General features: G+C 43.6%; 4 protein-coding genes across 4 annotated transcripts in view; 2 read left to right on the top strand and 2 right to left on the bottom strand.

Annotated features, from left to right (window-relative positions):
• The first annotated feature begins 3465 nt into the window (after positions 1 to 3465).
• LOC128503553 (uncharacterized) lies at positions 3466 to 9486 on the top strand. The gene is made up of 2 exons (XM_053473675.1): positions 3466 to 3503; positions 8573 to 9486. The coding sequence occupies exon 2, from the start codon at positions 8595 to 8597 to the stop codon at positions 9405 to 9407; it is 813 nt and encodes a 270-aa protein (XP_053329650.1). The 5' UTR covers positions 3466 to 3503; positions 8573 to 8594; the 3' UTR covers positions 9408 to 9486.
• An 18473-nt stretch (positions 9487 to 27959) lies between these two features.
• Positions 27960 to 31049, bottom strand: MYMK (myomaker, myoblast fusion factor). Its single transcript, XM_053473676.1, has 5 exons — positions 30843 to 31049; positions 29574 to 29688; positions 29272 to 29420; positions 28809 to 28925; positions 27960 to 28683 (listed from the first exon to the last, which is right to left on the bottom strand). The coding sequence occupies exons 1-5, from the start codon at positions 30975 to 30977 to the stop codon at positions 28537 to 28539; spliced, it is 663 nt and encodes a 220-aa protein (XP_053329651.1). The 5' UTR covers positions 30978 to 31049; the 3' UTR covers positions 27960 to 28536.
• Positions 31050 to 39637: 8588 nt separating this feature from the next.
• Positions 39638 to 60928, top strand: ADAMTSL2 (ADAMTS like 2). The gene is made up of 19 exons (XM_053473669.1): positions 39638 to 39744; positions 44734 to 44856; positions 45610 to 45752; positions 45863 to 45938; positions 46193 to 46295; positions 46750 to 46895; positions 47004 to 47127; positions 47558 to 47638; positions 48465 to 48640; positions 48799 to 49117; positions 49955 to 50318; positions 54382 to 54485; positions 54880 to 55006; positions 55463 to 55676; positions 57756 to 57911; positions 58744 to 58914; positions 59368 to 59544; positions 60367 to 60511; positions 60810 to 60928. Exons 2-19 carry the CDS (start codon positions 44746 to 44748, stop codon positions 60926 to 60928), a joined length of 2856 nt encoding a protein of 951 aa, XP_053329644.1. The 5' UTR covers positions 39638 to 39744; positions 44734 to 44745.
• A 9128-nt stretch (positions 60929 to 70056) lies between these two features.
• Positions 70057 to 71657, bottom strand: part of FAM163B (family with sequence similarity 163 member B) — a 22244-nt gene continuing 20643 nt past the window's right edge. The window contains exons 2-3 of the mRNA XM_053473679.1: positions 71136 to 71251; positions 70057 to 70704 (exon numbers count right to left, since the gene is read on the bottom strand). Coding sequence (XP_053329654.1) covers positions 70321 to 70704; positions 71136 to 71228 — 477 coding nt within the window. The 5' untranslated portion in view covers positions 71229 to 71251 and the 3' untranslated portion in view covers positions 70057 to 70320. The remainder of the gene's footprint in view (positions 70705 to 71135; positions 71252 to 71657) is intronic.

Raw genomic sequence — 71657 nt, 5'->3', positions numbered from 1 at the left:
GAAGCAAGGGTTTGGGGCCCACAGTGGCGCTGGCCAAACTAAACAGGGGCACTTAGGAAGTTTGTCACCCACATATCTGCTCTTGTCATTTTTAGCATCATTGCTACAATATCTGGACATAAACTTGACTTTTTCTGCCCAATCCTCTGACCTATTTTTTTTTTTTTAAGAGAGGCTGGGAATTTTTCTGGTCAGATCACAGCGGACGCTCTTAGGAAGTGGAAACGTTTGGCTTTTCAGCGAGGGACATAAAGATTTACGAGTCATAAAAAAAATAAAAAATGGTCAAAAGGAAGTGCGTGGGGAGACGCTTGTAAAATGACATCATCTTCTCACCTTGTTATCTGCGGAAAGGAACCTGCGCTGGGACCCGAGGGCCGAATAAGGAGGGGGTAGGCAGAGGACAGGCGGCTGTAAAACGCGCCGGGGTTATAGATTGTGTTTGGAACCAAAGAAAGTAAACAATGAGGCTTACGAGGAACAATGACTCAACGAGGTGAAAAGGGACAAAGGCCACGGAATGAACACGAGTCAGAGATCTGAGGTTGAGGGCTTATCAGATACAGTAACAGGTATGATGCTAAAGAGAGGGTAGTAGATACGTGGAACGGGTCTCCCAGCAGAAGTGGTAGAGCCGTGAGGCTCCTAAGTCTAAAACCAAGGATTGACGACCTGCCGACGGGGTAAGAGGGTCTGAAAAGGACGTTGTAGGATTCATTAAACTACAAAAAAAAAAAGATGGCCGGCCATTGATTTTCGGAAATTAAAGAAACATTGTTACGACGTCTTCGATCCATCGATGCGGGATTTAGAGTTCCTGGGTATTGGAATCATGGGCTGTTTTATTTTTTTAATTATTATTATTATTATTATTATTATTAGGGCGGCTGCGAGTAGCGCTTTGGTTTTCCATCCGATATATTCCTCATCCCTTGCTTTGGCACTCGGAGGGTTAAATACTCAGAAGAGGGAAGCGAAAACAGATTCTGTCTTTGGGTCAAAAAATATTAAGGAACGGAATAAGTAGAAGAAGTTTCAGAATAACGAGAAACGGCCGGGGCTCCTGCTTCCTGTTACTCTTTAATCTGAAAGTAGAAGAATACGGAGAATCTCATGCAGTCCGGCCCTAAACCGGAAACAAAATATCAAGCATTTTGTAACATTTTATGATGTCTAAATCGATCAGCGTGACTCCAAGGTCAGGTTGTCATAGAAACAGAAGGGAAATAACATCGCAGAAGCCCACGGATGTTGGTCTTGTTTCTTAAGCATTTTGGCTACATTCCTGATCTTCGTTGGCTCCTTCGATGCTCTGGGGTCTTTTCTGGTGGCGCGTGTCTACGTGACCGTTGGCCAATCTTCAAATGGACTTGGAAAATACATTATTTGGTTGCTTTTGATCTTTCGCTCCTCGGAAAGAGGAACCATTGATGCAAAGTTTAGCTCAGGTCAAGCCACATTGACCTTGACCGAGCTGGTGGGCTTGCTCCGCGTCAGGATAGTTGTCCATCTCTGCCCTTAATTCAATTGTCGAATTCAGTAAATGCCCGTAGATAACCCCAAGAACAGCCGATGAGGTGGACTTGGCTGGACCCCTGTTGACCTCAATCATGTCCCCAAAATCCCCCATCTTTACTGAGATGGTTGCTATGGTGACCTTTGTGACACATTTAGAAGAAGAATAATGGGGTTTATTTCCCCCGTTTAATTTATAAAGCCGTTTCCTGCTGTTTCTATACACATTATCGGGGCTTTTAGGGCTGTAGAACCCTGCGATCCCCTCATACCCAGCAAACATTCCGACCTCCTAGAAAATAGGGGCATCAGGGGAGGAAAGAGGGGCATCAGGAGAGGAAAGAGGGGCATCAAAGGTTTGAGGCTCAAGAGAAGGAGTGTTCCTTCTAAACATGGACATTTGAGAGCGAAGGAATGATTATAGCGAATGAATACCAATAAAGTGAGTGGAACGCCTAGACTTTTGCCACCAATGAGTGGATCTCATGGAGTTGTTACTGAGTAACACTTGAGTTAATGAGTCCCTCACGGGGACAGCTGAAGATGTGAGTCAATGTAATAAAATACAGGAACAGAACGTGTCAAGTGAGGTTCCATACCCAACGTCTCTCAGTCCGATGATCTTAAGTAACAGAATGTTGTGTTTCTCCAAGCTGCCGAGTTACAGTTAGCGTCCTACCTCCGATCCGGCAACCAGAGAGAGACTGTTGTGGGTTCTAGGATCGGGTTACAGAGATTAAAAACCCTGAAAAGCTAAAACTGACCTGCATTCAACTAAAGGTTAAGCTGTTACGATATTTGAAATAAAAGACGGGGAAATGAATAACGTTTTATCGATATGATTCCAACCGGTTCCGGGTTCATGGTGGAGCGAAGAAAAAAAAAAAAACAGAATAAAATTAACCAAATTGTAGAAACAAATGTGAAAAAAATAGAATTTCCCAACCATCATTTCTTTTTTAACAAATGCTATAAAATATTATGAGTAGACTCGTGAACGTTTCATATGTTTGGGCTTTTTTTTATTGTCAAACAAATTCAGTTTTCTGTTGGTTAGAAATATCTGTAATTGATTTGTCCAACAGCCCATTAAATGATTTTATATGTATGCAGTAGAGAGCAGGTAGGAGGATTACCTGTGTGTATTTACCTGCCCTACCTGGATAGATTACCTGTGTGCGTTTACCTGCCCTACCCAGGTGGGTTACCTGTGTGTGTTTACCTGCCCTACCCACGTGGGTTACTTTGGTGTGCTTACCTGCCTCATCATGGTGGGTTACCTGCTTGCATTTACCTGCCCTACTTGGGTGTGTGGCTTACCTGTGTGTATTTATCTGCTAAACCTTGTTGGGTTACCTGTGTGCATTTACCTGCCCTACCTTGGTGGGTTACCTGTGTGCATTTACCTGCCATACCTGGGTAGTTGAGTTACCTGCCCTACTTTGGTGGGTTACCTGTGTGCATTTACCTGCCATACCTGGGTAGTTGAGTTACCTGCCCTACTTTGGTGGGTTACCTGTGTGCATTTACCTGCCATACCTGGGTAGTTGAGTTACCTGCCCTACCTTGGTGGGTTACCTGTGTGCATTTACCTGCCGTACCTGGGTAGTTGAGTTACCTGTCTGCATTTACTTGTCCTACCTTGGTGGGTGGATTACCTGTGTCCACTTACCCGTCCTACCTGGGTGGGAGGGTGTGTGTTTACCTGCCTTACCTGGACGGGTTGGTTACCTGTCTGCATTTACCTATTCTATCTGGGTGGGTTACCTGTCTGCATTTACCTGTCTGGGGGTAAGAAGGATGCCTGTGTATGTTTACCTGGCCTACCTGGATTGGTGGGTTACCTGTCTGCATTTACCTGTGTTACCTGGGGCTGGGTTACCTGTCTGAATTTACATGCCCTACCTGGGTAGGTGTGTCTGTAGCATCAACACAGCTCAAAGCAAAGCATTTTTCTTCACAGTATTCCGATGAACTGGTTTCGCTCGGTACGTACAATTTCAGTCTTTTCTCTCCTAAACGTCTATTATATTTCCAAATTCTTGATGAATACTTTTTTTAATCAAACTAAGAAAACTTTAACACTTTAATAGAACCCCCTTATTTCTGTTACCTTGAAAGAATAATCAGAATAGCCACTCGATGGGAAATATCGGGATCCAGTCCGGGACAAAGTGTGTTTTATTTCTTAATCAGACGTAATTATTACGCATTGAAATGGACTGCGATGATTAAATTGGGTAAACGGCACTAATTACCAGTAAAAACCAGTTTAAAATGCACCCAAAAGTTATTCATGTTCATTGAGATCAAGCCGTTTTTTTGTTTTTTTAAAGAAAATTGCTGAAAAGGAAGAATTTAAACCTTGTTAATTGACCTGGGGGGAAAATTCTAACTTTCTTTAACCCCCTGCGTACCAGAATGCTCTGATCAGAAACCCTTTGTAATTTAAATTAATTAAGCTATGTTTAGTTTTTTTTATATTTGAAAGTCTTGGATTTTTTTGCTAAATCAGCCAAAATATTATATTTACAGATATAGTTCCCCAGCTCCCGGGATCTGTCAAACCGTTTTCGATAAGATTCTGACTCAGACCTTGTGTGTTTTAAATCCCCTCACTGTATTACCCTCTACCACTTCTGCTGGAGGCTGTTCCACTTATCCACTACCCTTTCAGTAAAGGAAAATGTTCTTTTAATTTTCTATTTATTATTCTTAGGGTATCAAAATCTGGAGCTGACTTTCCTATATACACTGTTTACAGCTGATGCTTTACTTCCTATGACATCATAGTTAAAAAATCACTGCTTCTGCACAGGTGACTTAAATTAATGTCCCTGACAGCCTCACTCAAGACAAATGCATATTGGAGAACATTAATAAACAAACACTTCAGTAGAAGCTGCAGCTGCCCTTCTCCAGCATGCTCACACGATTCCGGCGACTGATTGGCTACCTGAAATAGCCAATCGGTGTCAGGAACGTGTCCCCATTGAAATCAATGCGCAAAGGGGGTCTCGATCGACCCCTTGGAGTGTTTGCTCATCCCAGGGTGGAAACGAAGCTTATTAACTATGGTCCTGTGATGGGGGAGCGTCATTGTTTTTAAATATTGACCCCCATTCTTATGTTCTTCCTGTATTTAAGGGTTAATTGTATTGCCCCCCCCCATCCAATACAGAAGATTTCCCCAGGGATTCTTTGGATCGGAGTTTTTGTATCGAAGCATCTGGGCTTCCTGCATAAAACCTGCGCGCTCACGCTTGTCTTGTATTAAATATTTGCTGCGGGGCTGAGATACGATCGCGTTCGTTAATAATATTCATTTATATTCGAGGGGATGATCTTAATCTGCTTTAATTAAACTCAAATCTATCACAGAATCTAGAATTAGAGAGTGGGGAGTTTTGATGGAAGTTTTAATTGACTGAGTGGGTGGTAGATAGGTGGAACAGCCTCCCAGCAGAAGTGGTAGAGGGTAATACAGTGAGGGTATTAAACATTAAGGTTTGAGTCTTTACAGCAGGAGAAAAGGGGCGACTCGACGGGGGCCGAATGGGGCCGATCTTCAGTATCCACTTCCCGCGTCCCTATGCCCGCTCTCTAGATTGTAAGCTCTATGGAGCGAGGTCACGACTCGTTGGGGGTCCCCGGTGGAGCTTTAAGGATTCTTTTTGTTTTTTTGTGAGTTTACGGGTAGGATAAAGGTAACTCAGGTGAAATATTTGAGTGGCGGCGACCAAACCAGTTCAGTTGGTTTTAAAATCAAAAGATCTAGAAGTCACGGTTCAGGCGATACAGACAACGGGACGGAGGGGGTTAAAAAAAATAAATCAAAAATCTTAACTTCTACTGCCAAACATTCTATGACAGTAACCGTTTTTAGACTATTGTCAGAAATAACTAAAAATAAGGGTTTTTTTCCGAAAGCGTCTCGTGCCAGAAGCTCTAGAACCCCACGTCACCCACCAACATTCTGGAAACATTGCCCCAAAAATAAGTGAAAACTGTATCTTCTAACCACGGACGGAGATTGGGTCTGATGGGTTCCACGGGCGTTCATGGACAATCGGTTCCGTCGGTCCAAACGGACACCGAGGAGATGAGAAGCTTCCCAAAATATTAAGTCCTGGCTGTCTCTTCATCGGGGTTTCTTGGAGAAGACATCTTGGAACCTCATGGAGTTGGCATTAAAGATAAACCTGACTTAATTATCGGTGTTCAACAATAAAGAGCTGGGATCGTAGAACGTGGTGGAGGTGGCTCTAGGTGGAGAAACCCTGAAGATCTGCCCAGCTTCAAGTGACCCCCGTTTGGGTTCCCGGGAACCGTCTGCTGTTTTTCTGCCTTCTGGTTTTTCTTTCTTTCCCTGCCGTTGGCGATCGCTGCCGGGGACTCGTCGGTCCGTCTTGCCCTGCCATGGAATATTCTGTTTGTTGTTCCATTGTATCAGAGAACAAAGGCAAAAGTCAAACAGAAATTGGAATTAGGAATTATATAGCTATTAATAATAATAAAAAAAAACTTGGCCAACACCAGCAAGACTCAAAGGGCAGGCGGAGGAAGACAACGTACCTGGCCAGGATCCTATCGCTCCGCGGGACGTTAGAGCCGAGCCTTTAATTGGACTTGGTGAAGACTTGGCAATGGCCAAGATTCTTGGTGAGGACTGATATGGTGGCCAAAAAGACATATTCCTCAAAAAAAGAAAATGTTCACTTATTTTTTCCCCTTCATGCTCATCTTACCCAATCAGCACACCTGGGGGCAGTCAGGGTTTTTGCCCCGGAGTCTCAGGGTTTTTGCCCCAGTCTCAGGGTGAAGGGGCAGATTCTCCGGGTCACACAGTCTGGAGCTGATTCCTTTCTGCTGTGATTATATATAAGACTCCCAATTGGTGCTTTTGCTCCCTGTATGCTATGGTTGATATCCCTGCTTGAATGCAGGTGACCCAATTAAGTGTAACTTTAAATAACGACAAGTCAAGTTTTCCATCAGATATTAGAGCCATTTGGGTAACACATTTGGCGAGTCGCTACATAGAGTCTTCATGATGGGCTATTAAAGGGTTAATATTTCAAGACTCTCGGGGTCGGCTCATTTCGGGGGTCCCCAGATAAGCTGAGCAGCCAAGGCTTCAATCTAAGGCTCATAGGGCAATTATTTTTATTGTGCATTCCCAAAAAACAGTTTTTTTGACTTGCATTTAAATGGCGTTCGCATGAAGATGAGGGCTACTGATTAACCCTTCAATCGCATTGCCCATCACCCTGGCGCTTGAAGAGTTAAGTCTTTTAGATGTTGCCCCAGGAGGAGGCATTGTGGGGTTTTTATTCTGGATCACGAGGGATTTCATAATCAGTCTTCACTCCCTATAAAAATGTCTTTATTTTATGATCGTTTGTAATACACGATTCTTATCAAGTTTCAGTATTTTCTGGATAGAAATTCGCATTTTAAATGAAATCGGTAATAGATGTAAGAAATATTACGGGAGTAGCTAAAAAAATAACTTTCTAGAAGTCCTGGCATCGTCGTTACTATCCGTCTGCGGCAGTTGGGAACAAATAATAATAATAAAAAAGATTGTAACAACTGTCAAAGAGTCACTGTTCATGTTCCCACATCTACTCAGGGAGTAAGGAAGCTTTTCTTTACTGAGAGGGTGGTAGATAAGTGGAACAGCCTCCCAGCAGAAGTGGTAGAGGGTAATACAGTGAGGGTATTAAACACGCATGGGATAGGCATACGGCTCCTGAATCTAAGATGAGACCAACGACTGATTAAGGTTTGAGTCTCTACAGTAGGAGAAACGGGCGACTAGGCGAGGGCCGAATGGGGCCGAACTGCCAGCCCAGCAGGTTCTGTTTTTTTTGCTTGGGAAACAGTCTTAATTTAACTGGACCCAGCATCATAGTTAGCGTGTGTGTTAGCATGTGTGTGTGTTAGCATGTGTGTGTTAGCATGTGTGTGTTAGCATGTGTGTGTTAGCGTGTGTGTTTTAGCACGTGTGTGTGTTAGCGTGTGTGTTAGCACATGTGTGTTAGCACGTGTGTGTGTTAGTGTGTGTGTGTGTTAGCGTGTATGTTAGCACGTGTGTGTGTTAGCATGTGTGTTAGCGTGTGTGTTAGCATGTGTGTGTGTTAGCATGTGTGTGTTAGCGTGTGTGTTAGCGTGTGTGTTTTAGCACGTGTGTGTTAGCGTGTGTGTTAGCACGTGTGTGTGTTAGTGTGTGTGTGTTAGCGTGTATGTTAGCACGTGTGTGTGTTAGCGTGTGTGTGTTAGCGTGTGTGTTAGCATGTGTGTGTGTTAGCGTGTGTGTGACAGTCAGATATTTGCAGTTATAATCATCCAAACACATATCCAAGTGTTACCGATACATTGTAACAGTTTGTGACAGCAAAGAAGAGCCTTATGTACATTACTAAATTATTTTACACGGGGAGGTTGGTCCAGGTATCCACTACCCTTCCTGAAAGAACTTTACCTTATTATAAATGTTTTCCTCCTCCCTTGTGTAGTCCCTGTAACTATTTATTATAAGCGGGATGATAACGCACTGCTTGTACCTTTTGGAGCTTAAATGGTTAAATGAGTTAAAACCTGCCGGTGCTTGTCTTGACTCCGCGCTCCTTCCCAATGCTCTGGGCCATGATAATGAACCGGCAGGATGGGGCTGATCGCCAGACCGGCTGCTGCCAAGGGCACTAGGATAAAATATCTGCCCCCCCTAGCTGTAATTGGGAAGAAGTAACCATCATCATCGTTTGGACTGAAGGACCCTCGAGGTGATGGATGATGCTTTACTGGGACCGGTGGCTTTTATACCTGAAAGTCTTTCTGCAGCCGACAGTAGATCGCATTCTGTTGTCCATCTGCCATGTTCTTGTTATTTATTAACGAGTTATGTTTTGGATACGGCCCCTTACGAGCCAATGGGTTCCATAGAAGGGGCCAAATGATACATTGTGAGCTTTGTTTTCTCCTGGCCACACCACTGACCACACTGTGTGTCCAAAATCTGACCACTAAGTCATGTTCCTTTCTGACTTTCCAGGTGAGACAAACTAGAAGACCCGATGGTTCACAGCTGTCAGTGTGCCTGTATCCATCAACCTCACCCCAACATGGACCATTGGATTAGGAAGAATCCGGAGCCTTCCGAGACGCCCAGGTCGAGAAAGGTCCCCGAAGAATCAGACCTGTGCCCCTCCGTCAGTCTGGCTGCTCTACTGGTCCTTATTTTCATCCTCGTCGTCTTCGTGCTCCTCCCGGCAGGTGCTGGGCGCACCAAAGCCATGCCTTTGGGACACATCGGGGGAAGGCTGGTCCGCTTACACCCGCTCTTCTTAAGTCAGTCGCTGGCCACTCGGTGGGCTTTGGAAAGCAGTTTGAGGCCAGATAGGGATGGACTGATCACGGTGGCAGCGGTCGCCAAGAATGATGCCACCCAGACTCTCATCTGCTTCTGCTCTAACGTCATTTCCCTTCTGTCCCGTCAAAGTGAGACTCGAAACGCGACCAAAAGGCTCCGAGATTACAAGCCTGAGAACTTTTCCTGGGTCGACGGTATCACCAGGTCTTCAGGAAGCCACCGCGTTGCAGTTGTCACTCAACGAGTAGGCCAAGCCCCTTATGGCATCATCCTGGGTCAGGAGAGCGACACAACTGGAGGAAGACACTTCTGGGAATTAACCCTTAGCGTACCATCAGTAAAAAACGAAGGAATCCTGCACGGTGAAGGCTCCGACGTTGCTTCCAAGCTCCTGAGGCATCTCCACGCGACAAGGTGGAACCCAAAAACATTTAAAGAAGGGTTACTTCCCGAGGATGGTCTCAGAGTTCTCCAGATTATAGGCGATCCTTATCTGGAGAATGGATTTGTCTGCTAAATGCTGTTTTTTTTATATTTTTGTAAAATGTAAGAATTTTTATTTTTTAACCTCTTTGCAATAAAACTATTTTAGGAGATATTTTACATGAATATTTTTTTTGGGGGGGGGAAATGGCAATTTGAGTACTTTATTTTGAAATATATTTTGAATTTTCTGATACATCACAAGGAGGATAATGTCTAATGTTATAAAACCTAGGAAATACAAAATACTGATTCTTATCTTTGGTGCCAAGTATTAAAAGTGGAAAACCTTTACTGGTTGTTTTACCAAAAGAAGGTAAAGTCTTTAGATTAAGTTAACTTAAAACCTTTTATGGGGCCATCATAGAAAAAAAATGTAACATTAGATAAACTTTCAGAACCTCTACAGAAGCTTAAGTTTCTCTTTACAATTTTCCATTACAATATAGAATTTATCCACTAGAGGGCGATATAGCTTCATGCATTTTATATACAGTATAGATATCCATAGATACGTATAATGGATTAAAAAAACAAACAGAATTTGCTGAAATATATTTCAAATACAAAATGCAGATAGGCTTTCTTTAAAAAAAATAGAAATTTTTATTAAATTAAAAAGAAAAAAAATCTAAAATAAGAAAAATAAATGTTAAAATAAAAAAAAAAAAAAAAAGGGTAAAGGGCAGTAAAGTCATCTTTGGTTCTGGTAGATGAGTTAAAAATGAAATCACTACAGGTTTGATACATTTTTTAACAAATAACCCAAAGCACATATTTGTGAATATTTTAATAGCTGTGTGTTTGGGTGGGGAGGAAGTTAGAACTCCGGGTCATTTAAGAATATGTGATTTTCTAACCCAAAATGGGTTCTTTTTTTTTGTCGTAATTACTTGTTCTGATGTTTCAAGCAGAAAGAGTCATTCTGGTACGCAGAGCCCTGTCCACTGAGACGCATCAATTATCCTGTCGTGCAACGAATAGACAATATCAAGTATCTTCACTTATTTGTAGGATGAGTAATGCCATTCCTTCTAATTGTTCTGCAGTCCCAGTGACGCTCACGGTGAACGCGCCCTTCTATAAGCCCCAGAAATAATTTGGACCATTTATCACTTAAATGTTTACTGGGGGCAGATAATCATGGATGCTTTCACTTTGTTCCAAAGGAAATAGGGCTCTGTGACGAAGAAACCAAAGGGTCAAACGAGCCAAGAAACCACAGGCGTCACCATGCTGTATTCATTTTATGATATTAAGAGGGGCACTTATGCTCTGGGAAGGGGGTAGAGGTATATAGCTGGGCAGGACTTTGTCGTGACTTTTATGTGACTTTGTGCCCTATTACTGGGTAGTTGTGTAACTGAGCGGGGCCTTTAGAAGAAGAATAATGGGGTTTATTTACCCCGTTTAGTTTATAAACCCATCTCCTGCTGTTTCTATACACATTATTGGGCTTTTAGGACTGTAGAACCCTGCGATCCCCTCATACCCAGCAAACATTCTCACCTCCTAGAAAAGAGGGGCATCAGTGGAGTAAAGAGGGGCATCAGGAGAGGAGGGGGAAAACAGGGGAGGAAAGGGGGGCCCAGGGACTTGGGAGAGAGACTAGCCAAGCTCAACAGGGACACTTGGAAGGTCTGATATGTATACTTGATGTTGCCTTCTGCCTACTGATTCCTTTCTGCTTCTAACACTGCAGGACGTTTAAATTTCAGACAGGACTCTGATGTTCAGACTCAGCAGACTGCACGTATGAAACTTTATATCTTCTGTCTGGAGTCTGTAATGTAAATTTACAATCATTGCCCTTGTCAATGTCTCAATTATGTAATGGAAGGGTGCAGTACCCACACACGGTCACTAGAGGGCGAGTGGAGTATAATCAGCTGCCCTTGGAGAAAGGTTTGATTACCATGAGGCAACAATGTATCATAATGTATCATAATGTATCATATTGCGAGTCTTTTATTTCACCCCGTGGAGATCAAGGAGGGATAATACGTTTTTTTTAAAACTTTACTAAGAAAGTAGTAGATAAGGTAGACAGCCTCCCAGCAGAAGTGGTAGAGGGTAATACAGTGAGGGAATTTAAACATGCATGGGATAGGCAGTTGGCTCCCCCCGCCCTGACCTTCTTGTTGTTATTTGTTTCTCCTCCACCCTGATATCCATCACTGCCCATCTCTCTCTTTTCTTTCCTTTCTCTATTTATCTTTATCACCCACTCGTCAGGAATACTGCGCCGTGATGTCACCTTAAACATGTGATCACCCTCTGATGCTCTATATGAGCAAAACCTTAAAAAAATATATTTAAAAAAAACATAAAAATACATAGAAAATATTGGAGCCTTTATGATCAATTTAATAGAGTTTATCACCATTAATTGTTGCGTTTCTCCACTTTATACCGCGGGATATCTTAATCTTAATTAACCTTAATCAGTCGTTGGTCTCGTCTTAGATTCAGGAGCCGTATGTCTATCCCATGCATGATTAACACCCTCACTGTATTACCCTCTACCACCTCTGCTGGGAGGCTGTTCCACTTATCTAACATCTTCTCATTCAGTAAGAACAAACATCTGATAGTCCGCTCCTCGTTGGGGAGCAGCGATGACGTTACCAGTATAAACACCAGTCTGATGCTTAGAGCTCCGGACCTCTTCCTTAGGAGGATGGGGGGGGTACGGCTGTGCCCTGGGGGCTGCTCCCAACCTGCGTCATCTCTTTTGTGCTTCCAGAGACCTGTCTGCTCTCTCTCTCCGTCACTGGCTTGCGGTCTCTTCTTCCTGGCTTCTCCCCTCCACCACCGTCATCTCATTTGCTTGCAGCCGCCGGCAGCGTCCGTTTGTCTTGTAATCGCTCGTTCAGCGTTTGCCTCCTCGACCTGTTGTTGGCGCGTCTGCTTCTTTAAGTATACATCGTTATTATGTACTGCGCTGCAGAATATGATGGCGCTACATAAATGTACAAAGACTTCTGCGCTGGGGATGTTACCCTTTCTTATATTCTTTGGAAAATTAACCCTTTCGCAACCGTATCAAGGTGATACATTATTATTGTCTTACCCCAATTACACATCCCTAGAGGGGCAAGGGGGTGGGGTTAGAGACATGGCTGGGGTTTTAAAATGCCTTTATGCCCTATTGGTGTAACTGAGTGGGGCATTTAGAAGAAGAATAATGGGGTTTATTTACCCCGTTTAAGTTATAAAGCCGTTCCCTGCTGTTTTTATACACATTATCTGGGCTTTTAGGGCTGTAGAACCCTGCGATCCCCTCATACCCAGCAAACATTCTGACCTCCTAGAAAAGAGGGGCATCAGGGGAGGAAAGAGGGGCATCAAGAAACTGATAGGCACTGAATAACCATCAATAACCAATGTGGGGTTTTTGTTCAGCTCAGAAGAGACATCTCCTCCCCGGTCTCTCACCTGCTGCCCCATCTGAGCAGCTGGACGGTGGGGGCCTGGAACGCTCTGTAACCACCAATATCCCGGAGACACCCTCTCCCTCTCCCCCTCTCCCCCTCTCCCCCTCTCCCTCTCCCTCTCTCTTTCTCTCTCTACCTCTCTCTACATATTTCTCTCCCTCTACCTCTCTCTCTTTCCCTCTCTCTTTATCTCTTTCTCCCCCCCCTCTCTCTCTCTCTCTCTCTTTCCCCCTCTCTCTCTCTCTCTCTCTTCCCCCCTCTCTCTCTCTTTCTCTCTACCTCTCTCTCTCTCTTTCTCTCTCTCTCCTTCTACCTTTCTCTACCTCTCTCTACCTCTCTCCCCCTCTCCCTCTCCCTCTCTCTACCTCTCACTACCTTTCTATCTCTCTCTCTCTTTCTCTCTCCCTCCACCTCTCTATCTGTCCCTCTCTCTCTCGTTCTCCATCTATCTCTGTTTCTCTCGCTCTCCGGGCACCTTTCGCCGCAGCTTTACAGAAACACATCGCTTCCTTGACTGAATCCGGGCCGATTCCGGCTTTTGTGCTGTTAACATCATCATCACTTCCAAGAAAGCCCTCGCTAAAATAAACCGAAGTGCCCGGCATACTGGAGCGAAAGCCAGACAGCTTAACGGACGGCGAAATAACTCTCCTGTGACGTTAAAATGCGGCCATTGAGCGCCTCGTGTATGTTGGGGCTGGGGGGGCGGGGGGGGCTACGTCTTGGGGTGGAAAATGTTTAAGGACATTGTAATAAACGCACTCTCCGCATACCTCGGAGCTGGATACGCACATGGATACCAACTGGAAAGGAGATTACGGCCCCTCAGACTTCTTTCCTGGGCCGTCTGCCCCTCCTAATGAGGAACAGATTGGCCACGGAACGGTGCCTACAAAAAACGTCGAACCTCGTAGACGTGGCCCTTGACCCATAAATAATAATTCTGATCACCCGAGGCCGCTGGCCAACGGTTCTGCGAGGGTTCCTGCTAGAAACCGGACATCTGATACATATCGCAACATTTCCATGGCTAATCTGTGACATCACTTGGTGGCTAATGTATGACATCACTGCGCGGTGGTTTGGTCCCCAATGAGGGCTGTTCAACCGTTAAAAGTGTGTCTTCTCGCACAGCGAAGTCCTCTTCTGCAATGCTTTGGATGATAGTGTCAGAGATTCGAGTAACTCAGCAGACAGGGACTTCACCAGGTTTAACCTGAATTCACTCAATGAGTGGGTGGTAGATAAGTGGAACAGCCTCCCAGCAGAGGTGGTAGAGGGTAATACAGTGGGGGTATTAAACATGCATGGGATAGACATACGGCTCCTGAATCTAAGACGAGACCAACGAATGGGGAAGCAGCAGGACCCCCGGGGAATCGCAAGTAATAATACTAATAATAAAAAGAATAACAACAATAATAATAATAACAACAATAACAATAATAATATTCATGATAACAATAACAATTATAATAGTAACAATAATAACGATATAAGAAAAAGAAGAAGAATGATAGCAAGAATAATAATATTTACAATAATAACAATAAGAATATTAACAACAACAATAATTTTCATAACAACAACAATAATAATAGTAATAATAACAATAATAATAATAATAATAATAGTAATGATAATAATAATAATAATAATAATAATAATGATAGGACTTTGTATGCATTCATCATTTGGCTTAAGATAACCTTAACCCATTTCTAACCACAGCACAGACACTATGATATGGATCCTTGGCATTGAAGAGGTTAATGTGGGAGGTTGTGATGTAAAGACCAGGAGAGAGTTGTTTGCGTGTTTATACTTTTATTAACCCTTTAATTGGCACAGAAGGATTAGTGTTGGGGGTAAAGCAAGGGCCGCGGGGAGCATTTTAGACTCAAGCTCCCTGAGTTCCTGTAGCAGCCGTTTCGGGAGAGCGGAAGCTCGGATAATTAGTCCAAATAAGGCTTTGGCATAGAGGATATTTTTAAAAAGTAGGGTGGGTGCATGGAACAGTCTTCCAGCAGAGGTGGTAGAGGTGAATCTTGCTCCGTGGGAAAGACAGAAGAGTTTTCTTGTGATAATTAAAACACTGAGAACCGAGGAAGGATTAGGATCTTCCAGTCGCTGGATAACGGGTAACCGAGACGCACTAAACGTCTCTTATCCCTCACTGTGTTACCCTCTACCACTTCTGCTGGGAGGCTGTTCCACTTATCTACCCCCTCTCAGTTAGAGAAAAAATATCTCATCTCCCCCGAAACCACACGACAACCATTAACTCTTTGATTGCCAGTCTGTATAAAGCCCCCCATTCCTCCCGCAGCGATGGGGGGCTCTGACCATACAGAAGGATTCGTGATTTTCTTATTACAGTCCCAGCCCCGCTCCTCCTCCTCCCCGCCGTCGCTCTCCCTGGGTTTGTTTTGTCTCCCTGTCTCTCCATGTCAGCCCGGATTAACTCCGAAGCAACGTTTACCGCGACGATCAGGAAGAGAGACCCCCGGGGGGGGGGCCGTGATGCTCCTGATTACCGGTAAAAGATGACGGGGGTAATTTAACCGCCGGCTTCCCCGAGTATCCCGGCCAACAGGAGCTAAACAGCTTCTTCCGATTACCCTCCGGGCCGCTCAATTACACCCAGCGCTGGTAAAAACATTCAGCCGGTGATCGATTTTCCTTCAGCTGCGAAACGCGTGGGACGCCCCCTACTGACCACGGACAGCGGCTGCACGGAGAGCGCAGGGTCTGCAAACCTTCAGCCGACTCGCAAAGTCAGACAAAAGCGCGCAACAGGGGAGGAAAAACTGGACGAAACAGATCGGCCCCATCTGGCCCCCGTCTAGTCGCCCGTTTCTCCTACTGTAAAGACTCAAACCTTAATCAGTCGTTGGTCTCGTCTTAGATTCAGGAGCCGTATGTCAATCCCGCGCATGTTTAATATCCTCACTGTATTACCCTCTACCACCTCTGCTGGGAGGCTGTTCCACTTATCTACCACTCTCTCGATTAAAATACCCAAAATGCACATTTCTCTGGGGCCTTGGGGTCACCGCAGAGAATCTCTGGGTCGTCGTTCTGATATATATCGCCATCATACGCCGCGGCGCTGTACAATGTGTGAACAGGACATAACAAGCAATGCACCTCATAGAACTTTGGAGCTTACAATCTTTATGCAAATTAGACCATCGGTACCCAGAATCCCTTGCTGCCTGGAGCGCGCATTATCCTCCGGCTCTGACGGGGCCCGGGACCTGTGACTGTGGTGTCCTGTGGCGGCCCCGGCGTGGGGATAATGTATAATGTATACAGCTGTCTCTGAGCCCTCGGCCTGGGTCTGTCCGGACGTCTCGGCCGTCTCGCTCCGCTCTGTCTGGCTGTCGGGGGTCTGCGCGGCGAGCTTCCCCTTATAAGGGAATCCTCAGACTCCTCGGTCTTTTTATGGAACGTCTCCCTGTTTATTCTCCCCGCGGCCGACGCAGACAAAGGACCGCATTAACCCTTCGTGCGCTGGGTCTGTGTACGGCCTGGCGTGCGGGGAGGAGGAACGCGACGTGAGACACCGGCGAACACGGAAAGGAATCGCTTATTAAACCTAACAGTGACCCGCAAAAAACATCTCAATTAACTCACTGAGCATACATGCCAAGTGTCCTTGTTTAGCCAGTCCTTTTTTGGTCAAATCCCAAAACTGCTGATGCCCCTCTTTCCCCGATCGCCCTTTCTCCTCCCCTGATGCCCCTCTCTCCTCCCCCCGATGCCCCTCTCTCCTCCCCCCCGATGCCCCTCTCTCCTCCCCCGATGCCCCTCTCTCCTCCCCCCGATGCCCCTCTCTCCTCCCCCGATGCCCCTCTCTCCTCCCCTGATGCCCCTCTTTCCTCCCCCTGATGCCCCCTCTCCCCTCCCCTGATGCCCCTCTTTTCTAGGAGGGCAGAATGTTTGCTGGGTATGAGGGGATCGCAGGGTTCTACAGCCCTAAAAGCCCTGATAATATGTATAGAAACAGCAGGAAACGGCTTTATAAATTAAACGGGGTAAATAAACCCCATTATTATTCTAAATGCCCCTCAGTTACATCAATAACTACCAACAGACAGTGTGAGAAGACGTGAGGGAATGGAAGTGTGTGAGTATGAGTGTGTGTGTATGTTACTGTGTAGAAGTATGAGTGTGTGTCTGTTACTGTGTGTGAGTATGAGTATAAGTATGTTACTGTGTGTGTAAGTATGTTACTGTGTTGTATGTATGAGTGTGTGTATGTTACTGTGTGTGAGTATGAGTGTAAGCATGTTACTGTGTGTGAGTATGAGTGTTACTGTGAGTATAGAAGGAGGTTGGGGGTCCGGGGATGTTTTGTTACGCTGCTGTCGCTGCTGCCGCTGCCGCTGTTTTGTGCGCAGTTACATTTGTAGCTCGGTGTCTTGTAGTCAGCGCAGCGCTGCGGACCCCACATAATTGCCCTTTCCCCTGGAAGCGAGGGGTAAATAAATACATGTGAATTTCCAAGCAGCCCCGATTGTCCGTGTGCTTGCCGGTAACAATCGCGCACTCATTCCGAGACAGAGCAGACCCCGGTTTGGCATTAGAAATATCCAAATCCAATTAACGTCTGAAAGACACCCAAAGCGTGTTTTATTTCAGCGCGGATTAACTCCGACAGGTCCGTGTGCAGCCCCTGGAAGGGATCGGATGAGGAATGGGGTCCGGGGTGGGGCTGCCAAGTTCCTGATAGGATAATCAATCACTTTAAAAAAAAAAATTCACTGAAACACGCCAAATATTTTTTTCTTTTTTGGTAATTATGCTATCTTAACCATTTCATGCCCGATGCGTTTTTCCTCCCCTGAGCTGCGGTTTATGGTAATTGGAAATCCGATTTAGCAAAATCCAGCCACCTATCAGAAACAGGAACGCTGCTAACGGGAACCACATGCGCGGCTTTACCGTAAACACAATGCGGCCGATAATCCCATAAATTCTACCGATTTTTGGACATTTTTAATGAGGGGGATCTAAAATTAGACATTATGGAAGGATTTAACCCTTACTGGATAAACAAAATGAAGCGTTGGATTGATGGCTGTCAATAACCATGTAAAAAACTCTTTCCTCTTCTGTTTCCCACTTTACACCCCTGATGCCCCCTCTTTCCTCATTTGATCCCCCTCTTTCCTCCTCTGTTTCCCTCTTTCCTCCCTTGTGCCCCTCTCTCTCTTCGCTTAATGTCCTTCTTTCCTCCCCTGTGCCCCTCTTCCTCCCGTGTTCCTCTCTTCCCTCCCCTGATGCCCCTCTTTCCTCCCCTGATGCCCCTCTTTTCTAGGAGGTCAGAATGTTTGCTGGGTATGAGGGTATTGCAGGGTTCCACAGCCCTAAAAGCCCCCCGATAATGTGTATAGAAACAGCGGGGCATTATACCGGAAAACTGGCTGCTGGTAGCCCACAAAGGCTGAGAACTCTCTCTTTAGCCTTAAACTTCCCCGTCTTAACGAGGATTCCACAAACCATGAAATCCTCCCAAGGGTTAACTAGAAATTATTGTCTGCGATAAAATTCCTTTGGTTTCCTGCTCGGGGTATTTTGACTGCGTTTTCCTTCAAAATCACAATTGTCTCGGTTTAAGGTGACCGGGGTCTGTCTGTCTGTTTTGTACAAGATAAAAAAACGGTATCAATTGCATCAGAAATAAGTAAATGAATAATAAAAATAATACTACTACTAATAATAATAATAATAAATATAATAATAATATAATAATAAATATAATAATAATACATATAATAATAAATATAATAAAACTAATAATAATACCAATAATAAATATAATAAAAATAATAATAATACCAATAATAAATATAATAAAAATAATAATAAATATAATAATAATGATAATAATAATAATAATAATAATAATAATAATAAATATAATAAAAATAATAAAAATAATAATAAATATAATAATAATAATAATAATGATAATAATAATGATAATAATAATAATTACTAATGACAATAATAATATTGTCATCTCAGGGCAACTCTTCATGCTTCAAGAAGCCAAATCTTTACATTAAAGACAGAGGTGATTCCAGCTGAAGGAGGAGGACATTGCTCTGCAGTGAGGGTGGTAAAGCTGGAAATCCACTGCCTGGGGAAAAGACAGAAGATGTTGCAGGCGCCTGAAACAGCGGCCTTTAATGGAAAGAACGATCAGGATTCTCCTAACCCCTGAGCCCCGGCCGGCCGAGGGTTTTTAGGACTGAGATGGCTGAACTATCTCCTCGGCGCCCCCTGCTGGCAGGAACGTGGAACTCAGCGCCCATAGGCAGACGTTAGAGATATATATTCATACACATACATACATACATATATATATATAGTGCAACCGGGGGCTTTCTTAATAAGCCTGATTTAATATGCATATTTTTGAATAACCAGGGCTTCCTTTATTTTATCATTTTACCCCAAAACTGGGGTTTAAAAGAGTAATATAGAAACGTGGCAGAAGTTAGAATCTTCCATATCTTACCCATGATACTCAGATACTCGGATACTCAGATAGCTAGAGTACAGCTTGTGGGTTTTTTGGGTGCCATGGAAGGGTTAAATATCTGGGCGCAGGAGAAGCACGCGTTCCGAATGCGGTGCCCAGGCGCTCGTGTCCAACGCTCTCCTGGGCGCATTCCTAACACCCAACAGCCGTCTGTAATAACCATTTACACTCGAAATTAAAAAGACGCTCCTGGAACGAGGCAGGGAGGCAGCAAACCGGCTTCATCAGACGACTCGAGCTCCGGGAAACGGCCGCAGATCAACGAGAATGATAAAACCTCACCGCTCTCACAGCCTCCTGTGCTGATGCCTGCCTCTCATACCCCATTAACCCTTCATTCTACATAACCCCAGCGCTGTATACAGTAATATACCCCCCCAGCACTGTATACAGTAATATAACCCCCAGTGCTGTATACAGTAATATAACCCCCCAGCGCTGTATACAGTAATATAACCCCCAGCACTGTATACAGTAATATAACCCCCCAGCGCTGTATACAGTAATATAACCCCCAGCGCTGTATACAGTAATATAACCCCCAGTGCTGTATACAGTAATATAACCCCCCAGCGCTGTATACAGTAATATAACCCCCAGCGCTGTATACAGTAATATAACCCCCCAGCGCTGTATACAGTAATATAACCCCCCAGCACTGTATACAGTAATATAACCCCCAGCGCTGTATACAGTAATATAACCCCCCAGCGCTGTATACAGTAATATAACCCCCCAGCGCTGTATACAGTAATATAACCCCCCAGCACTGTATACAGTAATATAACCCCCAGCGCTGTACACAGTAATATACCCCCCCAGCGCTGTATACAGTAATATAACCCCCCAGCACTGTATACAGTAATATAACCCCCAGCGCTGTACACAGTAATATACCCCCCCAGCGCTGTATACAGTAATATAACCCCCCAGCGCTGTATACAGTAATATAACCCCCCAGCGCTGTATACAGTAATAACCCCCAGCGCTGTATACAGTAATATAACCCCCAGCGCTGTATACAGTAATATAACCCCCCCCAGCACTGTATACAGTAATATAACCCCCAGCGCTGTATACAGTAATATAACCCCCAGCCCTGTATACAGTAATATAACCCCCCAGCGCTGTATACAGTAATATAACCCCCAGCGCTGTATACAGTAATATAACCCCCAGCGCTGTATACAGTAATATAACCCCCAGCGCTGTATACAGTAATAACCCCCCAGCGCTGTATACAGTAATATAACCCCCAGCGCTGTATACAGTAATATAACCCCCCAGCGCTGTATACAGTAATATAACCCCCCAGCGCTGTATACAGTAATATAACCCCCCAGCGCTGTATACAGTAATATAACCCCCAACACTGTATACAGTAATATAACCCCCAGCACTGTATACAGTAATATAACCCCCCAGCGCTGTATACAGTAATATAACCCCCAGCGCTGTATACAGTAATATAACCCTCAGCGCTGTATACAGTAATGTAACCCCCCAGCGCTGTATACAGTAATATAACCCCCCAGCACTGTATACAGTAATATAACCCCCAGCACTGTATACAGTAATATAACCCCCAGCGCTGTATACAGTAATATAACCCCCAACGCTGTATACAGTAATATAACCCCCAGCACTGTATACAGTAATATAACCCCCCAGCGCTGTATACAGTAATATAACCCCCAGCGCTGTATACAGTAATATAACCCTCAGCGCTGTATACAGTAATAACCCCCAGCGCCCCCCTAATCTGCAGATCCGGAGGCCACCATTGCTGTCACTAACTTCAGTCAGTAACTTCCTCTACTCAAACACCACACTGAGCTGATGCTTTATGGCAATGCTAATGAAGTCCATTCCTCCATAGACTTTCATTAGTCAGAGAGTCCATCTGGGTGATTAAGACTGAGTCATTCCATTGTTTCCCACAGGCAGTATGATAAGGAGTCGGGGGTGTTTAGTAGATTGGGGGTCAGATAACAGAGCGAGAATCGTACACATGGCTGAAAACATTATAATATGGAGCAAAAACTACAACTGGGGTAAAACAGAACAATTTTTTAGAAGTTCTATTGAGTCCAGTGTCTGAGGATCCCTTCATCCCACAGGTAAACCTCTTGCAGAGAATCTCCAAATGAATCTCCAAATAGTAAAAAAAGGTAACAAACAAAGGTAAAGGTTTTTACCTTTTTTTAATTCATAGTCTCGTATAGGAAAGCCGTTTTTTTGGATTACACAAAATCGAGTCTGAAGCCGGCAACCGTGAATATCAAATAAACGAAATTAATTTTTAGGCTCCTACATCAAGAATAAAAGAATCTTCACATATTTAATAGTAACTTATTAACCTTTGAAGCCTACAAGCAAAATCCAATAATGTTATATTTTGACCCAAAAATCTTTTTTTTTTTTAAATTGTTTCTTCAACCATTCTTGACACCTGAGAGTTACTGAAAAAATAAATCTAAAATATATACATCAAGAATAACCAATATTGTATCAATATGTAGAGTTTTTTTTGCGGTCCTACGTGGAATAAGGGTTTTTCAGGTTAGCGGCTCTACGTCTGATTTCGATACAATTCGAGTCTAGAATCGCTGGCGCTCCGAAAAAATAAAAAAAAAAAAGTAGACAGGGCACACAATTGTATATTCCAACTTTCGCCATGCCTCGTTGCCTTTACATAAGGAAAATTTAGCAGACCGCAAGCATACCTTAAGAAAACATTTGCAAAACGCATCAACCCAGCTTCTCTGGATGGGACGGAGGGAGCGCAGCCCGGGGTGCGTAAGGCCGGTTCTGGCCCCAAAATGGTTAATTTTTTTTTTTTATGATTTTTTTAATTTTTTTTTTTATTTTGACTGGGATAAGCGATATACCAGGGACCTCATAAGACTTGGTATAGGGCAGCCCGGGGTGCGCAAGGCCGGTTCTGGCCCCAAAACAGTTAATTTTTGAAAAAATTGTTTTTTTGTTTTTTTTTTAATTTTTTCATTATTTTGACTGGTATAAGCGATATACCAGGGACCTCAAAAGACTTGGTATATGGCAGCCCAGGGTGCGTAAGGCCGGTTCTGGCCCCAAAACGGTTAATTTTTTTTAATTTTTTTATTATTATTATTTTTTTTATTATTTTTTTTTTTTTATTTTGACTGGGATAAGCGATATACCAGGGACCTCATAAGACTTGGTATAGGGCAGCCCGGGGTGCATAAGGCTGGTTCTGGCCCCAAAACGGTTAATTTTTATTTTTTATTTATTTTTTTGACTGGGATAAGCGATATACCAGGGACCTCATAAGACTTGGTATAGGGCAGCCCGGGGTGCGTAAGGCCGGTTCTGGCCCCAAAACGGTTAATTTCTTTTAATTTTTTTTTATTATTATTATTTTTTTATTATTTTGACTGGGATAAGCGATATACCAGGGACCTCATAAGACTTGGTATAGGGCAGCCCGGGGTGCGTAAGGCCGGTTCTGGCCCCAAAACGGTTAATTTTTTTTTTATTTTTTTATTTTTTTATTTTTTTTTTTATTTTGACTGGGATAAGCGATATACCAGGGACCTCATAAGACTTGGTATAGGGCAGGCTGGGGAGCTGCATAGACCATTTAACAGAAGCAATAAAGGTTTAGGGTTTCAGATCATCTTACAGAAGTGGAGAAAAACAGAGAGGCAGGAAATTTCAGTAGCAGACTTGACAAAGGTCAGCACTCCAGACTTTAACGTAGACAAAAACACCTACTTTATTGAAAACATCAAGATTTCTGGCAATGTTTAAAGTGTCCCTCCAGGCACGGCACTCAGCAGCGTTAAAAAAAAGGGGGGAGAACGGGGGGGGTTACAACAGACTGTATTGTCTGCTCTACTAAAAATGTTAATAATTCTTTTTACCGTCCTTTTCTGGATGATCTAGACTTATAGGGGGACGCGGTGCGACGGTCTACTCACCTTTAATATTTTGCCTTATAGGGTAGAGAATTCTGTTGTCATTTATACAGGGTTGTGATATAAATTTATATCATATTTAATATATTTAAATATTTAATATAATATTTATATTTAATTATTTTATATTTTATATTTTATATTTTATATTTAATATATTTAATATCATTTTATTTTGAAATGCTATTTTTGGGAGATATTCTTGAAAACACCTCTCGATTGTTTATGCGCGCAGAGTAAAGGAGGCTGTAAAGAGGAGTTAACAAATTGGAGCGATTGGAGGGCTAAATATGAAAATCTAAACACAAGCAGTCAAACACTTTCAGGAATGAAATTAACAAAAACATTTAAGGAATTTCATGGAAGAAATCAACAAAAATCACTCGAAAATTTTATGGAATTAAAAAAAAAAAACAAAAAAAAACGAAACGTTCAAAAATTTTCATAATAAATCAACAAAAAACATTCCGATTTTTTCATGGAAGAATTCAACGAAAACTTTTTTTTAAAAAAATGTTAAGTTTAATTTTTTCCCCTAAAATACAAAACAAAATTTGCTTCTCTTCTGTCATGCTGTGGGACGTTCTTGCTTTTGTTGAACTTTAATTCCCATGATCCTCTTGAGCCAGTGAACCATGAAACTTGTAGTCTCACAGCAACCAAACAGCTAGATTGTGGCCACTTTGGGTTTTTTTTTGCGAGAGTTACTTCCTGGCTCCCTATTGGCTACAGGTATTTAAATGACAGTACTGGTGTACTGCAAGCAAATTAATCATCATCGATGGCACCTGTCTTGGCCCCCATTTTTGTTGGCCCCCCCAATTCAAAAATATCTAAACCAAGAATATTGGCAATGACCAATACTCGGGCCAAGTTCTGAACAAGAGAGCGTGTTTGGTTTTTAAGGGTGTCTATTCCGACTCGACTCTTGGTGAATAAACCCTTGTTTGATTCTTGGCTTCCTTCTAAAATCATCCACCAAACCCCCCACCCCCCGACATCTCTGTAAAATATTTTCCCATTCATGGTTAATTCTCTCTACGTTTCCCTCCCATACAGAGTCTCCTGAAGTATTTGAACGTTCCTCTCCCATCCTGCCTCTCTTTCCTGTTCTCCTGTGCGTATGATTTATGTTACGGATGTCTCAGAATACCTAAAACTAGCAGAAAGTAGAATTCTCCATATGGTTTTAACCCCTGTCTTCCTTGAACCTCCTCTGATCCTGTATCGTACCCACTCGTCTCTGGTCTACCATTCATGATGAGTCTCTTCTTCCTACTCAGTTCCTGAATTCTTGTGCCCCCTCTTCATTTTTTGTGTCTCTTCTGTTTTCTTCCTTTCCCCCTCGCCGACTTCTCTCATACGTCTTGGAAATTATTTTCCTGGGTTGTTAGATCCATTCACCCACTACGTCTTATCATCGTCTGACAACAAAGTTCCACTTTCCAACTGCGCTTCCGCAATTTCCCCGCAATGGTCCACAACGTCTTCTCACACGGACGGGCTTTCAAAAATCCATGCAGCAGATCCAAATCCAGAGAAAAAACTTTTTTGCTTAACCCCTGTTCCACCATGATTCCAGCTCTATTACTTTGTCACGGCATGCCCAGTCATCTGCCTTTCACTCTTCTTATATATAGGTCCAACATCTCTCTCCGTCATCTTCCTAAAGGCCTTCATCTACCTCCTCCTTCAGCCCTTCATCCACCTACTCCTTCAGCCCTTCATCCACCTACTCCTTCAGCCCTTCATCCACCTACTCCTTCAGGCCTTCATCCACCTCCTCCTTCAGCCCTTCATCCACCTACTCCTTCAGGCCTTCATCCACCTCCTCCTTCAGCCCTTCATCTACCTTCTCCTTCAGGCCTTTTTCTACTACTTCATGAGGCCTTCATCTTAGTCTTCATTTAGGCCTTAATCTACCTCCTCCTTCATCTGTTTCCTCCTTCAGCCCTTCATTGACTTCCTCCTTCAGGCTTCAACTATGAGTAAAGAATGAAGGGAGAGAGTGAGAATGAATACACGGTAAAGAGAGTAATAGGAGTCTGCGACTGTCACTGTGTGGCATTGTTAGAGACAGTTACATTGTATCTCTGCAGGGTTCTAGACGTCCTCTCAGCCATCAGTATTACCAGTGCGGCTTTAGGCATCCAGACGTACTCCTGGTTTATGTGCCGGGCTGCGATCGCAGAATGGCATATGATTTAATTCCATTCCATTTGGCAGGCCCCCGATTTCTACAACAGTCTGGGCATTTGCCTCGCATGCCAAATTCTGAGGGTGCGGTGGTCTAGTTGCAGGTTAGGCTGTAAATAATACATTTCCTTTGTCGTACGAAGTCATAAATCTTGAGAAACACAGCAGGATCATCTGCGTATTCATGTCGGCTCACCGGCCAGGCTGCTAGGCTGGATCATCTGGACTTAGTAGGTGCACTAACCTGATTCCACGTCGGCGCCTTCATCCAGTTTGGATTCGTTTATTGGAACCAAGAACCGCTCTTGATGGAAATAGTAATATTAATGTCATCTGGTGGGGTTCCTGGCCGGACAGATCTATGTAGAGTTAGGAGCCAGATGAAAATTTATAGGAGGCCTTTCGTACATCCATAGGTATTGGTCAGTTGGGTAGCACCACTGGATATGGAGCCTGCTTATGTCTTCAATCAGCCTCATCTAGAATTATTAACCAAGGTCAGCTTTCTCTGGGCCGAGTGGTATGGTGGTACTGGGACCCCCACACTATCAGTTTAGACCCTTCTCCTTATACCTGTAGTCAGAGACGTATGTTGGCTGTGCTCTGCCGGTGCCGTCTATCAGCGCTGGTTATGATGTCCTAACCCAGTGCTCTGCATGGGGGGCATGGAGTAAGGTCACTATGGAGGCTGTGCTGCCTGGACACAGTGCTCTGTGGTGTATTAGCTGGTTACAAAGAAGATCTCTGATATCTTCAACCGGCCCAAGGAGAAGTCGTGTCCGGGAAGCTTGATCGCCCACTAGGACAATCGGACGCCTGTTGTGCAGCTGAAACTGCCACCCTAGTTCCAGTCAACCTAGGCGAGAATACAACACTGCCTGAACTTCTCGGTCTGTTGTCCATCACCCCAAATAAGAAATGTCTGGGTATCCATCCCAATTTTAACCCTGTAGAACCCTGCGATACCCTCATACCCAGCAAACATTCTGACCTCCTAGAAAAGAGGGGCATCAGGGGGAGGAAAGAGGGGCACACAAGAGGAAAGAGGGGCACAGGGGAGGAAAGAGGGGCATATGGATTTGGGGCACAATGCTGGACCGGTCAAACTAAATAAGGAGACTTTTAAAAACCAAGGAGTTCTCAATGTCTCTTTAATCTGCTTTTGGCTAAAAGAAAAGCTCGCCCTCCTTCCGTTCGATGGTCTTCTCCGCACCTGGTCCTCTGCTTCCCGCTCGCTGCCGGCTGCACTGAATTCCGAACACGCTGATCCTGAGGTAGACGTGGCTTCAGACAGCCCTGCCAGTAATGACTCTTTTTTATTAGTATTCAATAGACCAATAAATTTGTTGAGTAACACGGTGGAAGGATGGCAGGTGCATGGTGTGCCTCAGCCGTACCCAACCCTTCCACTTCCTGACAGCCCCTGTCAGGCCACTTTTTAAAGCATTAGAAGCATTTTTCGAGCTCTGACGGATTCTGTCACCTGTTTTCTCCCCCCACACTTTCTTTATTAGCTTCACTAAGCTGATCCCGCGGAGGGGGTTTTGTGGCCGCTGCCCTCGCCGGAGAGTTCCAGGGAGAGAAGGTCTGGCTTTTCAAGGTAGACGTCCGGGTAGACTTCATTGGCCCAACACAAATATTCCTTCGCAGGGTTTCACTAATGGTGGCAACTAAATGGTTCTGATAATGGTCCTCATGGAAAACATGACTTGTCAGGTTATTCTGAATGAAGTCACCTGCATTCAAGCAGGGATTCCAGCTGTGATATAGCAGGGATGCTCAGATATCATCAGAGCAGAGTTATGAAGGAGTCGGCTACAGACTCTGTGTCCTTCTGCCCATTCACCTCGAGACCCTGAGATTGGGGTAAAAACCCTGAAAATCAGTCTTCCTTTCCCAAGGATAGTTCTTTATGAAGATGCTACCTTGTTTTTCACCTGGCCTATCAGTGCTTTAGCTCCGGAGCGTTGGATTGAATTTTTCATGATTTTTCACTAAAAATAATTATTAATTAATTAATTAAATGGATTTCATTAATTAAAATTCCGCGTCTATTAAACACCAATGAGATTTCCGCTTATTTAGGATCCGGCTGCAGAATTATTTTGGGGAATTATATCTTGGGCTGAACACAGAATAACAATATATATAATTTTTTTTTAGGAAGATGCCAGATTTTGTAGAATTGTATTTATTTATTTTATTTATTAAACAGTGCACAAATAATCAAACCCTCACAGATCTCTCTGTACATTTCTTTAAATGCTTAGCTAAAAAAAAATCCAAAAACATATAAAATTAAAACTCTACAAAACGTATTATTTTTTTTATAAAATAATTCTTACATAGACAGATATAGGACCTTACGCCGTAATCTGTCCGCCAGGAATAGTTTCCGGCATGAGAGAGGTATACCGTATAATCGCCATAACAATTCCTGCACGTCTTCTACGCAAATAGAAACAAATAAGTTACATCATAAATACATCATAAAGCAGGTCCAAGGAGGCGGCAATCCCACCGCCTTAACACTAGGGGGCAGATTGCAGTCCTGGGGGACCAGGCTGCCTGGTGTGCCGCTGCTCAACGTGCCAGTTACAAGGGAGCTCTCCGATCTCCTCCACCATTAACACTATGGAGGCCATGCCGAGCCGTGCGTCTTTAATTCACGGAATGCCCGGATATGACATCATATCATGGCTTTCCGCAGCAAGCACAGCCATCATGGAGGGGTGGCTTGGGGGGCAATTCTCTGGGTCAGGCATAAGGCAGCTCCCATTTAGCGTCTTTTTTCTGCAAACCTATGTATAAAGTGGCAATAGGCAGCCAAAGTTCTAGAACCCGCAGGCTCGGGGGGTAAAGAGATTGTAAGGAAACACACAAGGAACATAAGGAACTAGCTGATTTATCTATGGGATGCAAACAGCCGGTTCTAGGTCATGTGTTCTGGAATCATCGGGATATGGAATGGGAGGTTCCAGGTTCCGCTTGCCGTTGACTGTCTGGAATCCCCCGTTACACGCAGCAGCCTAGAGTTGACCAGTCTATTTTGGCCGGGTTCCCTCCATTCCCTGCCTTTTTGTTGACCTTGGGGAGCAGGAGGACAAAGGACATGGCCAGCGAACAATGGTAGAAGCTGTGCACGTAGGTATAATCCCATTCCTACAAGGAGAAAAAAGAACCCTCAGTAATAGTTGGATAGAAACAGTTTCTCACCCTACGCCGGTCACCGATTCGGTCTATTTCGTGCCACGCTTTCTCTTTACATGCATGAAGTGCGTACTTACCTCAAAGAAAAAACGTAACATTAAGGCTAAAGCTCCGAAGCAGAACCCTGGACCGATCTGTTGGGTGTAAACACTTTTTTCCGGGTAGAGGCCTTTCTTCTCTTTCATCTTCGTAAGCTGAAAGAAGACATCAAAGACGAGACTTGTAGCTAATTGGCTTCCAACCTGACCACCAAACAATGATAGATCCAAGATAATGATGATGACTTCATATGGTCCAAGCACCTATTACCTGCTTGTTTTAGATTGACTAGAACCATGGTCTAGAAGCCAACGTCATAAACCTACCTGCCCTCCTGATACTTTGTATCTTTCATTTGGGATTTACATAGTTACAGTTCATAAGGTTGAAAGAAGACCTAAGTCCATCAAGTTCAACCCTTGATGATAAATGAGGTTTTTTGTTATTAGTGTTCATGCGTAAAAGCTTTTTTTTTCTCCATCTCAGTTCTGAGCTACCTACCCATTTCACAGTAATCATTAGAACGGCTGTTCCGATAGGACCCGAATATACACCGTAACCCCAACGATCCTGATATATCCTCACGGCGATGGTGAGAACGCCAAACATGACCAAAGTGGACCTCTTAGGTTCATCAAAATCTCCCAGAGCTGTTGGAAAAAAGCAAATATTGTTTCAGTTACACGAAACTCGACTCGTCGGCCCATTTACCTGATGATTTGCCCTGAAACAAAACAAACTCTTGGTCTGAAGATAATAATTCTTTGTTGAGATGCCTTCGTCAGCCGAGACTTGGGACCTACCTAACAACGACACCCACATGGAGAGCGCAGTCCCGTAGATACTGAAGTATTCCAGAAGGTCGTATCTCATGAAACATAACACGGACAGTCCTGGACCTTCACAGGCATGGTAGATCTAACGGAACAGAAGAAGGAATTAGAGCGCCGGCGCTGAAGACCGAACATACTTCCAACAGTCACAATGTAGCAACATTTGTTGTGCGTTCTAAGGAATCCCTTGAACACATCATGGTTTGTTCGGGGACCTGCAGCTGACAGGCCAGCGACACACGGCTTCACTCGGAAGATACTTTGTAAACAGATTCTCCAACAACTGTTGCCTCCTCGTCAGCGTCCCGAGGGCTCTGCCACCGCGCGGAATGACACGAGTCTATGAATGAATCCTACAAGTTTTTCATTCAGTTCTTTTTTTGCTTTTTTTTCCACCAGAAAACAACCCCATTAAACCAAGATTCTCCTGCGAGAAGTAACGGGTACGTTTTGGATGCACCTTGTAATGAATTATCAAACTAAGTCAACTTTTTTTTAGAAATATATGGAGTCGTTTGCCACCCTCTGCTTCAGCTTTCAGGAGTTTGACAAAGTTTTGGTGACAATTCCAGATCTGTTATTCAGAAGATGTCTGAATATAGTGACTTAAATCATCCAATAAAACTTCCCGATTCCTCTTAATAAATGACTGTTTCAACTGAGATTTTAAAAAATTAATTAAAAAAACATTCTGTACCAAAAAGTGATTTTTTTAAAAACAATTACACAAATTTGACCAAATATTCTTCAAATTGTGTAAATGCATGGCTAGATATATATATATTTATGTATTTCTTTATTTATTTATTTCCTGTTAGGTGCAGAATGAAATACAGGGACTTGGTTGATCAATTTGGCAATTTTAACCCTTTAAGAACTCGTTAAAAAGATTCTATTGTAGCCACCCGCCGATGACTGCTGCCTTTGTAATGAATAATAACAAGCGGGGAAATTTAGATCGTCATTCTGGGTTTTATTTTAAATAATTTTTTTTAGTAGCATCTTAAGATACGGCGTTATCAACAAAAACTATTAGCAGGTTAACCCTTTACCCGGTGCACAGGAATTTGGGAGCCCCCTTTAATGAATGTATGTGAAGCATAGAAACTAAGAATCTTTGCGAAAGAATCTTTTTTTTTGATGGGCTACTAAGGGGTTAAAATTTAAAGGGCCAGCTCATTACGAAAGTAACACGATTTTATGGGTAATTTTTGTTGATTTTAGGAAGGAACGGCTTACCGCAATGAAGAACATGGTGAAAAAATAAACCATGGCTTCCATGTGAAACTTCCTTTTGGCCGCTATGCTGATGGTTGGCAGGAGAGCCAGGCTGCTGATGGTTGGTAGAAGCAGCTTCGCCACTATGGAGCCCATGGTTAGAGACCGCCGTGTCCTCGAATAAAGAAGGTGAATCCGGCGAGGCTGGCTTCTTGGCGATGTGAGTCCCGCTTCAAACGCAATCCGACTGACACGCAGCTGGTCCGAGAGGAGCTTTAAAACGTTAAATGCCCAACAGAGCCCTGCGTTCTGGGGCAACAGGTGCTGCTAAAGGGTCTTCTGCTGACACGACAGCTGATTCATTCATTTAAATGGACGTTAACCCTTTCTACATGGCATGGTCTGTTACTGTAACCATTTTAATACCCTTTTTCTAATTTATTATTATTATTATGTTAAAGTGATAATGATGCTGATCAGCGCTGATCAGCAGTATCTAACCCCCTCTGATTTGTAATGGTGCTCACACACCCATAACACCCCATTTAAAAGATCCCCTGATGCCCCCTCTCCTCCTCTGATGCCCCCCTCTCCTCCTCTGATGCCCCCTCTCCTCCTCTGATGCCCCCCTCCCCTCCTCTGATGCCCCTCTCTCCTCTTCTGATGCCCCTGTTTTCTAGGGTATGAGGGTATCACAGGGTTTTACAGCCGTAAAAGCCCCGATAATGTGTATAGAAACAAGTCTAAGAAAGCCCCCCTGGCCACACTCCCCTAAAACAAAAGTGCCCCAGTTGGACCATTTGAAACGCGCCCCGTCTGTTGGGAACATCTCGTCCGCATCATTTATACAATCCCGAAATATTTGGAACCCACAGGGATTAGTGAGGACATTCACTTCAGCGCAGTCATTTACCGATCCCCAAATATCTTTCCCTGACTCAGGGGGACAACATTCAAAGCGGCACCGTAACCTTCCGCCGTCCGATCTCTACACTGTAAGTCGCTGATTGTTTCTGATTGGTTCCAGCAGCCTTTATAAGGGCTACGCCCACACGTAGGGTGACAGGTCCGCTAAACGGTTGAGTGGAGATCGCCATACCAGGGGACTTTCAGGCTCCAACAACCAAGAGCCCTCGGGTCCCACTGACGTTGGTGGGTGTTGCCGCTGACGACGATGGGTGGTCCCGCTTACATCGGTAGGAGGTCTCAGTTACGTCAGTGGTCCCACTTAGGCTGGTGGGTGGTCCCGCTTATGTCGGTGGGCGGTCCCGCTGATGGATCTTTGCAACTTTATGTCACGGAGCACCAGAATATGACATCACATCCTGGCGCTCCACAGAGAAGATGATGGTCGAGGAGGGTGTGGGCCGGGGTAAATACGTCACTGATGAGGGCAGATCAAGGAGAAGAAAGAAAACAAGAAAATCGAAGCTTTCTTTGCATTTATCCCCCAAACTTTGATTGTCAAAACCCCCCCACAAATTATGGACACTTAAACGAATGAATTGAGTGACGGAGACATTTCTGAGCCGCCCTGTGGTTATGGAACGGCCCGCCGGCAGCGTGACTTATCGCCGAGGTATTTTAGAGGCACGCGCTCGCCGTCTTATCATAATTGAGAAGCCACCGGAATGCCAGCTTGATTGGAAATGATTGCGATGCGCTCTGCTTCCTCGAGGGGCAGTTGTTTCTTCTCCCGGCCAGCTGCCCGGTCTGTTTTTAGAGCGTTTGCCGCATCTGCCCCCCCCCCAAAGTATCGTTTAGTAAAAGGAAGCTACATGGACTCCGTTGGGATGTCTCGGAGTGGTCGGAGTTATGAGGTAAAACTCACAGATTCTCCTGATCTGTGCTTCTTGGATTCTGATTTCACTTTAAATAACGCGTTTCCCACCAACAGCCTCGCACAGAACTCTCCGGGATTCTCTTTTGAGTTTTTTTTTTTTTAAAAGGGGCCCACCTTGGACATGTACAAGAATATACCGCATGTATTCACACGTTCCCTTTAATCACAGCTTTCTCTCTCTTCCTTTATCACTCCCATCACTCCTATCACTCCCATCACTCCTGTGTTCCAATGGCCCTTTATCACTCCCATCACTCCTGCCTTCCAATGGCTCTTTCCCACTCCCATCACTCCTGTGTTCCAATGGCCCTTTATCACTCCCATCACTCCTGTGTTCCAATGGCCCTTTATCACTCCCATCACTCCTGTGTTCCAATGGCCCTTTATCACTATCATTATCAAAAGACCCCCAAAACAGTCTAAGTCTATAAAACGCTTTAGAACACAGGATATTTTTCCTAAACACTTCTTTATGCTCAATAGTCCCGTCTGGGTTTATGAATTCTAGTTTATTCCTCAATGAAACAATTCTATAATTCCAGCAGACGTGGTAGATACATGGAGCAGCCTCCCAGCAGAAGTGGTAGAGGGTAATACAGTGAGGGTATTAAACATGCATGGGATAGACATACGGCTCCTGAATCTAAGACGAGACCAACGACCGATTAAGGTTTGAGTCTTTACAGCGGGAGAAACGGGAGACTAGACGGGGGCCGAATTGGGCCAATCTGCCAGCCCATTGTAGGTTTCCATATTCAAAAATATATATAAATATCCGCAATCCGAGTCTCTTTTCTCTGCAGCGAGCAGCTGGGCTCCTGAGCTCCACCTTTCTGTTCTTCTCCATCCCACAGAAGTCACTGAACAGCTGAGCGAGGGCTCCACGGTCTCTGTGTCGGGGGACAGCTGTCCAGACTCCTCCGACACGTGAAAATACAGCCCTGGAGCTCCCCCCCCCGAAGCTCTCCATAATTAGGAGGGAGAGACGAGTGAACGGCTGCAGGGCACAGAAAGCCCCCCGACATACGGCTCCTGCAAGACGCAGAATCTTAGGTTGACCTCAGTGATTAGAAACCCAAGCGGTTCTATCGCATCGATGGCTGACGTCATATTTTATATGGACGCAAGGACCTTAGAACATAACATATGACATGTATGTCCACACGCGTGTTTGTATGAATGAATATACAGCAAGGCGGTGACGATGGGCTTCTTGGCCAAACGTGGTGTGAAGAAAAAAGGACATGAAAGGAAGTGACCTGGTGGGACCGGCAGCTGGTGTATGATGTCATGTAAGGAGTCAGGAACTCACGGATCCAAAAATGGCTTCCAGCAGCTGCAGCCATACTCGGGTATAACACACGTGCCCTGTAAATACCAAATACCACCTGCACTGGTCAGGCATTCAAGTCCGTCCCTTCTCCACTTTTGTTTTTTCTACCAATAACAGTAACATCTTTTAAACCAGGGGACCCCCCACCACCAAATGTTTGATTCTCGCTCTGTTATGTGACCCCCGATCTACTAAACCCCCCGACTCCTAATCATACTGCCTGTGGGGAACAATTGAATGGCTCAGTCTTAATCACCAACAGGACTCTCTCACTAATGGAAGTCTATGGAGGAAGGGACTTCAATAGCATCGCCATAAAGCATCAGCTCAGTGTGGTGTTTGAGCCGGGAAAGTCACCCAAAATATCACATGACTGACAGCAACGGCGGCTCCAGGTCTGCAGATAAAGGGAGTTTATTGGGGCAAAATGAGATAAAACCAGGTTTTTTTTACTGTATACAGCGCTGGGGGTCATTACTGTACAGGAAGTTCGGAGTATCTACGAGCGGATTATCTACCTATACCGAACAAGCAGGTAATGTCTCGTGGGCCCCCCTGTTCAGTAGCTGGGACACCAGAGGTTGTTCGTCTCCCTAAGGGGTTAAATTCTTTCTGACCGCAATAACCTTGAAACCTGTCCATGGTATTTGGTTTCCCCGTCTGCCTGCTGAGCGTCCACCGGGGATAGCGCTCCGTGTATCTGCAGGTGTCTGCTCTCCGCGGACGCGCTTGGATTGGCGCTCTGATCGCGGACTCGTCTGCTGGCGCGGCTCCCGTGTAACGCGGCGTCCGATTCCAGGGACTTGGATGGAATGTGGATGTTTCGTGAAAACGCAATGATCCCCGCGGTAACGACTCAAACCTTAATCAGCCGCCGGTCTCGTCTTAGATTCAGGAGCCGTATGTCTATCCCATGCATGTTTAATCCACTCGCTGTATTACCCTGTACCACTGCTGCTGGGAGGCTGCTCCACTTATCTACCACCCTCTAAAGGCATGCGCTAAATGTTTTGTCTGCCGACTGTCAGATTTTCATGTTCTCAGGGGGAAAAATGCTTTTTTTTGTGAAAAACATCAATCTCAAATAACCTAATAAAACATTCGCTGTCCCACCAGATCAGAAAAATGGAGGAAGCACCAAAAGGGTCATTATTTTAGCATCCCGAATTTAATAAGATTTTTTTCTCTACATTTTTTTGCCGGATTTTCCACTATTTTGAATGGCAAAGTTGACAGATGTGAATATTATTATTATTATTTATATTATTATTATTATATTTATTGTTATTGTTATTATTATTTATATTATTATTATATTTATTTTGTTATAATAAAAATTATTATTATTATTATTCAAGCTACTGTATATGATTTCTGGTGGTCTGCTAAATTTTACCGATAACAACTGGGCCAGTTAAAAAAAATTAAAAAAAATATATATATATATATTATAACATTTATTATATATTTATATATAAGAAATAATAGAAATATTAGAATAAATAAATGTGATATATTTTTTTTTGGTCCTTATTTAGAAATTTTTTATATTCTAGTTAAATATCCCAAACTTTTCAACGTTTGAGAAATTACTGAGAAAAAAAAATCCCCCCGAATATTAATTCTCGATTTTATTGCGATTTTTTTTTTATTTTTTTTTTGTATTTTGTCTGGTGTTGCTTTTGAAGACGTCGCCCAAGGAGTGACTGAAAGTGAGAATAATATGCTTTTTATTCTTAAGGAAAAAAAAAAAAAAAACTTCGTTAAAATCCACAAGGAGCTCGCAGCTGCATCCTGCCGACGCGGATTCCAAATGTTTCTGCAAAATACCCCAAACCTTTAATTTTCTGTTAGATAGCGCGGGATTCACCATTGTTTTTGATGATGGAACCCAGAGTTTTTGCCAGCAATAAGGGCTTTATAAGTATTGGTTTTTTTTGTATATTTTGTGTTTTTAATTTTATTCTCCAGAGCTGATACCGGTTGATTCTCCAGATAAACTGGGATTCAGTGATCATCATTATTTTCATTAACATGCGGCCCTTGGCTACTGCAGACGGATGGCAGCCCCTCTGCTGCATAACAGGGAGCCAATCAGCCTCTTGGGTTATCGGGCCCCCTGTAGATCAGAGATCGCTGACCCCCCCCATTGGTCCTTTAAGATTATAGAGGACCATAGTCTACTTCCGCCTAGTACCGCCTAGTGTCCTTAAAATGATGTCATATCCTGGCTCCCGCTAGGAAGGATTGGAGCACAGAGGGGGGGGCAGTTTGGCGGGACTGCCCTGATGGGAAGCTCTAATATGGGCCCTGTGTCCTCCATGTCCAAAAACCACCTGCTCTGGGATGAGGGTGAGTTGACGGACCTGCATGGTTATACTGTAGCCAAAAAACGGTCAAAAGAACTGTAACATTTGTTCTTTTATCTCCTGATTTTTTAAGTGGAACAGCCTCCCAGCGGAGGTGGTAGAGGGTAATACAGTGAGGGGATTAAACACGCATGGGATAGACATACGGCTCCTGAATCTAAGACGAGACCAGCGGCTGATTAAGGTTTGAGTCTTTACAGCAGGAGAAACGGGCGACTAGACGGGGGCCGGATGGGGCCAATCTGCCGGCAGGTTCTGGGTTTCTGAATGAGTTGATTTGTACCAACATGCTCTATGTGCCAGGCTTTCCCTTTTGTCCTTTTGGCGCCCCCTGCTGTCCAGGGCCGAGGATGCTCTGTTACCTGCTTTGGCGCGGACGCCGGATCCTGCGCTTTTATTCTTTTCCTTTGCAGTAACTTTTCTCTGCATAAAATATCCACCTTTTACCCTGAAATCGGCAAATACCCCACGGGGTTCCGGTCTTACATGGCGTTGGTTCTGTTACCCCTCGGCATACCTGGGAACTTTTATGACACTTTTGAGATATTAACCCCTTAATAGCCCATCGTGAAGATTGGCATACGGCTCCTGAATCTAAGACGGGACCAACGACTGATTAAGGTTTGAGTCTTTACAGCAGGAGAAATGGGCGACTAGACGGGGGCCGGATGGGGCCGATCTGGGTAACAAAACATTTTTATTGTATTCTGTGTAAAATAAATGACTAAATAAAAATTCCCGCAGAACGTCGCATTCTGAAGGCTGGAGTTTTATCTTCTGTAAAGCTGGTATTGAGCGAACCTTCTGAATCTCTCTAAGTTCCTTCTGAATCTCTTCAGTTCCTATGGCAACATCCTATAAGTGCCTGCGTTCGTGTCACGTGACAATTAAGCGTTCCTGGAAAATAATATGAATGAGGCAACATTTTACTTCATTGACCAATGATTTCAGGGGAGGATGTTTCTAAGGGTACGTTTAGTCGTAAAAAGTTAAATTAAGCAGTGCAAGTGGGACAACAACTTTAATTTACTTTTAACAGGACAAATTAAAATGTCTTAGCGTGGGCATTAACATTACTGATTCCTCATACCACAGTTTATTAACATTCTTTAAAACAGGTAGTTTTTCCTTTCCTGATATGATTTGAGGTCATTTGAGTTACAATGAGTTGTCAATGAATGTGTAAGTACGTGTGCGTTAGCATGAATGTGTATGTGTAAGTACGTGTGCGTTAGCATGAATGTGTATGTGTAAGTACGTGTGCGTTAGCATGAATGTGTATGTGTAAGTATGTGTGCGTTAGCATGAATGTGTATGTGTAAGTACGTGTGCGTTAGCATGAATGTGTATGTGTAAGTACGTGTGTGTTAGCATGAATGTGTATGTGTAAGTACGTGTGCGTTAGCATGAATGTGTATGTGTAATTACGTGTGCGTTAGCATGAATGTGTATGTGTAAGTACGTGTGTGTTAGCATGAATGTGTATGTGTAAGTACGTGTGCGTTAGCATGAATGTGTATGTGTAAGTACGTGTGTGTTAGCATGAATGTGTATGTGTAAGTATGTGTGCGTTAGCATGAATGTGTATGTGTAAGTATGTGTGCGTTAGCATGAATGTGTATGTGTAAGTATGTGTGCGTTAGCATGAATGTGTATGTGTAAGTGGGGGTGCAAAGGGCCGATGGGGCCACTTGGCATTACCTGCCCCCCCCAGGCAAGAAGGTGCCAGCCAACCACTGGTTCTACCAAATGAGAGACAAGAGCCCTACTAGGCGGCACCGTCATGGAGTTCTTTGTTATATCAGCCAACCAGTGTATGCCAGAAGGTGACGCCGGAGACGTATTCTGCATAGGGTACCAGAGACCATAGGGATGATCCTGCTGCTGGGCCAAAGAGCTTACAGTTCAGCTCCAAATTCATATTTTGTTGCCAGAATCCCAGTTACATCCACAACAGGCAATAAGCAAACCCGTCGAGTGTATGGGGACCCAGAGTCCCGAGGCGCATGGAGTCGCCCTCACACCTGTATCACGTGCAGAGTACCTGGCCGACACACATTATATATGTCGGGAAACGACCCTGGAACCTGTACGTCCTGTAGAATACGCGCCATTATTTAAAAAATGATTGGGAGAGGAGACGACATTACAGGGTTAACGTCCCCAATCCCCCGCTTTAAGTGTTTCGGGAAGATTTTAAGCTCGCGGTGAGCGCACGGTCACCTTCTCCTGAGAGTCCTGGAAAGCAAAGAGCCGCTCTTGCCGCCAGCTACCGGTCGGCTAAGTGGTTAAAGCTCGTGTTTAGATTTGGTTTGAAGCCAGACAGTAAGACAGACTTAAACAGAGAGATAAAAAGCAATAAAGGGACCGGCGCAGGGACTGCGAGCGGTGAGAAGGGGCAGGGGTTTGTAGTGAGGAGGTAAAGGGGGCTGTGGGTGGAGAGTGAAGAACAGGGGAGAGAGAGGGAGGGAGGGCGATATAATCCAGAGAAAATGAGTGAAGAAGTGGAGGAGGAGGAGGAAAAGACAGGAGAGTGAGGTCTAAGTGTGAATTCCTGACAGTCTGTCTGACAGCAGCTATAAAACCTACAGCGGAGCGGGGACTGCGAGTCAGAGGAGACAGACACAGGGACAGGCAGACACCGAGACAGACAGACAGACAGAGGGACAGACACTGAGACAGACACAGGGACAGGCAGACACCGAGACAGACAGACACAGGGACAGGCAGACACCGAGACACACAGACAGACACAGGGACAGGCAGACACCGAGACAGACAGACACAGGGACAGGCAGACACCGAGACAGACAGACACAGCGACAGACAGATAGGGACAGGCAGACACTGAGACAGACAGTTAAAGGGGCAGGCAGGTATAGGGACAGACAGACAAAGATAGACAGCCATAGAACACACAAGGTGTCAAGGTGAGAAACACAATCAGGAAGACATAGGGCGAGACAGACAGCGCCAAGAACAGACAGACACAGGGTCAGACAGGGTCAGGAACAGACAGACAGACTCAAGGACAGGCAGGCAGACTCAGGGACAGGCAGACAGGTAAACAGAAGGAATAACGACTGTCATTATATGGCAATATTAACCCTTTATAGAGCCGGCGTGCGGGCTAGCACACCTCTAGCGTGGCAGTCCCCAGAAGCAGCCCTGGGTGTGTGTTAATGTCACCTTGCCTCACCCTCCACACATAGCTATAGATATATATATCATATTATATATATTATATATGTATCAGTGTCCACGCGCGGCCGCCACCTGCCCATCCAGTGCTATTAACCCAAGCAGTCACCTGGTTGCCGCCCTCTCCCCACCGTTGACCTGGAACAGCGAGCGTCACCTGCGCCTCCTCCCCATCAGGTAAGAGCCTCCGCTTCTCTATGGGGTATCTATTTCTCGATGTATCTAATATGTAACAGAACGTCATGTATGATGTATGATGAGTGTTCCTCGGCCGCACACAGGGGGTTGATACATTTGACATTAGATTGGCCACGTGGGGTTTATGCGCTGGGCTTCCACAGGATGCCACAAAACCTTAAATGTAACCATATCTTCCTCGGAAGGAGCCACCGTTACTCTTCAGATACAAAGTCTTTTTAAATGCGGGATGTATTTCTCAGGAACATTAATCTTCCTCTCCTCACCCCTGATGAGTCTCACTCACAACAGGAGACTCCGAAGGGTTACTTCAAAAAATTATTCTTCTACAGAGTTTGAAAAGTTCTCATCACCATGGCAATCATTCCTACTGAGTGAACCCTTCTCCTAGTTGCTATGGTGACAAGACCACTTTTAGAATTTTGCACTAGAATCGCTCTTCACAAAAAAACCTTCTTTAAGCTTAACCCTTTACTGCAACTGTCCAGGAACATTATGGCCGGTGGGTAAATCCAAGGAAAGGCTCTTGGTGGACCATATTTGGTCCAGAAACCATCTTTTTTTTTTCTTGTCCTAGTTTATTTGATACAGTAACAGTCAAATGTTTTTTGCGGAAGGAACTCCTTGACCCCAAGGTCATTGTACGAGAGCACGGCGTTTAAGATAGCAGGTCCGTGAGTCTTTCCAGATGAGATCCAGAATGTTTGGATCGTTGGGGTAATTCATCTCCCGTTGAAGCGTAGTCTGGGCTCATGTTTGGCTTGATGGTCTTACCTGACACATGGGATTCCATCGATAAAAGTCTACCTTAGTTGAGGTTATTACCTATCATGTCATTTAATCTTCTCCAACTTCACCGTAAAACCAAAACTCTTGAAGGAAGTATCATACCTCCTCGGTTTAACCCTATAGGGGCAGGTGCCACCAAGAGATATAGCTCTGGAGGTCAATCAGCGAAGGTCAATTCTGGAGAACTTATAGGACCTTGAAACAGAACGTCATTCTATCGGTTAGCAACGTATTTCATAGAATGTAAGACTAGTCTTGGTTGGTAATACCTTTTTAATGAGTTTGACCTTAATAGAGCATCCATAAATGAATCCAGTGTTGGAGAACTCCGGTGGGTCCAGTTGTCCACCTTAGACAACGCGGCCAGGCTAGATATCTTTACACAGCTAGCAGATTTCGATGCGTCATGCGTTTCTTCCGATGCTGACATTTCTCGAGTGAAAAATAACTTTTTTATAAATGAAACCGGATCGGCCGGAATGTTAGCCGTCCGCGCAATCAGCTACGGTTACGATGTCATCGAGAGTAAATCTGGAGAGATCTAGGAATCGGCGTGTTTGCCTTTCATGAAATCTGAATAAAAACGACACAATTATAACAGGGGATCCAAAATGATTATAAATATTCATCTTTCCTTTTTTTGTATGTTTTTATAATTAGACAACTCCGACAGTCTTATTTTTTTGTTAGAACTCAAAATTTTACGTACTTTTTTCCCCCCATTATTCTTATTCCCAGATTTGCAATGAACGCTTACCTATGACATCATTTTTTTCTGAGCAGACACATCGTTTTTTTCTTTCTTTCTAGATTTTGCATAATTATTGTGTATTTCGGTCCCGTCCGTTGAGCAGAACTTTTACCGTAACTTTATGGATGTTGAACGTTCCATATTTGTATTCCCGTGGAACCCCTGTAGATGCCTCCAGCTCTGAGGGACGTTGTCGATATCTATATAGTCATCCCAAACCCGCGACGGTATTTTTTGTAGATTCATGGCCCTTATCAGTCGTAGCCTAAGTATTTCCTTACGCCCATGGAGGATTCATCTAGAGATACTTGAAGAGGAGCACTGACCTCTAGTTAGTAACCCTCACCAGCTTGGAAGTCAACCACCATGAACTTCCTCTGCTGGTTATCAATCCAGAGATCATCTGATCTTAATTGATTTATTGGCAGAGAGCAATTCATACGGAATACTTTAAACCTAAATACCTGCGTAGACACAACATTCCGTGATAAACATCTCCAACGTACGAGACGTCTTCATACATAACATATGGGTCCCATCAAAGGACGTTGTTGAACATTCTTATCTCAATGGACGGGAGTTCAGGCGGGTGAAGATGATCCATAGAAATGTTGATTATCACAAAATTTTAGATGGAGACCCATAAAAAATCACTTTAAGGTGCTCAGGTATATCGTTAAGGGCTTTTACGGGGTATGTCATTACAAGGACCACCCAGAGAGGTCTGAAAGGTCGTTATAAAGGTGCTTAAAACATTAAGCCACCTCTAGAATTTTAAGAAAATAAAGTTTAGTAGATTAGTTATTTATTCTGCAGAAAAGCTTGAGGATTTTTTTTTTGTTGCTATGGCAATAAGCTATCAGTGATTGGTTTTGTGTCACATGACAAGTAAGTGTTCAGGGAATAAGCCCATTCAACCTAAAATTGGGATAAGAACCCAGGGAATCCGCTCATTCAGTCCCGAACCCTGAGACTGGGGTAAAAAAAAAAAGAGAATCTGCCCATTTACCCCATGGGACTAGGGTAAAACCTTGATTATTCACCACCAGACCCTGAGATTGGGGTAAAAACCCTTTAGAATTTACCCATTCACCCAGAGACCCTGAAACAGGGGTACAAAAATTCCATGAATCTACCCATTCACCCCAAGACCCTTTTTTGGGGTAAAAACCCCGGGATTCAGGGGCAAATCCTGACAGCTACCAGGTAGATCTCCATCACAAATGAATTGTCCCCACGGCATAATACAAGGAGTTTAAAAACTGAAGTAATAATGTCTAAAAGTATTATTTTATTAGATTCATGTGATTAAAGGCCGTGCGATTCCTTCAGTACCGAGAAGGTCTTCCCCCCCCCCCTGCCAGCTCCTAAAACCGTGGCTGTTCCTTCGCTGTTCTCTGCCTTTTAAAACGTTCATGTAAGATGTTGCGGTGAGCAGTGTTTCTTGGCCGGACACCAGATATGTCTGGAAGACTTAATGAAAACCAAGTGTAGTTAGACACTGAGACACCTGTCCGCGGCGCATGCCGGCCAAGAGCTCCGGGCTGGAGTTCATCAATGAATTAGTGTGCTTCTCAAACAATCGCTTAGAAGCCTTTAAACGCCCAGCGGTGCCGGGAGGAGCAGAGGTGTCGCTGCCTAAAACGGTGGACACCAGATGTTTGCAGGCCTTTCTCGCAGGCTGGGATCCGTTAGAACCAAAATGTCCCCAAAATCACCACTTTTGCTGATTTTGCTAATTAAATAACACTCTGTGCAAAAATCTTTGGCTTGATTTGCAAGAGCAGAGGGGAGACTCATTCCCACCGGGGCTCCGAAGCCTCCTTCCAGGGATTGGGGTCGGGTGGCCCTTTTCTGGTCTTTGAGGTTGGGTGGTTCCATTGCATGCTTTGGGGTCATTGTGAGCAATGGACATGGCGGTGCGAGGAGCTTTGGGTGGGATTGGGAAGGGAGGTCATGTCTTTAGGTTTGTACGGGGCTCCAAGAATTCTGATGGTGGCCCTGGTGGAGATACAGTATATCCATCTGCAACCCAACATGGGAATCATGGAAGCTGTCACCATGAGAGGACCTCAATAGGGTCTTGATGATTTCTTACCGAAAGAAAAGACTGCAGTTCCTTTCGATATTTATTTGTATTTGGTTTCTTGGACACTTTTTATATCTTTATGAAATCTCGAATGGGTTTCCTGTTTCCAAGACGGTTATAGCATTCAGATGACGTCACTCTATTCCTTCCATGACTGGCTCCAATGGGGTGTTCCAAGGGTATACAACGTAGCCATTAGAATTGCATCCATTAAACAATCTCCATATGAAATCCAAGGATACATTATTCCTGGTGGGGATATAATTGTATAAAATAAGGGATCTAACCAAACAACCAGAGAAGGTTATTGACTTCTGAGTATCTTCTGTTAGAACATATTGTGGCATCTGGAAACAAAAAGCACATTAAACTTTGCATGGTTCCAAATTTGAATGGAAAAGAATGGAAGGAGATACTTGTGTGATCTAAGTTCTTAACCCTAAACCATAAAACCTTTATTGCAGATGAAATTAATATAATGTGTGTGGTGGGCTGTATTTTGAAAGCGATAACAGAGCCAAGATAAGTAGAATTAGGTTCCCGAGACTCTTCGTTCAATGTTTTTAAGAGAAGAAGAAGGGTGTAGGTTTTGTTTCTCGTGACCCATGGATTTTTCACCTCCAGAATGGGGGGTTTTTCGATGCCAAAGAAACAGATTTCTGCACATGCGGGGTTACTGAGCTCTTAAAAGTTCACGAGTAATTTGCTTGCTTTATTAACACGTCTGCCACATGTACAAGGTGTTCCAGACAGGATCTCCTACCGTCATGGTGAACTGAAGCCCAGGAATACACAAAAAACAAAAGCAACAAACATTACGTAAGAACTCGAGGTCTCTTGAGATCCCGACTGGTTATATCACTGCTAGATGCCTACATTCAATATAAAGTAGGAGAATAAAAAGGAAGAGGCATAATTTGGATGGCCTTCAAGTCAACGTTGGTCAGGTTGAGTTGGGCCAACACCAACAGGATCTTCTAGACATTGATGGTATCATACAAGCCTCAATATGTTAAAAAATAACCAAAAGTAACAAACATTACTTAAAATCTTGAGATCTCTTGAGATATCTATATCACTGCCAGATGCCTACACTCAATATAAAGTAAGAGCAGAAAGAAGCGCCATTATCTGGATGGCCTTCAAGTCAACGTTGGTCAGGTTGAGTTGGGCCAACCCTGTTAAGGTCTTGTAGGATCCTTTAGACGTTGATCGTAACATACATGCTTCTCTTTTGATTTTTTATCCTATTGAGAATTAAGTGTGGTGGTGTCCGCCATGTTTTTCCTGTTTTTCGAAACGATGTATCTCAATATCCGCTCGTAACGTTCTTTTCTAGAGCCTTTCGGAGATGAATACTACCATGGATGATCCAGAATCAGACCTGTTTATGAGAAAAGCCACGAGAACCCGATGGATATTTCTTATTTTAATGCTTAATCTCACGTGTGTCCTAGCCCAGGTGAGTCTATGTGTCATCGGAGATCTTTATTAATATTATTAGGATCCAGTATAGAAAAAAAATGGTTTGCTTTTTCATTGTAATTCGGAATCCTTACTGTGTGACAGGTGCTCAAAGAAAACCAGCCGGGCTGCAGAAGCCAATTCTTAGTTTCTTTCATAAATACAGACATGTCCAAGCTAAATACAGTAGACAAACACTTACGAGGTTTGGAAAGCTCCATACGTCACCCAAGAAGAATTGTTAAATTGGTCCAGTAGAAGGTATTTCCAGGGCTGGAAATTTCCACAACTCTACAAAGTTTATGATGAGAAAGAAAAAAAGAAAAGAAACTAAGAGAAAAATTAAATTATGGCGCTTGGCTTCTGTAACATTAGTTGCAACGGTGGCGTTGTTACCACGAATATTTTAGTGTTTTTATTCTCCTGCCTTTGAAAAAAAAAAAAGGAGCCCGAAGGGAATGCAAAGTTTATCCCGTGGAAAATCCAGCCATGGTCACGGTAAAGAACATAACGTGAGGTTCTCTTTGATTGTTGATTTGGATACAATGTGTCTGTTTGATGGAGTATGGAACGTTGTCTTAAACGCAATTGTTCCAATTGATTAACCCCTGTGAGGTTGGGGTATCTCTGAAGGCGTTGTTTAGATTTATAGACTGCAGGGGTGCCTTTGCTGATCATCTATTACCGATATTTAAAAATTAAGCAAGAACCATAAAATATACCCGTTTGTTCTCTTCTTCTGGATCCCCAGGACAATGCTCAGACCTCGAACAGTCTAGAAGAAGGAGCCAGCGCCACCACATTCTGGTGGGGAGAATGGACAAAGTGGACAGCTTGTACTCGGACCTGTGGTGGTGGAGTCAAGTCTCAAGAGCGGCATTGCCTTAGACAAAGGTGAGTGACTTTTTTTTGTTTTTTTTTTAAACATAGATATATGAAAATTGGGGAAAAATTGATTTCTTTTTTTTTTTCTATCTGAAAACTGCTGAATTTGACGCTTCCAGGAGGAAATCGCTCAGCGTTCTTGGAAATAAAACCTGTACAGGAACCTCAAAAAGATACCAGCTTTGCAAAGTTCAGGTAATAGCATGAATGGCACGGAAAGACGAGGGTTAACGTCCAGTTGGACAGAAGCCATTGAGAGGATAAATTTATGTGAAGTTAATTCCAATGATACAAATTTATATAATAGATAAGACTTGCGAATTATGCATTTCCTCTGATTTATTTCCATAAATTATTCTAATTCCGTCTGGTTGGCGAACATCGATTTGACCTTGTGTGACCTTTAGAAGCTGCTGTTTGATAAATGCTTAAATATTTTTTTTTTTTAGGAATGCCCGACAAATGGAAGGAGTTTCCGCGAGGAGCAGTGCACGTCGTTTAATTCCCACGTGTACAACGGGAAGACCTATCAATGGAAGCCTTTGTATCCCGGTGAGTACTATACGGTACTTACTACCAGTGGGTTCTAAATCAGTCAAGAAATATCAGAGATAGGAAATAAAACCAAAAAGAGAATCCGTGGGTTCTTCTGGAATGATGTATTCGTATCCCAAATCGAGAAGAACCAACTATCCCCAACTCAACTTTGGGTTTATTCACTAATCGGTGGGATGGTAGACTTGGGTCTCCAGTAAGTCCCTTTGGATGGCTCTCAAGGTGACTCTTCTAAACTCAATGCAAAGTTGCTTGGACGATCCCTCTGGTTGGTAAACCTTTGGTCGGTTTTGACGTTAACTCAATGGCCATGAGTTTGCCCCAGATCACGAGTCTCATGCCTGTTGCAACTCAAGAACACAAGGTCTTCTCAAGGTCTTGCACATAGGTTATCATAAACCAATACGTGCGCCGCCATCGAACGGGCTAACTGGAATGTGTCGCATCTTAGATGATTACGTGCACATCTCCAGCAAACCCTGCGATCTTCAGTGCACCACCACCGACGGTCAGAGACAACTGATGGTCCAAGCTCGCGACGGGACGTCTTGCAAGTACAGTGACTACCGAGGGGTTTGTGTGTCTGGAAAATGTGAGGTTTGTTGAAACGTTACAGAACAAAAAATTCTTGCCAGAGCGTTTTTAAGGGCTTAAAACCGACGCGATATCCGCTGGTCCATCCGTATTGCGTTTCTCTCTCCCCAGCCGATTGGATGCGACGGGGTCTTGTTCTCCACCCATACTCTGGACAAATGCGGCGTCTGCCAGGGAGACGGAAGCAGCTGTATCCACGTCACTGGGAATTACAGAAAGGGAGCCTCCCATCTTGGTAACTGGCTCAAGGTTATCAATTACAATCGTTCTGTCCGGTAGACCCAGCCGGGACACAATCCCACTCTTTCTTCCAGGCTCTGGAACCTTGTAGATTTCATCATTAGCCGGGGCGTAAAATTAACGTCTTCTCAACTGCTTGAGCTTCGACGTCAATGGGATTCTAGCCCTGCCAAGCATTCAGCCGTAGTAAATGTTTATTTTATTAAGCCGGGCTTGGCTTTCTCGGGTGCCTACCATAACACGCAACGTCTCCGAGAAACGAGCGAAGGAATGAAAATTGAAACTAGAATTTATTCTGGTTGGGCTGTCTCTTTCGGGACTCGGGAACGGATGAATGACCGTCGTTCCGATGGCTACCTTTGCCTAAACCATGGCTCTTTATCCTTGTTCCCAACGCGCATTGAGTGATACATTGTATCTTTTAGGCTACTCGTTGGTGACGCACATACCCGCTGGAGCAAGGGATATTCAAGTAGTGGAGCGCAAGAAATCCGCAGACGTCTTAGGTGAGTTCCGTACGACCATGCGCGTGGTTATTATGAATATGCGTGCAATGTTTATTATTCAATGGCGTTACTTTCATTGTTGAAGGTGGGTTCTATCCTCACACATTCTGGTTACTTTTTATATTTTAACACATTTAAAGCTGCTTTACTTGTCTATCGTTCTTTCATTGTCTCCTTGCCTTCTCCGCCAACTGCTTCCGAGTCTCCGCAGCTCTTGTTCTCAGCTTCATCTCCTCCTTCTTCATGTTCTCTGCTTCTTCATTCTTCATTCTTCTCCAGTGATCCGCTTCTCCCGGTGATCAGCTTCTCCCGGTGATCAGCTTCTCCCGGTGATCAGCTTCTCCCGGTGATCAGCTTCTCCCGGTGATCAGCTTCTCCCGGTGATCAGCTGTGCTGCCCTGGCCTCCTGGATCTCCTGCATCAGGGACCAGCCTTGGCGTGCACCACGGGGACAACCTGACGCGGTCCAGGAGGTCCAGGTAAAATAGCGGATCCCCGGAAGAAGCGGATCACCGGAGATGAAGGAAAAATGAAGAAGCGGGGAACACGAATATGAAGGAGAACTAACGGAGAACAAGAAGAAAAAGAGAGCGGTGAGACATAGAGTGAGAGAACAAGACAGAGGGTGGCAGAGAGTAAGCGAGTGAGAAAAACTAAATTCAAATGAAAATCCTGAGCTGCCTGCTTTGTTTCGTTGGGGACCCTCCTTGGTTTCAAACATTTATACGAATTAACAAAATTGTCAAATTTAAATTTGGTACGAATCTGTTGAGGAGTAAGACTTTCTATCGGTGGACTGACCGACATGCGCCATGTTTATGTTAAGCTGTTGCAGACGAAGCCGGATACTTCTACTTCAACGGAAATTTCAAGGTCGACAGCCCAAAAAACTACAACATTGCAGGCACCGTTTTTAAATACCGGCGGCCGATGGATGTATACGAGACTGGCATCGAATATATCGTGGCTCAGGGGCCAACCAACCAAGGCTTAAACATCATGGTAAAGTTACATGCGCATCGGGACATATTGTCTGTGGTTGTAGACGGACTTGGGGAAAGTATCCGTGTCTTATTGTGTTTCTTATATATTATTCTTATATATATAAATATCCAAAAACTGTTATTTTGAGCCAATAGTTCTTTGCTGTCCATGTGTAGGTTTGGAACCAGAATGGGAAGAATCCTTCCATCACCTTCCAGTACACCCTTCTTCAGAGGCCGCACTCCAGGCTCACTCAGCCGATTTACTACACGTTCCCGGACTCGGAGAGCGAGGAAAGTAAAGAATTCGAGGATGATTTCATGGCTCGGAACGTCAGCTACTACAGCAACAATCCGAAAGGAAGAGGAGGAGGGAATACACGGCAGGGGTCGACAGAAAAACTGCCCTCCGTCGGTGGCCAAGAGACCAATGAAGTTTATGATGGACATTGTTCTATGGAGTGTGAGAAGAAGGCCAAAGGCAAACCAAGCAAAGGTATTATCCGACGTGGTATTGGAGATTAATATATAAATCCCTTGTGATCAGGGCTGGTTAGTGACGGCTCAAACCTTTCTGGTTCCTTTGGGCCAAGTGCTCCATATTGTTGTTTAACTTGATATAATGGAATAGAAACGTGACCATTATGGGTCATGCAGGGAAGGGCTGGCACCTTCTGAGCTGAGGGGGCAGGCATAGTGGCCCTATTGGCCCTATGTCCCTCCCCGATAACTAACATACACACGGGTATACATATCTACACACACACACTCTCTCTTATACAAATGCACACACATACTTACACTAACACACACTAACACATACTGACTCTCTTACATTACATACATCATACTCAATCATACTCAATCATCTTATCACATACTTACACATACACACTCATGCTAACACATAGATACATTCATGCATACATACGTACTCACACTCTCCTTCCCTCTCGCTCTTTTATTCCTTCCCGTTTCCTCTTACCCCTTTACCTTGCTCTGAGCCTTTCCATGAGTTTGCCTTTGTTACTCCTTCCGAGTAGGACTGGCCCTTTTTGAGGAATTTCGGACAGGCCCCTGGGGTCCTGTTTAGGGAGCGTGTCAGAATTTGGATAGACTTTTTTTTTTTTGGGCGGAAAACATTGGACACCTTAGAAAAGAAAAGGTGGGGAAGCTATGGGTCAACCATGACTTTAGAAGAAGAAGGAACATTCTATCGCAAGTGAGGGGATACTCATCCTTCTCCTATAGCCCTTTTTTTTACGGCCATTTTGAATTTATTTCTGCAAATTTCACAGCACTCAAGCGTATGTTGGTTTCTGGTTTATTTTAGATTTAAACACCAACAGGACGGCGTACATCATGGGCGAGCAAGACTCTGTGCCCAAATTCAACTCTAAAGAGTTCTTCTCCGAGAACGCCATCTTCAACCAGTTGGCTGGAAAGAGCTCAGACTCCAGAGAGGCCCTCCTCAACCTAACAAGACGCATCCTCTTCTCCCAAGTGGAACCCGTGAACTCTGTAGAGCCCAACCTGGACAATTTCTACGTCGATTACGAAGAAAACGAGGACAGCGCGCCTTTTGACCTCAATATCACCTACCTGGAGCTGAGCATCAACACGTCGGCGGAGACTCAACTGAACAACTCCACCGTTTCCAATGGAAACTCGTCTTCGAACAAGACACAGAAAGCCAGGTTGGTGACAAATCTTTGCCGGTCCTAATTTCCAGGTTCCCATGGATGACCCAATGGGGAGGTATAATTATGGCGCCAAACATTGGTGTCACGTGTAGCTTTCTAGATGTTGGTTATCAAACCTGGGGGCCAACGACTTCTCTAGAAGGTTGGCCGCCCTCGATGTATGTTGCAAAGTTAGATATATTGAGAAATTTGGTCCTTTTTGGTTATACCTTATCATTGTTATTCTTATATCAATGTTGGGCCCTTGCAGATGGACATTTCTAGAATTTTCAAATTTTCTTTATTGACATATTGACTGAATAATAAATAATACACAATATCTCTAGATTCTATTACCTAAAAAGTAGGTTTTATATAATTCTTTGTACTCTATGGGAGAAATTACAGGGTTCTACAGCCCTAAAAGCCCCGATAATGTGTATAGAAACAGCAGGAAACGGCTTTATACATTAAAACGGGGTAAATAAACCCCCATTATTCTTCTAAATGCCCCGCTCTGTTACACCAATAGGGCACAAAGTCATTTAAATAGTCTGGGTAATGCCCTTCCCCCCCAGCCACTTCATTTTTTTTTGCCCACTTGAAATGTCTGTGAAACGCGTTAGCGGCTTTAAAAAATTTAACTGATTTATTTTGATGCCTTCGTGTAATTTTAACTATTTAGGGGTACTGCAAAAGTAGCCGTTCCAAGGGACAGCAGGAAAAAAAAAATATATATTTTTTTTTAAAAGTAAATTTTTAAATTTTTTTAAATTATTAATAAAGTTTCTTGAAATTCCTAGAAATAGCCCTGCACTAATTGAGAGAGGAGATTTGCGTGTTCTAATCTCGCTTCACTAAACCCAGGTGCAGCTCGCGTCTAATCCCCGCAGCACACGGGATTAGACTTTACTTTAAAAAAAAAATAAAAAAATAAAAAATATATATATCTTCTTGCCTCCGGCAGCCAAAACAACAGCTGAATCCCGGCCGCGGCCGCCTGCCAAAAAAACTGTTTGGGATTTTTCTCTCTTTTTTTTTTTTTTTCTCTCCTTTTTGGCTTTGACAGCTCCAGTAAACGCTCTGCAGGACCGGCCCCAAAAACGGGAAGAATAGGTTTTATTGTAAAATACTGGGAATACATTTTCTAAAAAAAGAGAGCACAAAAACCCACCCCGAATCATAAAACATAAAAAATAAAAATCCCACCCTTTCGACAGGAGAGATTAAAAGACAATATTTCTAAAATACATGTATTTTAATGCATTTATTTAAATTTTTTTCGGAACCCTCTCAATTCTGTTTGATGAGCCCCCATGAGACACAGTAAATATTCTTCCACGTTACACGGGGTTAATGGAACAAAATTAGGACTCGCCATATTCTACGCAAATGATAATAATTATTGATTTTATCATTTTTAAATGATTTGAAATCCCGATATTTTAGTTCATTCAATTAATGAGGCTGAGTATTAAGGGGGCTGGAAGGTAACCCAACCCTAACGATCGCTACTTTTCTGATCTGAATCAGAGAGAGATCCGTACTCCTTAGGTCTAAGATGGCGGAAATCTGCCGGGCAGGTCAGCTGACGGCTGTACGTTCACGGCTATCCTTACTGATCGCGGCGCGGCATGGAATTAAATGATAAATATGAAAATGTCCATAAACTGTTCCTCTAGGTTCCGTCGTTGAAGGTCCAAAGCTCCCATTTGGAAACCAGTCGATTCAACTTTCCTCCAGCACCGGTAGAGTCACCTAAAGTGGTCCCAGATATAGCACCAAATTTATGGTATCTGGCCCCCAAAATGTTTTACCAGAAACATTTACTCACCGAGTTGCAAGGAGGGGTTATATGCAACAATGTGTCAATGAGAATCCACTCCTTTCTCCCACCCGTGGTCCTTAAAGATGGGCCAGTTGGATGTTTTGGGCTCCTTGTCTTAATAACGATATGCGTAAGACCGAGACCCCATGACTTGTTACCAAACGTGCAGCTTAGTGGTTCACAGAACCCAATGTTGGGCACTTCGTTAAGAAACGAAATGATTAAATTTATCACCGCAACGCTTTCGCATCACTTACCCACCGAGCCTTCCAGGAAGCCTCAAGTGAGCGATCTCACGGGTCAAGTCGAAACAAACGAGGTTACAAGAGAGCTTCTGCTGCTTAGAAATGAGGTTAGCTCTATTACTATAGACCTTGACTGGATGAATTGGTCACTCAAGACTCATTGGTGAATGGCTATTGATTGGTTTCCTTGATGTCGAACAAGAAAGGTCAGCATCATCCCCGCTGGCCATTGTTCCTCACAAATCAAGTTAATGGCTCAAATGGGGAATAGCAGGCCACCCCTTTTTTACCACTTAACCCTAAATTGGCAGCTAAAATCCATAGTTGAGAGGCAGATTCTCCTAAGACAAGCGTAGGTCCAGACTTATGACATTGGAATCCCATCCAACTCCCATTAGATACGGATAGGTGTCGGTGGACCTTACCTCCCGCTCGTTAATCTTCTCTTCGCAATTAGGCTGTTCATCGTGTCAACGAGCTCAAGGCAAGGCTTCTAATGTCCTCATGGGTTCTTCTCTTATCGATATTACGTTTGGAAGCAATAGAAAGACCCTCAGATGTCCAAGTCACAGTAGAAGTAGAAAAATACTCATTCTTAGCTGGCAGACATAATTCGTGATATATTAGAAGAAGACATTGAGGAGCAATCCATGGCTCTGTTGGATCTTAACGCGGAGGGAACGATCCAAATGGCCAGTCATTGTGATTAAGTAGACATTTTTCACTCTGGTAGACCTCTTTGCTTGGAGCCGGCCATTGTTTTTTAGTCTGGAATAACGTTACCTGCATGTCTTTGTGGTGGTGAGGAGAGGGCCGTATGAGTCTGTCTTTTTTTGGGGTTAAGTAATACCTGTTTTTGGGAGGGGGTGTGCCCCTGGCTCAGTCATAGTGACCCACTCACCTGTGCTCAAGCAGAAATATCAAACCTGACCTTCTGCATGCTTTTAAGATGATATTATAAACCGTCTTTATCTAACCCTTCAGAGCCAGACGGCTGGTTGGGCTTCTCATTTCGATTGTGTTCGTTCTTGGTATGATCCAGTCGCTATTTTTTCTTCCCACCCCTCAATTCAAAATGGCCGTTCATTTACCAGTATGCCCCAGTATATATATTTAGAAGACAACTCTGTAAACAAAAGGTTGCATCGTGGTAATTAAAAAGAAAGGTCCTTGTAAGCTTTTGATTGAGTTGGTTAGAAGTAGCCAATGAGTCCCTTGAACCATAGAGTCCACCTCGTTGAAATCTTGACCTTCAGCCAACGAGTCCCTCGTACCATAGAGTCCACCTCGTTGAAATCTTCACCTTCAGCCAACGAGTCCCTCGTACCATAGAGTCCACCTCGTTGGTTGGAATGCGTGATATATAATGAGGCGCTTTGGGTAATTCTTCATTAAGCCGACACAGACGAGGCCAGGTACTGGGTAGACTAGATGGGCCTTCAAATGACCATGAGTGAGCGCGCCAATCCACCAACCCACTTAGGTCCTTCTACATCATTCATGATCATCTGCCTACGGCGCGTGGAATCCACCCGCTAAGTTATCAGGAGACACTTTATAGCCCGTTTGATTGAGTCCTTGAGAGAGAAAAAAAATTGGGGGGGAAAAAAAGCCATTTTGTTATATTCTGAACTGTTTCTACTTTGGGTATTTTTATCCCATTCTCTCTATTTCTAGACAGTTGAAGCTCTGCTTCTAACCAGGCTGGGCATTCTACCAGGGGATCAGGACAGGTAGGTTTTTAAAATACAAAGTAACCCTACGTCCCCCCCTCCCCCTCAAAAAACCCAAAACTTTAAAATTCCACACCATAAACCGATACTTCCATATGTGTCCACGTATATATATATATTTATCATCGTACGAGTAATAATAATAAGCCATTGTAAACAGTAAGACAGCGAGATGCCCACCTGACCCCTGTTTTAAGCAGCTTCGTTGGCCGAGACGTCCGCGGATTAATCTCTCTCTCTCTCTCTCTCTCTTTTGTTGTGTTTCTCGGTAGAAATAGGTTGAAATTACTGAGGAAGGTCCAGGGGATGAGCGCAGCTGATATGTACCGGTGGAAGCTATCTTCCCACGAGCCATGCAGTGCCACGTGTACCACGGGTCAGTATACGGGCAAAGCTAACCAAATGAGAGGGTGGTGGATGAGTGGAACAGCCTCCCAGCAGAGGTGGTAGAGGGTAATACAGTGAGGGTATTAAACATGCATGGGATAGACATACGGCTCCTGAATCTAAGACGAGACCAGCGACTGATTAAGGTTTGAGTCTTTACAGCAGGAGAAACGGGCAGACTAGCCGGGGGCCGAATGGGGGCCGCTCTGCCGGCGGTTTCTGACCTACTCATGTAATTAATACTAGGCATGGTCCTTGTTTCAGCGCTACTGCTCAGGGTGACATCAATAAAGTAATTCCTTGGGTAATTCCATGCGCGGCGCGGCAAATTCTCGTCCCCTCGCCTGCACTGCCCCTGACCTCTGTTTGTCCCTCCGCACCAGGGGTGATGTCAACTTACGCCATGTGCGTGCGCTACGACGGGGTGGAAGTGGATGATTCCTACTGCGATGCCTTGACCCGTCCGGAGCCCGTGCACGAGTTCTGTGCCGGACGAGAATGCCAGCCAAGGTACGACGCGCGGAACGCTCGCTGCCGGCTCTAGAACCGGCCTTCCCAACGCGTTCCCACCGGACTGAATAAACCCTCGCCGCGATTAGAACCCTCCCGGTTAGAACGTTCGCTGATCGTTCCCCGGTCATAAGAGGTCCTCGGAAGAGTTTGTGAGGTTTAGAGAACATTCTTCTTCTTCTTGAAACATTGTTGCACAAAAGCCCCAAAATTCTCATACTCTACCCCAAAACGTAGTCCCCCCCCCACCATTGGGACTCCCAACAGCCAATGGTACCAACTGCCGAGCCTGGACCGGCAATGATCTGACTTTGTTACCGCCATAGGTTTTAGAAGTCGTTGCCGTTGACGACTTAGCAGAGCAAGGAATAAAAAATACTACTTTCTATACTTTTTTCCCAATAACGTGTCTATTCCAATGTGCTCTTTTTAACCCTTTAATGGTTGGAATGGCAGGTGGGAGACCAGCAGCTGGAGCGAGTGCTCGCGGACCTGCGGGGAGGGCTACCAGTTCCGTATCGTCAGGTGCTGGAAGATGATATCCCCGGGCTTCGACAGCTCCGTGTACAGCGACATGTGCGAGTCGGCCGACATCACCCGACCGGAGGAGAAGAAAATCTGCCGGAACCCGGCCTGCGGCCCCCAGTGGGAGATGTCCGAGTGGTCCGAGGTACGCGGGTGACGGTAACGCTACGTCTACTCTAACTCGTCACGTGACGGGACGCTCAGCGCAAGCCAGATCAAAAATTCTGCCACTTGTCAGATGGTAGAGATATTCTGGATGAAATCACCTGTGGTCAAGCAGGGATTCCCGCTGTGATGTTGCAGGGAGAAACGCACCAGTCGGGACGCTCAGATATCAGTTAATGGGAGGAGGATATGAAGGAGTCGGGGCCAGAATGTGTGATCCAAGAATCTGCCTCTTTACCCCAAGGGGTAAAAAAAAACCCCTGAGAATCTGCCCTTTCACCCAAAACTGGGGTAAAAAAAATCTTTATTATTAAAATATTACTATTATTAATAATTTGGTGGATTTAAAGATCTGTAAATATATTCTATGAGGATAAAGCAATAATAGGAGTTTTTTAACACCTCGTTGGGGTGACCGGAAATCATATCGGACATGAAGGGGTTCTGGTGACTCCGACGGAGTCGGACAGAAAGGTCTAAAGAATCATTATCTGCGAAGCCGTTAATCATAGCAGCTCTTTATGCTGTAACGATATTGAATTCAGCTGGGAGCCGCCGCGTTCTTTGCTTCAGGTGATCCCTCGCGTTTGACGCGGGTGCAGCTGAGGGGGTCCCGCTGGGAGACGGGTCTTTGAAGCCTCTCCCCGGCCACCGGGCGCTTCTGCCAGCGCAGCTAATCGCACTTGGATCCGAGTCCGAGTTCAAGAGCCAACTGGCAGTGCATGAAACGGCCGCGTCGGGAGCGATCTGACAGGCATTCGAATCCTGGTGAAGTCTTCGGGAAACGCGTCGGTCACGCGCTAGTCTGCCGCGGCCGTCTGTGGCCGACACGCGCCGCCGCTTTACGATACGGTGCCAGAAACCGGAGATTAAAGGGGGTGTCCGAGGCTCGAGATGATTTAAGCGAGCGTGAACGGTCGTGTGATACGTTGTGATTGCTGTGAATAACGGCTATTTTCTGGGTATGTAACAATTTGAACCATTGGGGTGAATGGGCAGATTCTCTGGGTTTTTACCCCAATCTCAGGTTCTCAGTCTGGAGCCCACTCCTCCCCTCGGATTAAATGATATCTGAGCGTCCCGACTGATGCTTTACTTCCTGCTACATCACAGCCGGGATCCCCTGCTTGATCGCAGGTGACTTCATTCAGGATGTCTTTCCCTCCTGACGTGTCGCGCTTCTCCTAAGGACCGTTATTGCTGAAACAGAATATTTTTTTTGGGGGGGGGCGAGTTATGAAAGGGTTAATAACGTTTCGCAGGTCACCGGATTCTCAGAACTCGTTTTTTTTTTTACGTCGAGCCGTTGACCTCATTATATAAAAGAGGAGTCAGAAACGCCGGCTCTGCCCCGTCCGCGGTCTAATAAATCCCACCACACATAGGGCCGACGTCAGTCTCTTAGACACTACTGTCCCTCCCAGAGTTCCGTGGGGCGGCCCCGAGCTCCTTCATACCGGTTTTTTGTCTTCGATGCCTTCTGGGGTTTTTTGTTGTTTTTTTTTACGTTTTTTTTCTCCTTTCGAACGTTTTGTAGACTCGCGGTTGGGGGAATAAATAAAATGAACTCACACCTTAAACCAGATGTCTTGGCAGCTGGCACTCATGGCCCGGCCGGCTGTCTTCTCCTCCGTACTTCGTGTCTGGGGACATTCTGTGCTTATAGGTAGAGTTGGTAGGCGAAGCGTTTCTGGAGGTACGAGATGAGCCTCGCGAAGAACTCCGTTCCAGACAATCGCCGTTTCTTCTTTTAACAATCGAAGTATAAATCCCCGAGCGCCGGCTGCCTACAATTAAACTCTATGTTTCGATATTGTTTCTCTTCAGTGAGGTCATTGGGTGAAGGACATGGTGTTTTCATTCGATGACATCATAACCTACCATAATGTAATATGGTAATTTATGATGTAGATTATGGTAAGTTATGATGTCATCGAATGGAAAATACCACCAGGGTTTAGGACATTTTGAACGTAAATGTTATCAAGAATTGCCGGAAACCGTAAAGTTATTATTCCGTATCTTGTTATTAACGGATCGTTATCTGTTTCCCGTTCAGTGCACAGCTAAGTGCGGCGAGCGAAGCGTCATCACCAGGGACGTGCGCTGCTCGGAGGACGAGAAGCTCTGCGACCCGAACACCAAGCCGCCGTCAGAAAAGAACTGTACGGGACCGGCGTGTGATCGCCAATGGACGGCCTCAGACTGGGGACCCGTAAGGACTTCTATCGGGTTTAATAATCTATCATTGGTGTCGGATACATTTTATGTTCTCTGAACATAAAATCAATCTTCTTAGATCATTAGGGAGTTAAAAAAGAATGATGTAGAAAGGTATGGCTGCTGAGATATGAGGTTTCACATAAATAAATGCCATGTTATGCATTTTAATTAATAAATAACATGGAACGGTAAGGTGCATAAACACAAAATGATACGACTGGATACGGCGGTGAAGATTCTATGACTAGAAGGTTGAATTTAAACCTAAGATGTTAACAAACACTGCCGTTTAATAGTCCACGGGCCCGAGAGACTCGCTTGCCATTTTACCAAATCGCGTTTAGAGCGTCGGCAGTTGGCAGGCAATATCCGTTCCCTTCGGAGGATTTAACTTCTGCTAAAATGATTTCGACCCATTAAAAAACAACAAAAAAAGGATTTCACCATCTGCAAAGTAATCCAATTATCTCCAAGAGGAACATCTAAACCTCTTCTGCGGGTATCTCATGGGCATTGCTTAGCAACAGTTTCTAAGGAGACTGCCTATTTTTAGTGGTAATTGATGAGTGCCGATGGCGGTAGAAAACAGATTTGGAAGGGGTGCGCGTTTGTGTCGCTCTGGTGGTTAGACCACAGCTCTTTGGCATGGGGCGTTGGAAGGAAAGACCTCGTCAGAGGCAGCTTCTAAATCGTTCTACAGAATGTTCCTTGTAGCCAATCGGAGTTCGGAGAGAGGGTCGTAATTTGGTGATGGGGAGGGGGGGTCAGTATTTGAGATCGTCAGGCCGCCATTTTTAACGTACCTTTCACCTATGTGGTCGCAGTGCAGCGGAGGTTGCGGCCAAGGGAAGATGATCAGACATGTCTACTGCAAGACCAGCGACGGCAGAGTCGTTCCGGAATCCCAGTGCAATCTCGACGCTAAACCTCTGGCCATTCACCCCTGCGGAGAAAAGAATTGCCCCCCACAGTGGCTTAGCCAAGACTGGGAAAGGGTAAGAGGTCGTGGATTTTTTTTTATATATCTATATAAAGAGGCGCAACGTTCTAACGATGGAATGGCCCAGCTGGCAGGACAATTCCATTGGTCGTTGCATTGATCGCATCTGCAAAAAATAATTAAATTTTATTAAATTTTAATTCAAATTCTAAAAAATTACAGAACGAGCCAGAAAATCCTCACATCGGTATTTTGAAAAGTTCTATCCTACAAAAAAAAATGAAGGAAAATATTTAAATTATTTTAAAAAATGGATAGTCTACATTTTTGGGTCATTCATGGTCAACAAGGCAGGGCAGCGAGCCCCGTATCTACTTATTTATTAATCGCTCGGTCTCCGTAGCTCTCTCGTTTAGCGAGACTTGGAAGCCGGTCGCCTTTATAGATTTATAGAACACTCTCCTCGTCCGTGGAGGAAATATGGTTTTCTCGTCATGTTTCGCTGCAGTGTAACACGACCTGCGGCCGTGGAACGAAACAGCGAGTCGTCCTGTGCATGGAGGTTGCCAACGGGAAAGTCAAAACCCGCGCCGCCTCCGACTGCGACGCTGCCAAGAAGCCCGCCGAGGACGGTACCTGCTTCGAGAGGCCGTGTTTCAAGTGGTACACCACCCCTTGGTCCGAGGTAAGAGGACGCACGTGTGCGTCTCGCTGCTTGACCTTAGGTGAGAACGCGTTCGGTCTCCACGAAGGTCCCGGTGGATCTCCCAGACAGGCTGCTCGCTGGCTGCCAAAAGATGATTAGGTTTAGGATATCCCTGCCAGACACGGCTTCCCAGCATATCCGCAGCCTGCCTCGAGCGCTGTCCGCGGGCCGACGGGTGCCAAAATCCAAACAGTGCCTTGCTTGTCTTGGGAATAAGACTAATTAACCCCTTCTTGGTTGCGATGGTGTTCCCTCCTGTTCCATTGGAATGCGGTGCTCGTAGAATGCTCGTAGATGAGAGCGTTCCGCAGGGCTGTATATCGACGATTTATTTTAAAATAAAACTTTAAATTAAATAAATAAGTTGACTTATTACATAAAATAACAATTACATCAAATATTCAATCCAGGATAAAAAAATGGTAGTTTGTGTTGTTAGGTTTTAAAACCATTATACAATTTTAATAATAGATTTAAAATAATTCTAATAGATTTAAAAATATCAATTCTGCGTGGAACATGATAAGTCCCATGATGCACCTCTGTGATTGGCTGCTCCCATAGGCCAATGGGTTCCTTACCGGGTTGACTGTCAACTGATTGCTAATTATAATCTTTTTATGGGTGTAAAAAAAATTATATATGCAATTTTTTTGTTTGTTACATTTTTTTTTAATTTTTTTGTGGTTTGTTTATATATATTTTAATTTTGTGATGTGAGTTATCATGAAATCAGTTAAAAATAAAAATGTTGGTAAATGGGCAGCTTTTAAAGTCACACGGGACCTTTTGCTCATACAGTGCAGCAAGACGTGCGGAGTGGGAGTGCGGATGCGGGATGTTAAGTGCTATCAGGGGACGGATGTTGTCCGCGGTTGTGATCCTTTAGTGAAGCCGGTGGTGAAACAGGCGTGTGACTTACTGCCTTGCCCTACAGACCCCCCAGGTAAGCCCCAAAGGTGTACCCCAAAAGACACCGTGCCGGGACAGGCTTCTGTCCCGATTTGAACCTCCATCTGTGGTAACAGACGCTTTGAACGAGTGGAAGATAAGTGGAACTGCCTCCCAGCAGAGGTGGTAGAGGGTAATACACTGAGGGGATTAAACATGCATGGGATAGACATACGGCTCCTGAATCTAAGACGAGACCAACGACTGATTCATGTTGTTGGCCTCGTGTAATATTGTATCAATTCGCTTTTGTCCAACCCGTTCGGTAATAATATTTCTTTTTTCCCCCCCAGATGACAGCTGCCAGGACCAGGCCGGCACAAACTGCGCTCTGGCAATCAAGGTTAACCTCTGCAGTCATTGGTATTACAGTAAAGCGTGCTGCCGGTCCTGCCGCGGCGCTCATTCCTAGCGGGGGGGGTTATCGGGCTACGGAATGGAATCGGCAGACAACGGAGCAGCCCCGGGCGTCCTGTAGAAGCACCAAGCTAACCGTGCACGGCCCGTCTATACACCGCAGTCCCTCGCAGGCAAATTCTCAAAACCAACCACATTTCACAAGACTTCGACGCAAGCACAAATCCTTCGACGCCAAGAGCGGCCAATCAACCGCAAGCTCGCTCGTATATATAGTCGCGTCCTAACGAATGCTCAGCGGGGTTATTACTGACCCCCCAGCGTCTGAATGGATCGACACATGGCCGGCTCCCAACGCACCCCACCGGTTCCTTCATTCACCCCGAAAAAATGGCTTCCACATCAACGAGGAAGAAGCCAAGTAGAAGCCAAGTAGAAGGAGGCCTTCTGCCCCCAACTCTTTAACCCCTTGACTGCTAACGACGGCATGGTGCCGTCGCTAGCAGTCCCAGTCAGGTGCTAACGACGGCACCATGCCGTCGCTAGCACTCTCCTACCTTGATGGGGGTCTGTGGACCCCCATCACCACCTACCCCGGCGATCTGCCCCTCATTTTGAAGGGCATCACTGGGACCACCCGATCCGGCCGGTGACGTCGCGCGTAATGACGCTATGACGTCACCGCGCAACTTTATTGAAAACTGACAATTGTCAGTTTTCACGGTATGGGGGCATGCTGCTTAGATGCCTGTATCTCAGGCATCTGAGCAGCTACAGACCCGCAACATATACCGTTGGAAAGGTAATCGCCTCACCTTTCCAACGGTATAATGCTTGTAAAAGCATAAAAAATATTATGTTAAAAAAATAAAAATGTACAAAAAAAGTTAAAAAAATTATTTGGGGGTCTCTAAAGGCAGATAAATAAAGATCAAAATTGCCTAGAGACCCCCAAATTAAATTATCTAAACATAAACTGGTTTAACTTTAAAAAAAAAAAAAAAAAGTTTAAGTATTCTAGCTAAATGATCACTGTGGTAGCCAATGTTACCACAGTGATCATACAGCTATAAAAAGTCACATTCCCTTTTTAAAAATGGTCGATACTAAATTTTAACCCCATGATCCCTTTGATCATGGGGTTAAATTTAGCCAATGGTAGAGGAAGGCAATTTTTGAAATCCAGATGAACTGCAAAAATCAGCCGTATAGCCTGTAGTACGTAAGTTAACCATGTCATCCCTGGAGCCCCTTGCATTTTTACTGCAAAACTTATTTTTGCTGTAAAAGTGATTTTTTTCTCCCTTTACGATCATCTCTTTGGGATTGTTAGGGGAAAGAATGGTGTGTGTGCTTCTGCGAGTGAATGTATGGAAAGTATGGTGTGTGCTTCTGCGAGTGAATGGAGATATGAAAAGCGTGTGAATGGTCAGTAATTAGGGTTGAAGCCTTGACGTGGCATTACTGCTCACGTAAGAAGTTAAATTATGGCACAAAAAGTACGTATTTTCAAAAACTACACCCCTCGGCGCATCAAATGAGGGGCTGCGTGTGTTTCTAGGACAAACCTGGAGTGCGCAAGACACAAATGAACATGTCGCTATGGATAGAAAAAACATATTTTCTAGCCAAAGCGACATATTCCATCATTATCTGTGAACTTAACTTTTGTCCTAGAAATACATGTAACCCCTCATTTGAAGCTCCAAGGCGTGTAGTTTCTTGAAATGTGTACTTTATGTACCCTAATTTAACTTCCCAGATGTCTAGACCACCTTAACTTCAGATATAGCAGATTGGAGAATCTTGTTAAAAAATTGTCTTAAAACATTTAGGGGTGATGGCTGCATTTAGACAGCTCTAGACAGCTGGGAAGTTAAATTATGGTACATAAAGTATATATTTTCAGAAACTACACCCCTTGGCGCATCAAATGAGGGGCTGCATGTGTTTGTAGGACAAACCTGGAGTGCGGAAGACATAAATGAACTTGTCGCTTTTAATTTCATTTATTTTTTATTTTTAGAAGTGTGATATTCACTTATTTGTTGTGCAAGTCAGATTTGTGATACAAATACAAATAAGACCTCATTTGCTGCGGCTGGGGGTGTAGTTTCTAAAAATATATAGTTTTGTTGGCATATTTTAACATCCCGGGCAGCTAGAGCTGTTTAATTGACGGAGCCATGCATTAAATTTAAAGATGAATTTAATGATAGTCTAATAAATTTAACTTTTAGCACTAAAATATTAGAAAAACACAGTCTACTGTTCTCAATGTCTGTTTATTTTAGACCGGTTACCTACTACAAATATTTAGCAACACAGGTTTTGATATTAGAGTTTAGAAAAATAACATTACAAACTAGTTTTTATTGAGTTGGAAGTGAAAAATTACACTTTTTTCCCATTTTTGGTTGTATTTTGCAAACCTAATGAGACATACACATATAAAAATGGTATATTTGGAATCTGCTGGGTGTGCTGAAAAAAACAATATATGGTTTGTATAGTTTATTCCCAAGAAATTTACTTGAAACACGTTTAAACGTGAGATGCACCAAAATGCCGAAAACTAGCTTAGCACCAGGGTGTGAAATGGCTTAGCAGCCAAGGGGTTAAGGACAGACCAATAGGCCATTACACAAGTCACCTTGGTCTTCTCGCCTTCGCAGGGTCTTCCTGGGACGGGGTTCGCGGTTTATGCCGTCCAACCTGGTGCTTCCACCGCATAAAATCACTGATACTCCAAAAGTTTGGGCATTTCGGTTATATTTCCACCTTGAAAAGTGGAATATAGATTTTATATATAAATATATTATATATTTATATATAAAAATGTATAAATTCCAATTTTTGGAGAATTTTAACCTTCGAGAACCCTTACACAGATCAAGATTATTTAACATACTTGTAATAATCATTTTTTTAAAAGTACTTATAGTCGAAGGCTTTTGCGCATCTTCCTGTCCGATGCTTCTAGAGGACGCAATACTCTCCAAATGCATACTTTTATCCATCCATGAAAGTTTTTGGGGCTCTTAGCGCCAATTTGGTTGCCACAAGAAACAAATATGTATATGATTTTTGATCACTGCCTCTAAATCTCCCAAAAACCTTCCAGATCCTTGCATCGTTCAGCAAGAGTAAGAGCAAAATGCGGATAATTGGATTTATATGCGTGGAATCTTTAGTAATGATGCTTGGTTACATCATATCTAGTGAGAGGCACCGGGGGGGGGCTGGGGGGGGCTATAATTTGAACTGCACGCCCCGAAGGAGGATAAAACCATAAACCATGCTGCTTTCTATCACATTATATATTTTATTATTTAAGTTATCCTATGTAATATTATTACAGACCCAACGCATTCCGCCCACGGAAAGTAGAACTGCAGATTTTTAAGTATAACTTGTTATAATAAGGTGTAGACTTTCAGAAGGAATCCACATGCATTTTGTATGTTAACGTCCGCTAACATGTACTTAATATTAATAATAATAATAATAATATTAATATTAATAATAATATTAATTGCGCAATAGACCCGATAACGGCAGGGGGTTTCAGTTATTCCTTTAAATCGGGTCTCGTAGAAGCCCTTTTTCTCCCCTAAAAATGTGGTGCCTCCTTAAAAAAAATTAACCCCTTTAAATTCTATTTATTTTTCAAGATTTCTTAGAAAAAAATGGCAATTCTCCATCATTTTCTTGGAATTAAATCAGAAAATTATAAAAGTTAAAAAAAATATTTTGCTTAAAATATCTTTTAAAGTGATTTAATCTAATTAAACCAATTTGAAACACATAAAAGTTTACCTTAAAAAATGTCATTTAATTTTTTATTCCTTAAAATGTAATCGCTCATTATTTTGAGAAACACATTTTATGTTTTAATTAATTGATTGATTCATTAATTGATTGATTTTTGGGCTGACCGACGCGTTTTGAGAGACTTGAAATCCTCTGATACAGATTTTGTTAATTTTCATAACTTTCGTCACAGATCGACCAAACTCCCCTCGATTTATGTCTTAGCAAAAATAATATTTCCTTTGCTATTTTTGTCAATGAACAAAATTCCATTTAAACACATATATTCTCTATGTATATTGTAATAAAACATTTATATTTATGATTTCCTGCGGCCTGACTTTTATGGTTTTTTTCTTATTTATCATTAAAAAAAGCTAAATCTTGCAATTTCAAATAAATAAAATTAAATTTAACCTTTTTTTATTAATTATTCTGTTTACTAAAAACATTAATTGCATGTTAAATAACGTTTGATTTTATTCTTTCCGGTATCTTTTTTAAATAGCTTTTTCAGTTTTTGTATCAATGACCTATCAGTGCCTGTTTCTGTGTCACATGACAATTAAGCATTCCCTGTAAAATTCTGATCCATGCAAAATTACACATGATTAAAAAAAAGATTTAATATTAATAATGTTTTAATATTGAATTTAGTTATAAAAGTATTAAATTCAGCAGAATTTGGGACAAAATTCGTTGTGTTTTTCAGAAGTTTCGCGATATTTTAAATAGAAATTTCACATAGAAAGTTTGCCTGAATCCAAAAGATTGCTAAATTGCTGTTTATTTATAATAAATTCTCATCATTTTCCCAGCGATCACAGAAATAATTGACAATAAATTCACAAATGTCATTTTTTTTAAATTATGGAAGCGAAAGAAAAAGACTCGTTTTGAAAAATAATAATTTGCAACCACTTTATACGAGAAAAAAAAAATTCAAAATCAAAAGTTTGTGCAGAAATAACAAAACTGCCAAATAAAAGTGAAACGGCATGGCTTCCCCGAGCAGATCACGATGGTCACAACGTCACTTCTATAAATCATTCAGACGAAAACAGCGCAAAATACCCCATGAGATCCAAAGTAAAAAAAAGTGCAAATACTTAATATTTCGGTGAAATCCAAAACAGATTTTTGTACAAATTCAATATTTTTTAAAATGAGAAGAGACAGATAAATGCAAAGTTTCAGGGGGCCAACGGGTTACATCGTCTTCATCGCGAATATATACGGAGCTCCGCTAGGGATGTTTTTATTTTATTATTTATTTTATTATTTTATTATTATTTATATATTTCTATAAATGTGATGAACGCCTAAAAACCGTTTTTTTTTCTTGAATAACTTCAAAGAATTCCTTGGGTTTCCATGTAAATTTATAGAGGGTTTGGGTACAAGGGGTTACCCTTTTATTGCTTCTTAGATGGTTCCTGAGGCTTTTTAATAACCGATACACGTGTATCCGCAGTCTCCTGACCGTAAAGAGTCCTTCCCAATGCAGGATCTATTCTAATGAGCGTCTACTCCCGAAGAGCTAAGACCTTCCTCACCAGAGTACCGGGGGGCTGAGGTGATCTGGATGACCCACCAAATGTATCAGAGGTCCACCAGACCTCGCAGCCATGGCTATATAGTCGCTTTATCTAACGTTAAGCCCTAATCTCTGAGCGTTCTGGGGGTAACTTGGTCCAATTTCCAATTCCGGTTCTAGATTCTGCTTATCTGCTCCATATTTGAACAGCAAAATAATAAAAAATATAAAATAAAAGCAACACAGAATCTCCAAGGTGATGAACCTTCACGACCGGGCAAAATGTTCTTGGTCTTTTTGGAACTGACCAGAAATATACAGGTTTTTTTTACACAAAATAGACCATTTTAGAAGAAAGCATTCCCACATGAAATGTCGTGGAGGGGTACGATGCGTTGGCACTAAAGAATCACTCGCCGGATTGTTCTTGTGTGGACAGCATGAGTTCGACGTCCTTGGGTTGCTGACACGGAAGGATAATTGTTACAAAAACACATCTTGCAACATTGTGTCGCGTCTTCACCTTCCAAGCCCGTCTGTGATGCTCTCCTGTCCATAGAGCCGGTTAAAGTTGTCAGGATGACCCTCGTTCTCCATCAGACGGCACGAGGCCTGCAGGCTCTTGGGGTTTTTGTACGACCCTCATGCCCCAGAAAGTATCCATAGGCTGCTCTGACTTTCTGTCCCTTTTGAAGGCCGTGGTTGAGGATGTTACGCAACGTTCATCATTTAGAAGCTTGGCAATGAGGTTGCGCAATAAAACTCTACTTAGGGTCTTTCAGCTTTCAGGAGGACTCCATAACTTCTTCCGAAACGTCTGTGAAACGAGAAGGCGGCGCCAGCGGATACACATCGTACGTTTTAACAAAAATCACCATCATTCTATTAAAGTTTTTCTACATTTCTTCAGCTGGACCCTGAGTTCACTCTTCGTGCCGTAACGGTCACATTATAGCCCGACGACCATCGCAAGGTCTTTGTGTAGGATCTTCAGAGAGGGAATTAGGACGGTCACGGTTCAGTTCCTGAGCTACATTGATATTATTATTATTATCGCCCCAACTGAGGAAAACCCAATAAGTCTCCTTTTTTCCCTAAATATTCGTTTTTCCACCAAAAGGGACTGGAAACATTTGGCACGTGGTTCAGTTTAGCTATTTAGCTATTGTCTTCACCTGCTCAAAGCTGCACTTCCTGCACAGGGGCTTGATGAAGACTCAACAGGAAGTGGAGAGTGCGCGTGCAAATTGCTTCCCCCAGTCAACAGATAATCAGTAAGATATTTCAACATTTACTTCGAAAGTTACAAAAGAGCAATCACTCGTACATAGTAAATGTATTTCGACTGCACGTTCCACTTTGTATCTTAAAACGGCATAAAATTAACGAACTAAACTTCTATTTCTCTGACAACAAAGTTGAATTACTCCAGATTTTTTTAACACCAGTTGCAGGAAGACGTCTCCAGGCTAGACCTTAAAAAACAATTACAAAAACAAATTATTTTGTTTGTGATGACTTTGAATATTGCTCTATAATTAATGAATTCTATCCTTTTTCATTTGTTTTTTTTCCATTAAAAAGAACTTAAAATTTTAGTAAATAAGAATCTTTTGCCGATATGGTTTTTGCAAAACATTTTCCAATGCATAGACTATTTTTTTTTTTAAATTACATAAAACATCTCGTAAAAAAACCGACCCTGTGGTTTAAAAAAAAAAACGATTTAAGTGTCAAAAATATGAATTTTTATGGACAAAAAAAATTAAATGGAATAATTCTGAGCCAAACCTCTTGGTGACCATAAATAAATGGATTTTTTTAATTGAAAACTGGTTGCTCTAGGGGGTTAATGGTGGTATTAAGAGCCGAGATCCGGAAGGAAGCCCAAATACCACGGGCAGCTTAACCTAAAGCCCTACCAGATTTGGGGCATTTTTGGGGTAAATAGACACAACCCAAATTAAAATTAAATGTGAAATTCAGTTTTTGTGCATTTTCTGCAGTTTTTTCTTCATTGGCTCGTTGAATACTGAAACTCATCCCAGCCGAGTGATAACGATGTATCCCACAGTCATCCCAGAACAGCCATTTTCCTCCGATCCCTTCTTTACGAGACGGTTGTGTCCTAAATATTTCTTGCCTAATTTAACCTAATTTGCCTAATTTAACAGCGCTGCTTCTGCCCATCTGAGATGCCCCCCCCCCCCGAATTATTCATTCTTATAAGCGTACGAGTTTCTCTGCGTATCGGATTTCACGGTTTTGTTCAAACGAGGTGAGCAAATCTTTTTTCTTGATCTTTACATTTGCTCCGAAGTCAATAATGCTGACTTATGGAGAATTTTCTGGATTTTTACAGCATTTTTCAAAAAAAAACCTAAAGGAAGCCCCAATAAAAATAGCCAATTTACAAATTTCAGGGAAACGGTGCAAGTGATTTTCTTCCATCGCAGAAAAATCTTCATCCACCTATAGCTTATATTTTGTGGATCATAAAGCACTTTTTTCCCCTCTTTAGAAAAATATTTGTTTGATTTCAGATGATTTAGGGGAAAGGTAGAGAAAATTATGATGTCTTAGCAGCAAATAAAGGTTAAAGGTTGAGTAGAATGTACGTAAGGGTGAGTAGAATGTATGTAAGTGTGAGTAGGATGTACGGAAGGCTGAGTAGAATGTACGTAAGGTTGAGTAGAATGTACGGAAGGGTGAGTAGAATGTACGTAAGGGTGAGTAGAATGTACGGAAGGGTGAGTAGGATGTACGTAAGGGTGAGTAGAATGTACGTAAGGGTGAGTAGAATGTACGGAAGGGTGAGTAGGATGTACGTAAGGGTGAGTAGAATGTACGGAAGGGTGAGTAGAATGTACGGAAGGGTGAGTAGAATGTACGTAAGGGTGAGTAGAATGTACGGAAGGGTGAGTAGGATGTACGTAAGGGTGAGTAGAATGTACGTAAGGGTGAGTAGAATGTACGTAAGGGTGAGTAGAATGTACGGAAGGCTGAGTAGAATGTACAGAAGGGTGAGTAGAATGTACGTAAGGCTGAGTAGAATGTACAGAAGGGTGAGTAGAATGTACGTAAGGGTGAGTAGAATGTATGTAAGTGTGAGTAGGATGTACGGAAGGCTGAGTAGAATGTACGTAAGGGTGAGTAGAATGTACGTAAGGTTGAGTAGAATGTACGGAAGGGTGAGTAGAATGTACGTAAGGGTGAGTAGAATGTACGGAAGGGTGAGTAGGATGTACGTAAGGGTGAGTAGAATGTACGTAAGGGTGAGTAGAATGTACGTAAGGGTGAGTAGAATGTACGGAAGGCTGAGTAGAATGTACAGAAGGGTGAGTAGAATGTACGTAAGGCTGAGTAGAATGTACAGAAGGGTGAGTAGAATGTACGTAAGGGTGAGTAGAATGTACGGAAGGGTGAGTAGAATGTACGTGGATCCCTTTGAGGGTCGGTTTGATTCAATTTTTAACGATCCAGTTCCCCTTGCATAAATATTCATCCCAAATTAAGTGTCTAAAGTCCGCGTTTAGCATAATTATCAGCCTATAAGACATTTTTTGTAATTATTCATACAAAATCCTCCACGGCATCCAAAACCCAGCGGTTATGGAGCAAAAAAGTCGACACCACCCCCCCATTCTCTTTTTATCCTTTTTTTTTTTTTTCCGCCTAACATTTTGAAATAGTGATTAATTTTTTTATATATATGTATAGATATCCACTTATATCCCATATATAATACGAATACATTCATAGATTCAAAACACTTTCCATTAATTCAGAACGGATACAGCAGTGAGAGACGAGCTTTCAGAAGAAAATATATATATGACTCAAACGTCGCAGTACTGTGCATTCTTTATGATTTTGTTTTTTTTGCTTAACTGCACAATTCTGACATTATAGGATTATAGGAATTATGTTTTGTATCCTAAAAACACTCAAAAAGTTGTTTTTTAAAAGGAAAAATGTGATGGGGGGGAGGGGCGTAAAAAGTCACGGTGCTGAACATCGCGCTGTCTCGTGCTTGGGGCCGAGGAACGCAGCGGCTGGAATGTCTCCGGTCTGCGGGGTGGGCCAGCGTGGACACCTTACACATCTGTGCTTATGCTTCGGCTCCGGGAGAAGGCCTCCCTCATGGCGGACAGCCGGTTGGGGTTGAGCACCTGCAGGTCGCCGAGGCTGACGGGCAGCTCGATCTCCTCCTGGCTGATGGTCTTGTAGGTGATGCGTTCTCCGCCGTTGCGGACCTCGTCGGGCGGGTGCAGGAGGAAGGCCGGAGCGTCATGGTGCGAGCAGCCTTGGTAGACGCTGCGGCAGTGCTGGTGCTTCTTGTTGTACGGAGAGGAGTAGATGGACGGCCCATTGGCCAAGACTACATTCCTATTACAGTGCACCGGGGGGAAGCGCGAATGCACGGCAAAGTCGGGTTCCTCCTCATCCTCTTCGGAATCCTCCTTCTTACAGCAGTAATACTGAGGCGATAAAGAACGAGACTTTGTTACCGCAAACCAAGTGATAAAACATAAAATGCGTGCGCGATACAATGTTACGGACAATCTAAGCACAAAAATGTATCACCCGAGAAGGTCACGCTGGCTGGACCTTTTGAAAGCTCAACCTTAAATAGAATTAACGTAATCTGATAATAATAATAATAATAATATGTAAGTAAAAGTCATGGAACGTCCTTTAAAAATCTGATGTTTTTGGGGCACAAAGGAAAAACAAAAACCACAATTTTAAAGGATTCCAGATGTTGACCCTTCAGATCTTTTCTGAGCCCTAAAAAAATGAAATGGGGTGGACTTCAGTGAACCTTAGTTGGTTTTCCAACCTTCTGCTGTTGACCCAAATTGTGCGTCCCGCCCCACCCCGGGTATTGCATTGATCCGTATTCTCTTACCTGTAGTCTACAGTAGCAGAGAACAGCGATGATACAGAGGAGGATAACAGTCGCTAATATTCCACCGGTGATAACAACGGTCCCGGCTGTCATTCGACCCTCTCTCCATTAACTGCCTGAAAGACAAAGCGAAGGTCAGCGAGAAGACGCCTCGTCAAGACACAAGCCTTCATCTCATTATCAGCCAGGAAAAAACCCAGAGGAACGCTCTGCAGGATCGCTTGTTATGAAGCTCCTGGAGTTCCATAAGGTCCATTGTGTTCTAGAACCCGAGGGACACAACGATCCAATCCAGGCCTCGTTTCTGGCCGGAAGAACCTCTTCCAAAGCCAAGTCCATCAAAACTAAGCTTCTTCGAGCGCCTTCCTTCATAATGATACAACGTTAAATGTTTGTAACTTTTATTTGTTACAATGTTACCCTACTTACACTTTTAAAATGTTAAATATTTGTTGTATATTTGATGGAGCATAAAATGGGGGAGGGGTTTGTAAGAAAAGTCTTAAGATTTTAAGAAATTTA

The sequence above is a fragment of the Spea bombifrons genome, chromosome 8 (assembly GCF_027358695.1).
Source record: "Spea bombifrons isolate aSpeBom1 chromosome 8, aSpeBom1.2.pri, whole genome shotgun sequence".
In the NCBI taxonomy this organism is placed as follows: domain Eukaryota; kingdom Metazoa; phylum Chordata; class Amphibia; order Anura; family Pelobatidae; genus Spea; species Spea bombifrons.
The sequence above is the reverse complement of the archived record's forward strand: the minus strand, read 5'-3'. Positions and strand labels throughout refer to the sequence as shown.

Coding starts and splice junctions, on each gene's coding strand:
- ADAMTSL2 (XM_053473669.1), top strand. CDS start 44,746: ATGAATACTACCATGGATGATCCAGAATCAGACCTGTTTATGAGAAAA. Junction 44,857..45,609: donor TCACGTGTGTCCTAGCCCAG/GTGAGTCTATGT, acceptor CTGGATCCCCAG/GACAATGCTCAGACCTCGAA. Junction 48,641..48,798: donor ACCAAGGCTTAAACATCATG/GTAAAGTTACAT, acceptor GTCCATGTGTAG/GTTTGGAACCAGAATGGGAA.
- MYMK (XM_053473676.1), bottom strand. CDS start 30,977: ATGGGCTCCATAGTGGCGAAGCTGCTTCTACCAACCATCAGCAGCCTG. Junction 29,421..29,573: donor CATGTGGGTGTCGTTGTTAG/GTAGGTCCCAAG, acceptor TTTTTCCAACAG/CTCTGGGAGATTTTGATGAA. Junction 28,926..29,271: donor TAATGATTACTGTGAAATGG/GTAGGTAGCTCA, acceptor GTCTTCTTTCAG/CTTACGAAGATGAAAGAGAA.
- LOC128503553 (XM_053473675.1), top strand. CDS start 8,595: ATGGTTCACAGCTGTCAGTGTGCCTGTATCCATCAACCTCACCCCAAC.